Source organism: Mesoplodon densirostris, chromosome 16 (assembly GCF_025265405.1).
Source record: "Mesoplodon densirostris isolate mMesDen1 chromosome 16, mMesDen1 primary haplotype, whole genome shotgun sequence".
NCBI classification, from domain to species: Eukaryota; Metazoa; Chordata; class Mammalia; order Artiodactyla; family Ziphiidae; genus Mesoplodon; species Mesoplodon densirostris.
The window spans coordinates 28,248,089-28,319,394 of record NC_082676.1 but is presented as its reverse complement, the minus strand read 5'-3'; the positions used below and the strand labels follow the sequence as shown (position 1 = coordinate 28,319,394).

The window sequence follows — 71,306 nt, the reverse complement described above, 5'->3', positions numbered from 1 at the left end:
ACTCTGCTTTTATGAAACATCTACATTAGTACCTGTTTTCACTAACCAAAAGAAATTTGAAGAGGATTTACCCTTTTCTAAAAAAAGGTGGAAAGCAAAGACAGAAAATAGCATTCAGCGTTTGTTTGGCAGCAAGCCCTTAGAGGCAGCGCACCCCCTGAGCAGTGAGAATGGCCCCGCTCAGCTCGTCCTCCCCCCTCCCCCCGCCCAGAACTACACTCAGCATCTCAGCATCAAGCTGCCCTAGCTTTGAACTGTGGCTGTGAGCATCTGTGCTTCATCTCAATGTGTTTCATGCATATCCACTAGCAAGATGTGTCCTAAGGCAATCGTTTTTTCACCCTACACCATTTTGACTTACAAAAGTTTTCATAGGAACGCTCTACTTTCAGATAGCAGAGGAAACCTGTGTTCATAGTGACCAACACGGGCTGATGTCATCTAGCCCAACTTGCCTCTTCACCTCCTCTCTCTCCATCCCTTGTTCTGCTTCATCCACACCAGCCTCACTGATCTTCAGGCCCATCAAGCTTGTTCTCACCTCAGGGGCTTTGCCCAATTGTTCCCTCCGCCCAGAATGCTCTTCTCCAAAGTTGTCACAAGAGCTCGCTTCCTCACTTCCTTCAGGCTTCTTCTGCTCAAGAGTCACCTTGTAAGAGAGGACTTCCCTGACCTCCATCTTGCCTTAGTTACTCCCAACATTGCTCCCCGGCTTTTCTTTTCTTTGCAGCACTTATGCCTCCTGTACAGTGTGTATTGATTTGTTTGTTGTCTGCCTCCCACAACCAGAATATGAGCTCCAAGGGGGCAGGACTTTGTCTAGCTCCAAGTCAACCTCAGACCCTAGAACAGTGATTGCAGGATGGTAGGCTTTCAGTAACTATCTAATAAATAGGGATTATCGGGTGGATTGGTGGATGGGAGGATGGGTTGATTAATTGATAGGTGGATGGGGAAATGGATGGATGAGGATGGGAGGGTGGGCTGATGAGCTGATGGGTCAATAAGTAGATTGGAAAGAGCACTGGGTTTGGAATCAGACAGACCTGGGTTTTTGTTCCAATCCTCTCCCCACTCCTATGTTACCTTAGCTGAGTTACTTATGCTTGCTGACCCTCTATTTCCATATCTGCAAAATACAAAGAATGAATCCTGCCTTATGGGGTCATCCTTTGGACCTCTGTCTTCTAAGAGAATGGGCAGAGAAGAGCTGAGGGTGGATCGGGTGGGTAAAAGCAAGGCACATCAGCAGAAAGTATTGCCTCTTCTGACTTTGTCTCCATGTGGGAGACCAGATGACCCATGATAAGAATGAAGTTGTGGGGCTGGAAGAGAGGAGAAGTATATGGCAAAAATATTGGGAAGGGAGGATGGGTAGGACGAGCGATTCACTTAACAGAGGGTCTGATAAAGGGTGGAGCCCACAGCAGAGCTGGAAACTGGAGGGAGAGTGGGACCATGCTCCCAGCAAGGGGAGATCTAAATCAAACCAAACTGATCCTGGATCCCCAGCCACAGATTAGTTGTTGGAACTTTCTGATGATTCAGAGAGGCAGCCCAGTAGTTAGGAGAAGCACTTTGGAGCCAGAGGGACCTGAAGTTGAGTCCTACCTCTGTCCCTGACTTGAGCAAGTTGCTTCCTCTCTCTGAACTCTGGTTTCCTCAACTGAGAAATGTAGATAATAATCATTTTTGGCCCTTAAGGATGCTGTGGGGATTAAATGAGACTGTGTGTAAAGTGCTTAGCATGGAACCCTTCACTGGGGAAATCAGCTGCCATGTAGTGAGGAGACTCAAGCAGCCCTGCAGAGGGGCCCACGTGGAGGGGAACTGAGATGCCCAGCCGACAGCCAGCACCAGCTTGCTGGCCATGTGAGTGAGCCACCTTGGAGGCAGACCTTCTGGTCCCAGCCAAATCTTCAGGTGAGTGCTGTCCCAGCTGACATCTGCACAACAACCTCCTGAGAGACCCTGAGCCAGAACCACCCAGCCAAGCCATTTGCAAGTTCCTGGCCCTTAGGAACTGTGTGAAATAATAAATAATTATTGGTGTTTTAAGTCAGCGGTCAGTGAACTTTTTACGTAAAAGTCCAGATAGTAAATACTTTAGTCTTTGTGGGCCACGTGGTCACTGTCATAACTACTCTGTCATTCGAGAGCAAAATCAGACATAGATAAAGGTGGCTGTTTTCCAGTAAAACTTTATTTATAATAACAAGTAGTGGGTCGGTTTCAGTCTCTGATCCATAGTTTGCCAACCCCTGCTTTAAGCCACTAAAATAAATGATTCATGCATTTCTCATGGTATATAAAAATGGTCCCTTTCTTCTTAGAGTTGATGGTCTTACCTGGAATGCCATCTCCTGTACATCCTCTCCACTGGATTGCTTAGACCTCAAGGGAGGGTCTGTGCTGATTCACTTCCATGTCTTGGCTCTCCCAGCTCTCAGAGAAAGTGCAAACCTAACTATTTGCTGGAGAAACAAACCATGTAAAACTCAAGACACTATTTGTGCCACAAGTAGGAAGCAGACACTTAGGGCTGTGGGAACACTCCAAGGATTAATGTAGTCTGCAAGGCTTCCTGGAGGAGGTGATTTGAGCTGAATCTTGAGGGTAGGTACAACTCATTAAGCAAAGGACAATCATTTCAGACCAGAGGGAACAGCATGAGCAAAGTGTGGAAGGGCAGACACATGTGGTGGGGTCAGTGCCTTGAGGGCCTTAAAGGCCAGGCTTGGATGTCATCCTGGAGACCAGGGCTTCTCAAATAGGGGCTCCACCGATGGGGTCTGGGGAGAGATGCTGTCACTTTCATAAAATTCTGTGACCCAGAGACAATGGGTCCACTGGGGTAAGCCACTGAAGCCACTGAAGATTTGTGTTCTATTTTTAAACAGAAGAGGGTGAGTTGTTTTGGGTTCCCCGTGAAGCAGACACGGAGATGAGGAACCAAGCAAATGGTTAATTTGGGAGGTGATTCCAGGAGGCACTGTAAAGAGAGGGAAGTGAGGCCTGGAAGGAAAGGCAACCAAAATAATCAAGCAGGTTGCTGATGTGGGCTATGAGAGCTCAACCCCAACTGGACCTCAGCCGGGGACCTCTGGGAGACAGTGAGAGACACAACAAAGAGGCATCCCAACTGAGGGCTGGGAGCTGCGTATTTACCCATCAAATCCTATTAGTCATTGGCCAAAGGTGCTGGGGGACCCTTGATTCCCCAGTACCTCTGGCCTCGGGCAGAGAGTTGCAGATGTTTTGGGAAGGCTCCTTGGGCGTGGAAAGGTGAGCACCAAGGGGACACTGACACCAAAGGGACAATGACAGCATGTGATATAGTGGGGTGACACACGCAAAGTAGTGTGTTAGAGTAATTGAGCAGCTGTGGAAGGCAGGCGGGCACTGACAGGAGGAAGTCAGAGACTGAGGCCCAGGGAAGTGGCCGCAGCAGACACTGCAGCCCAACCCTGCTGGGGCCAGGGATGGAGGAGGGGCTACCGAGGACCAGGCCTGGCCCCACAGACCCAGTGAAGAGGTGGATCGGCCCTTCCCAGGGTCGGAAGCCAGGAGGGGAGGAGGCTGAGTCAGGTTCCAGATACCCCAGGTTTGACATGCCCACAGGGCTTCAAGTGGAGAGGACCAGCCAGGCGGATGGAGCCTCATGTCACAGCTGGGGACGGGGTTTGGGAGCCCCCCGGAGGCGGAGGTAGGAGAACAGAGCTGAAAACTGACTCGGGAATGTAGCTAGGTGAGGGAAGAGCAAGAGGAGTTAGAAAAGGAGGAGAAAAGAGCACAGAAGGGCCAGGGAAGGGTAGCGTGTCTGAGCTGATGCGTGGGAAGAGCTTGGTCCCTGAGCAAACAGGCAGTGGAGAGGCCAGACCTCCAGAGAGGGTGGAGAGAGAAGAGGATGAGAAAGCAGCCCCCACACAGGTGGGCAGAGCTTCTAAGATGTTTCATGACAAGAGGGAGAAGTGAAGTGAAGATCAGAGCAAAGGGGACAGAGAGGACTGAGACCAGAGACAGGCAGATGGAGGGTGGGGAGGCGGAGGGCCCAGCTGGAAACGCTGAGAAAGGACCAAGGGAAGGAGGGAACTAGCAGAGGGGGTGGGATCCCAGAGGTGGGATTCAGGCTCGTTCAGGACCATGAGCGGCCATCTTTCCCTCCTCCTCACACAAAGAAGGACCAAGAGACAGACACACAGAAAACAGGCAAGCCGGGGCTGGTGGCTTCCTGCTGGTGCCTGAGGCAAGGACCACCAGGCAGCCCCCGTACCCAATCTCCCTTTCTCTTGGAGAATAATATTTCCCCTGATTTTTAGCTGAGTGCATGGCTGTCCTGCATGATATCACATTTGCCAGCCTCCCTTGTGGCTGGACATAGCCATGTGGTTGTGGGCTGACCAGTCCCACCTGCTGGAGGATAGATGTGTTGGGGGCTTTCTTGGGCAGCCCCCGGGGAGCCGCGCACCATGCAGACCCTGCATCAGGCTGCGCTGCTCACACCCAGGCTGCTGTGGGAGGAGCTACACTTGCACCTTATTTAAATCATTCTTATCCCAGCTCTCGGTTCTTACACAGGATCTAGGCACCCATTGCTTCCCCAGCTGTCTACTTTCTCTCTCCAAGTTCTTTTCCTCTGTGGCATTTTCCACAACTGGTGCATCATCTGCCTTCCTCCCTCCAGCCCCTGTCCAACCAGATTATCAACTCCAGGAGGGCAGGGACATCACCAAACTCACAGCTAAACAAGGAAGCTGGCCAAGGGCCTGGGCAAGAAGCCCAATGTGTGCAGACAAGGTCCCTGCTTTGGGGGGCACAGTCAGCAAGACAACAAATCAACAAGATAAGTTCAGATGGTGGGAAAGGCATAAAGGGAACGAAGCAGGCTAAGGGGATGAGCATGGTGATGAGGGACCGGGTGTATTTGATGGCGTGGTCAGGGAAGGCCTCCCTGGCGAGGTGGCGTTCAAGATGAGCCCAGGAGGACCAGAATGAGCTCACCATTGGAGATTTGGGGAGTGTTCCAGGCAGAGGGGACAGCAAGAGCAAAGGCCCTGAGATGGTAATGAACGGGTGTCTTTGAAGAGCAGGAAGGCAACCAGTGTGGCCTGGGGCAGAGACAAAGAAGCCGCCAGCGGGGCTGGATCCTGTGGGCCTTGTGGGCCGTGATGAGGGGAGAACCAGGGGCAGCCATGGCAGGTGTCAAGCAGGAGAAGATGACCTGGTTCTCTTTATATCAGATCCCTTTGGCTTCCTGGGGCCGAGTGGGAGTGGGGGTGGGGGTAAAACCAGAAGACCACCTGGGAGGCTTTTACATGTATGCAGTCAGGGGTGCTGGATGCCTGGACTAAGCAGGCAGTCACAGAGGTGATGGACACAAAGGGCTGGTTTGAGAGCTTTTTCACAGGCAAAATTGATGAGTCATGGCCATTGTCTTAGCAGACCTGGAAATAAGAATTCAAGTGCACATTGGTTACTTGGGAGTGGACCCCAGAAAGCAAGGAAGTGAAGGAAGACAGGGAAGGAAAGGAAGTGAATGCAAGGAGTGAAGATCAAGTTGGGCAAGCCGGCTTCAATCCCACTGGGAAGTCTGGAGACAGAGTCATCCCACCCAAGGGGTGAGGAAGCTGCGGGCTTCTCCACAACTCCCAGTATCATCCTGGGGCGGGGCGAGGAGGAGGTGTGTTAACTTACCAGCACTCCCAGCCTGCCCAGTGGGTGGCTGGAGCCCTGGGTTCTGGACAGCAAGTACCTGAATGATGAACACCAAATGGTATGGGCAGGGCACCCACTGACAGAGCCGGAGAAATGGCAGGACGGAGAGACTTGGGACTGGATGCCTTTGCCAAGAATTCTCAGGAGCTGAACTGGTCAGAAATCATGAGGGATTGGTGGGGGACCACTGAGGCCCAGGTAGGGACTGGGATTAGGGGGCTGAGGAAGATCAGAAGGTTGGTGCCTATCATTTCCTCCTCAGCCCAATTTTGGCTGAGCTGGCTGAGAAGGAGGTGGCTGAGGACTCTGTAGGCTGGGGGAGGCTGTGGGTCCTGAGGATCCTTAGGGCTGGGAGTCAGACACCAGAGAAGACAGTGGGGAGCTCTGGGAACCAGGGCTCGGAAGCTAGAGGCAGCCAGATCTGTGTTCTCTCCGTGTGACTCTCTGGGGCCTCCATTTCCCCACCTGTGAAATGGGTCGTTATGAGAACTAAGGACAGAGTGTGGAAGGACCCAGAACTCCAGCCTTCCTAAGGCCAGTGTCTGACCTTGTCCCTCCCCAGTCCCCCTCAAGGGCGGCAGCTCCTACTTCCTCTCTTCCCACCCACCCCCAGCCACCCGCCCCCTCCCCATCTCCTTGGGAATACGCTCAGACAAGGCCACGCCTGCCCCAATCCCACCACCCTTGCCACTGCTCCGCTCCCCTTCCTGCACACCCCCTCGCTCCCTCCATCCTAGCCACTCTACCTCCCTTCACCGCCTTGACCGTTCATTCCCACCTCCGAGCATTTGCATCTGCTGTTCCCTCTGCCTGGAATGCTCTCCCCAGATCTCCCCACAATTTGCTCCCTCACTTCATTCAGGTTTCCAGCCAGGGTCACCTCTCAGAGAAGCTCTCCCTGACCACCGCTTGTCACTCTCTGCCTCCTCACCCCACTCGTTTTCTTCATAGCACTCGCCCTCACCCTTGCTGGACTGTAAGCCCCAGGAGGGCGGGATCTGGACCTGTCGTGTTGTTGGCTGAATCCTCAGCGTGTGGACCAGTGCTCAGTAAATATTTGTTGAATAAATGAATGTTTAACTTCTGGGAGCCCTTTAAGACTCAGTTCAGATATCAGCTCTTGCAGGCCTCCTTCCAGCACCTTCCTGGGGTCTCCATCACCCCTCCAACATGCCTGCACTTTAGAATTTATCCAATTTTGTTGTAATTGCCTGCTTTCCCTCTCTGCTCCCCACCAGGCTGTGAGGACCTTGTGTCTTTAACACTCACTGCTCCCTGGCACACAGTTGGTGTTAGGTAATGAATGAATGAATCAATCAATCAATTATCCGACTCCTAGAGGTTGGAATCGAGACGGGATATGGGTCAAGAAAACCTGGGGGCCCAGTGTCCCTCACTGCACTTCATGTGAAGTAATTTTTCTATCCCTAAAAGCGGCACATAATAGGGCTGCATGAAATATTTTTTGAACAAATAGTAATAGCTAACACTTATTAGGCACTTATGATGTGCCAGGCACAGTTCTAAGTGCTTTGCATGTATTAACTCATTTAATCCTCACAATAACTTGATTACCATCCCCACTTTACAGATGAGGAAACTGAGGCACAGAGGAGTTCAGCAACTTGCCCAAGGTTGCATAAGTAGTAAGTAATAGAATCAGGACTTGAACCCAGGCAGTTGGATGCCAGCCTCCATGTGTCACCAAGCTCTATTGCCTCTCAGCTGACAAACAATGGATATAAATAATAATGATGGCACCACCTGCTATAATTTGCACCTTTCCAGGGTCAGCACTTGTCTGGGTGCTCTGCAGTTATCTTCTGATCTCCAGAGTCCTCCTTGGGCATGTATTATCTCCATTTCATAGATGAGAAAAGTGAGGCTCAGATTTAAGGGTGCACAGAAAGTAAGAGGCTCTGGCTCTCAGCTCCTTCCAGAGTGGGAAAGTTCAGAGGCCTGAACCTTGACTTTTTCCTCCACCTTTCTGCACTCAGTTCTCCCTCATCTTCTCAGAGCCAAGGCTGGTCTCAGCACCCCTGCCCCCAGCCCACCAGAGACCTGCTGCCCCCAACTATGCAAAACTTCTCTTTGTCCTTCCCTTCTCTCCCCCAGACAATTACTGAGAGATCAACTTGATTGTGAACATGTTTTAGAAATTTTCACTATTGTTTGAAACATTTTCCCTTCGTTTGAAAACGTGTTACAACTGCAACCGCAGGAACAAGAAAAACCCTATCCTAGCAGACAAAGGCTGTGAGTGTAAAACCAGGAATGATTGCATTAAATAATCAGAACTGAAAACCACTCAAACAATAGAACTCCTCAGAGTTCTGGCATCAGGAGAACTTGGGTCTTTGAGGCTGCCCCCAGGTGGGGTTATGGGGTTTGCAAACACAGGAGAGGATATGGGGGTCTTGCCTCCAGTAATAGGTTGTAAATCCTGCTCTGATGCCTGCACCTTCTCCAAAGGGTGCTGAGAGCAGTTTTCTTTTCCGCCCTTTTCTGGGAGATGGACTGAAGCCTGGGGAAGATGGGAAATTGGATTCATACAGCAGATCCAGGATGAGGCTAGATCTGGAGTCCCAGGTTAGAGACCCCACTGGGGGCTCCGTCTGGGGCCAAAGCAGGGGCTCAGTATGAAACCAAGATCATAAGTCAGTATGGGGCCCAGGGTATGACTCAGTCTATAAGAAGGATCAGGGCTCAGCATGTCACAGGATCAGGGCTCAGTCAGAGGCTGGAGTCAGGGTCTACTGTGAAACAACATTCAAGGTTCTGACCAAAACCAAGATGGTAGCTTAGTCTGGGACTCAGTCCATGATCAAGAATGGGGTCAGGGCTTCCCTGGTGGCACAGTGGTTAAGAATCCACCTGCCAATGCAGGCGACATGGGTTCAAGCCCTGGTCCGGGAAGATCCCACATGCCGTGGAGCAACTAAGCCCGTGCACCACAGCTACTGAGCCTGCGCTCTAGAGCCCACGAGCCACAACTACTGAGCCTGCGAGCCACAACTACTGAAGCCCATGTGCCTAGAGCCCGTGCTCCGCAACAAGAGAAGCCACTGCAATGAGAAGCCTGTGCACCGCAACGAAGAGTAGCCCCTGCTCGCCACAACTAGAGAAAAGCGAGTGCACAGCATCGAAGACCCAATGCAGCCAAAAATAAACAAATAAAATAAATAAATTTATTTAAAAAAAAAAAGAATGGGGTCAAAGCCCCACCTGGGACCAGGATTATGATTCAGTCTAAGATCAGGGTCAAGTATCAGTGTGTGATGAAGGACCAAGGCTCAGTCTATGATGAGAGAATCAGGGTTCAATGTTATGACCAGGAACAGGATTCATCTTGGGTCCCTGAACAACCAAATAGGAGTCTATCACTTCCTGAGACCTTGGGTGAGTCAGTCCACCTACGAGGCCTCACTTTCCTCTTCTGTAACTTGGGCTAACCATAACCCGTGTCCTGAATCCTTCCATAGCTAAATGTCAGGCCAGATGAAATAGCAGATGTCAGCAAGCTTAACAAACTGTAGGGCACTGGGCAGATGTTTATATAAACACCCCAGAGGAAACCCCAAACAAGGCTTATTGTGGAAAAATCTAAATGTCACTAAGCCTCCTACTCCATCTTCTATCCCACTTTCCCTTCTGTCTGTAAAACTAATAATAGCTAACATTTACACAGCATGGCCTTGTGCCAGGCACTGTTTTAAGAGCTTCATGTGTATTTAATCTAATCCTCAAACAACCCTATGAAGTAGGTATTAATATCATCCCTATTTTCAGAGGAGGAAACTGAGGCAGAAATAAGTAACTTGCTTAAAGTCACACTTAATACACAGGAAATCTCTGGTTCAAACCCAGGCAGTTTGGCTCCCAAGTCTATGCTGTGTATAGGAACTAGGGTGGGGGATGAGTCTGGGGGATTCTTCATGGAACAGATAGACAGGGGTAAGAGATGCAGGTCAGCAAAAGGCCTAAGGATGACCCATGGCCCCCAGCAGCCTGCCTGTGCCCAGGAGGCTGAGTTTCTCAGCAGACCCCACTCCTACACAGGGACATAAAAGGCTGGGGGGAGGAGTTGGCGGGTGGCATTAAGGCATCTCTTTAAAATTGTTTGTTTATGGAAAGAAATTTCGGGCCAGCTGCTGAAAACCTGTATTTTATGGGTAATTTTTCAATTTATTTCACACTGGTATTAAAAACAACAACCGAACCTACCATGGAGGCTGTGATTCCACTGGGGTTGGTGAGGGAGGGGTGGCTGACTTGAAGCAGCTCCTTTGTTTGCCTGAGCATCCCAGGGCCAAGGCTGCTTGCCTTCCCTTGGGAAAAACCAGACAAAGTGAAGAATGAAGACAGGGGTTGCAGAGGTTGTGATTTAAGAGGAGAACAAGACGAAGTCCGGTGGAGGAAGGTAGGGGGCTCAATGCCTCTCTTTTACAGATGATGAAACTGAGGTATAGACAATGGAAATTATTAGTGAAGATTTACTCTGGATTAGGCATTGCTTTTACCTGCACTACCTCCGAAGCAGTCAGGACAGAATTAGTAAAATACTGTCTTGGTTTGGGGTTGCTGAGAAGCAGACCCTGAGACACAGATTGGAGTTCAGGAAGTTTATCTGGGAATTGATCTTGAGAAACACAGGGCTGAGAATAAGGAGTGAAACAGGACCGAAAGGCAGCCCATGAAGGATGGCTCATCAAGACAGTTACCACTGGGCACAATTGGAGCTCAACCGTGCTGGGGAGTTCTGGGAGACAGCATAGAACATGTCTCAGGCTCTCTCACTTACTGAAGGAGGGAGTGGGGATATCCATCACTGGGTATCTCCACTCTGCTATTGAGTCTATTAGCAAAGTTTTTGTTTCAATTATTGTATTTTTCAGTCTTATAATTTCTTTTGGGTTCTTTTTTGTAACTTCTATTTCTTTGTTGAGATTTTCTCCTTCCATTTTTTTCAAAAAACTGTATAATTTCTTCTCAAAGGATTTTTTTTTGATGGCTGCTTTAAAATCCTTGTCAGATAATTCCAACATCGGAATCATCATGGTTTAGCATTGGCTCATTGTCTTTTCTCACTCAAACTATGGTTTTCTGGTTCTTGGTATGACAGGTAATTTTCTATATATCCTGGACATTTGGGCTATTATATTAGAAAACTCCAGGTCCTATTTAAATCTTTCATTTTAGCATGCAGTCTCACTGTTTAGGTATAGCATATAGGTTCTCACCTACTTTGTGGGCTGTAGTTGCAATGACCATTTGGTTTCCAGAGCCCTTGCAATTCTCTTCTGGCCTGCTTTGTTCTTCTGGTGTTACTGGAGTAGTATTATCCTAATACCAAAACCAGACAAAGACAGTATACAAAAATATATAGAGATCAATATCCTTCATGAATATAGCTGCAATAATCCTTAATAAAATATTGTCCAGTAGAATTCAGTAATATATAAAAAGAATCATAAACCATGGCCAAGTGGGGTTTATTCCAGGGTGGAAAGGCTGATTCAACATTCAAAAATCAATGAATGTACCATATCAACAGGCTAAAGAAAAATCACATGATTATATCAATAGATGCAAAGAAAGCATTTGACAAAATCCAACACCAATTCATGATAAAAACTCTCAGAAAAAATAGCAATAGCAATAGCAGTAATAGAGAGGAACTTCCTCGACTTGATAAAGAGCATCTACAGAAAATCTACAGCTAACATCATACTTAATGGTGAAAGACTGAATGCTTTCCCACTAAGATTGGGAACAAAGCAAGGATCACTCTTGTTCAGCCAGTGCTGGAAGTTCTAGCCAATGCAACAAGGCAGGAAAAGGAAATAAAAGGAACATAAATCAGAAAGAAAGAAATAATAACTTTTATTTTATTTGCAAGTGACATGATTGTCTATTCTGAAAAGCCCTAAACATCTTTTTAAAAATACTCCTAGAATTAATAAGTGAGTTCAGCAATGTGGCAGTATAAAAGAGCAACACATAAAAATCAGTTGTATTAACCCAATTAAAAATGGGCAGAAGACGTAAACAGACATTTCTCCAAAGAAGACATACAGATGGCCAATAGGCACATGAAAAGTTGCTCAACATCGCTAATTGTCAGAGACATGCAAATCAAAACTTCAATGAGGTATCACCTCACACCAGTCAGAATGGCCATCATTAAAAAGTCTACAAACAATAAATGCTGGAGAGAGTGTGGAGAAAAGAGAACCCTCCTACACTGTTGGTGGGAATGTAAGTTGGTGCAGCCACTATGGAAAACAGTATGGAGGTTCCTTAAAAAACTGAAAATAGAGTTACCATATGACCCAGCAGTTCCACTCCTGGGCACATGTCCACAGAAAACTCTAATTCGAAAAGATACATGCACCCCAGTGTTCATAGCAGCACTATTAACAATATCCAAGACATGGAAACAACCTAAAGGTCCATCAACAGATGAATGGATAAAGAATATGTGATATATATATCTGAATTTTCCATAAAAAAGAATGAAATAACACCATTTGCAGCAACATGGATGGACCTAGATTTTATCATACTAAGTGAAGTAAGTCAGAGAAAGAGAAACATCATATGATATCACTTATATGTGAAATCTAAAATATGATACAAATGAACTTATTTACAAAACAGAAACAGACTCACAGACATAGAAAACAAAACTTATGGTTACCAAAGGGGAAATGGGGGTGGGAGGGATAAATTAGGAGTTTGGGATTAGCAGATACAAACTACTATATATAAAACTGATAAACAACAAGGTCCTACTGTATAGCACAGGGAACTAAATTCAATATCTTGTAATAACCTATAATAAAAAAGAATATGAAAAAGAATACATATATATAACTGAATCACTTTGCTGTACATCAGAAACTAACACAACATTGTAAGTCAACTATACTTCAGTTTTTAAAACATCAGTTGCATTTCTATATACTAGGAATGAACACGTGAGGCAGCAAAACTAAAAATACAGTACCATTCACAACTGCTTTTTAAAAAAGGAAAAGAAATACTTAGGTGTAAATCTAATAAAACATATGCACATGCTGAAAATGACCAAACATTGATTTTTCAAAAAATCAAAGAAGATCTTAATAAATGGAGAGACATATCATGTTCATGGATTGGAAGACGCGACATAGTCAAGATGTCAATTCTCCCCAAATAGATATACATACTTAATGCAATTCTGATCAAATTCCCAACAAGATTTTTTGAAGACATAGACAAAATTACTATAGAATTTATATTGAAAGGCAAAGGAACTAGAATAGCTAAAACAGTTTTGAAAAAGAATAAAATGGGTAGGATCAGTCTACCCAATTTCAAGATTTCTTATGAAACTACCATAATCAAGACAATGTGGTACTGGCAGCCAGAACAGCACATAGTTCATGGAATAAAATGGATAACCTAGAAATAGATCCATACAAATATACCCAGTTAATTTTTGACAGAAGAGCAAAAGCAATTCAATAGAGGTAATACAGCCTTTTCAACAAATAATACTAGAGTAACTGGACATCAACAGGCAAAAAAGGAACCTTGACTTACACCTCACCCTTTATACAAAAATTAATTTGAAATAGATCATCGACTTAAATGTAAAACAATATAACTTCTAGAAAAAAAATAGGAGAAAATATTTGAGACTTGGGACCAGGCAAATGTTCTTAGATTTAACACCAAAATCATGATCCATAAAAGGAAAAATTGATAAAGTGGACCTCATCAAAAGTAAAACCTCTGCTCTATGAAAGACATTGGTAAGAGAACGAAAGGACAAATTATGGACTAGGAGAAAATATTAGCAAATAACATATAGAGTAAAGAAGTCTTAAAATGCAACAATAAAAAAATCTAATTAAAAATGTGCAGAAAGACATGCACAGACATCTTTGCTGAAGAGGATACACAGAAACTTGTATACAAATGTCCACAGTTGTTTTAGATTTAATAACCAAAAACTTGAAATTATTCAAATGTCTTTTGGTGGATGAATGGTTAAACAAACTATAATACATCCATATCATGGAATACTACTCAGCAATAAAAAGCAACTATTAATACATGCAATAACTTGGACAAATCTCAAGGAAATTATGCTAAGTAAAGAAAGACAGTCTCAAAAGGACACATACTGCATGATTCTATTATATAACATAAGTGTAACAACATAATTATAGAAATGGAGAACAGACTAGTGGTTGTTAGGGGTTAGGTGGAGGGGAGGGAGTGGGTGGGATCCTAAAGGAAAGCATGAGATTGCGAGTCTTGTGATGGTCCAGGTAGGCATCTTGACGTGGTAGTGGCTACATGAAACTATACATGAGATAAAATTGCATCCCAGGAAACTCTTCAACCCCTGGCAAACCAGGAAAGTTGGTCACTCTAGCAGGGGCCATCCAGCAGCCCCTATAGCTCTGAGGAGGAGTTTGGGGTTCACCTGGAAGAAAAGCCAGGTCCTCTGGCTGCTTAGGAAGAAGAGCTTGTAGGGGCCAGAACTGACACAGCCAGGAGCTACTACATCAATGGGGCCAGAGTGGCAGACTGGCCAGATGTTCACCAAATGTTTGTTTTCCACCTGAGCACATGGCTAGACTATATTTCCCAGCCACCTTTGCAGATAGATGTGGCACGTGACTGAGTTCTGGCCAATGAGATGTGGGGGGACATGATCTTCGCCTCCAATATGTGGTCCTCCATGCCCTGCCCCTTCCTCAGTGAGCTTTAAGCCATGTACCAGAGAACAGAGCACAAGCTGGAAGGAACCTCGGTCCTGGCTATCCCACAGAGAAGGATTTGCTGATCAGGAACACGCACTGTGAGCATAATGCATTGCAGCCATTATACCCATCTTCATTTATTTGTGACGGTGTCCAGTAGTTCGTTAACTGATGACCCCTGGTGTGTACACCTCCTATTCTGCCATCAGCACCACTGGTCTTGATGTCCTCCCTGTGTACCTATGTTGAGGGGAGGTGACTGGATGGCAGGCTGGGATTCCCAGACAGCCCTCTACAGCTACAGAGAACCCAAGACCCTCTGAGCAGCTCAAGGTTGGGTGGGGGCCTGAGTTCTGGCTCTTAGAACCCTGGAAATACCAAATTCTGAAAGGATTGGAAGGGCTCTTGGAGAACACAAAATCCCATCTGTACCACTGAATGAATGGGGAAACTGAGGCCCTGAGAGAGAATAGGAGGTAGTTGATGTCCCACAATGAATGAAGGGATGAGTGAACATTCATTCATTCTTTTATTCATTCCACAGATATTTATTTAGCACTTTATGTGTCAGGCACAAGGATAAAACAGAAGATTCCTGCCCTCATGGAATTCACAAACAGGCAAATTACAAACATGAACAGGCCTGGTGGTGCTCGGTACTATGGACAATAAAGCAGGACCAGGGGATAAAGGGCACAGGCATCTATTTTGTCTGGAGTGATCAGAGAGGGCCCCTCAGAGGAGGTAACCTTGAGTGGAGACAGGCCCTGAGGATACCTGAGGAAGAATTTTCCAAGCAGAGGTAACAGCAAAAAGCCCTGCTGGGGACACATGGCAGAGTTTGAGAAGCAGAAGAAGGCGGGGTGGGGGGGGTGTAGGTGGAGCAGAGGGAGTTGGGGGGGAGAAGAGGCGAGAGGCTACAGGCTGCAGAGCTCTGTGGCTGCTAAGTGGCCCCAGCCTCTGCCTGACTCCCACGCACCCTGCCCTTCCCCAGCCCTGCTCACCTGGGGGATGGCCTGCTCTGGACTCTGGAGACTTCAGGACCGGTGGTGGCTGGGTAGGGGCTGACTTTCAAACTTCTTAAAGTTTGAACTTCTAGGGTCACCTCATTTCTCCAAGTACGCAAATTCCATGTATAAGCTGGGAGACTCCTGCATCTGGAGAACTCATTCATTCATTCATTCTACAAACATGTTGCATACCTGCTCTGTGTCCAGCATGAGCTAGGCTCCAGGCATCGCAATATGACCTCATCTCTGGCCTTAAAGAGTTGACAGTTCAGAGGAAGGGACAGACACATCCATAGTTACCACCTGCTGTGATACAAGCTGTAATAAAGAGAATGTGGGAGGCCAGAGGAGACACTGGGCCTGGCCTGAGAATCAGGGAAGGCTTTCTGGATGAGGGGCATATTCAGGACAGGGTCCTGAATGAGTCAGTGGGGATGGGGATGGGATGTAGACCAACACTCCATGGAGAGGCCACTCATGAAAGGCTCAGAGGTGTGAGAGGCTTGGAGGTGTCTGAGAAATACTGCAAGGAGTTGAGATCTGGGATTAAAGGGGTGAAAGGTGGGGTAGAGGGGAAGACGGAGATCAAAGGAGTCAGAACAAGAGGGCTTTGTAGGGTCTGGTGGATGGGGACCATGCTGGGACACCTGGGTGCCCATCCCACCTCTGCCTTAGACTTGCTGGGCTGCCTGAGCTAGGCACCTCCAATCCCAAGGTCTCAGTAGCCCCATCTGTGGCATGGAGCCATTTTGGGGGGGTGGCTCTGAGATTCTACCAAGCCCCTAGGATGTTGTTTGTCAGTGTCCGTGGAGCCCTACAGAAGAAGAACAGTCAGGGCAGAGTTGCCTCACTCTCTGTTTCCCTCCCCCGACATGGCCTCAAATGTCCTCATTATACTGGGGGCCTTACTAAGGACGAGGACAAGGGGCTGGAGAAGGAGATGCCGGCATTTACCTTCCTTTTTTTTTTTTTTATCAAACTACACACACAGGATAAAGGAAGGATAATTGGTCAGCAAGAGACTGTCAAGGGTAAGTTCCTCTGTGCCCCAAGAGTGGCTAAAAGGGTGGACACTGGACCCAGACAAACCACTGACCTGCTGTGTGGCCTTAGGCAAGTCACTTGGCCTCTCTGAGCTTCCCTTTCCTCCCCTGTAAAGAGGAGCTAATCAGAATAGAACCTCGCTGGATTGTTTTGAAGATTATATTATGTGTAAAGTGCTTAGAACACCGCCAAGCACACAGGCCTCAAAGTGATAGGCAGTATTATTCTTACTCTTACTGTTTTTAGTGGGCAAGGTGGCCGGAGGCAGGAGTGCACCGTTTGTTGGGGAGAAGGAGGGATTTGGCTCTGAAAGCGTTAAAATTGTACCAGCTGCTCCCATCCTGTAGACAAGGATGGAGGAAACACAGTCCAGGTCCTGGGCCCCTTCACTGACTAATTTATCAGGTGCTGGTCACTTCGGGGCTTAGGAGAAAGAGGAAACAGAGAAAGCGGAAAAAGAAAATCCGAGGCGGAGAGTGGGGTGGAGGGAGATGCTGAGAGGAGGGGGTCACCTGGCGTCCGCGCGTCTGTACCTCTGTGTGTGGCGTGGAGGACCGTACCTGTGTATGCCACGGGACAGTGCCGGGCGCGGGAACGCCAGAGCGCGCACGGCGTGACAGACCGACCTGGCCGGGCGACCCCCTCCACCCGCACCGCGCGCCTTCTCCAAGCGGGTTAATGCACCGCCCCCGCCTCGCTGACTCCTCCCCGCCCGCGCCTCCCAGCCCCGCCGACGCCCTCACTAGACCTGGAGGTTGGACCCTGGGCTGACTGCGGGTCCCTGGCGGCGGGACCGACCCCGCACTCGTGCATGCGCCCGGCGCGCCCCGAGCAGCCCCCGCGCCCTCTGTGCGGTCGCCGCCGCCGGTAGCCGCTGGGCCGTCGGGCGTCCCAAGGAGCCCCGCGTCCCCGCCCAGACCAGGCTGCCCAGATGCGGGCGTCACTCTGCCTGTTGCTGCTCGTCGCCCACGCCGTGGACATGCTCCCCCTGAACCGAAGGAAGAAGCAAGGTACGAGGGGCAGCCGGCAGGGTGGCCGGGAAGGCGCCGCGGGATAGTCAGGGGTGTCGCCCTTGGGACATCTGCCTGCTGCCCGACGCCCGGGGCTGTTAACTCTTCCAGACTGCTGTCAGTCTCACTTTACAGATGGGGAAACTGAGGCCCCAGGGCACCCGTGGGGCAAGCTGGACCAAGAGGCTCTCCAGGGAGGGAAGGAGCTGCCAGGACTCTCTCATTGCCCCCGCTCCCTATAATCACAGCATTGCTGGGGGGCGGGGAGGGAAGTGACTTTTGCAGAGACAGGAAGCCTCAGGTGGCAGGCTAGAGGTCGCAGGGCCTAGGGGACAGAGTTAGTGGCTCAGAAATCATCCCAAGCATCCATACTGAGCCAGGAGGTGACACAAAGAGCCCTGAGCTGGGAGTCCAGATGCCCCGGTCTCAGCCCCATTATAGACCCTGATCCCCCGGCATCACTTTCAAGAAGCCAGTAATTTTTGGTGGGTTCCCCTCTGGTGAGGGCATGAGCTGCATGAGCTCAGAGAGACCTGAGTTTGAAGACATTTATTCTGGGATGACCTGGAAGACGTCCAGCCCCTCTAAGAGCCTGTTTTTCCATCTTGACCTCCTAGGGCCACTAGGAGGATGTACCAAGGTTCAGACCATAAATGTACCTGGGGCACAAAGCCAGGGGCCCCTTGCACTCTCACCTCGGGGTCCTGTGCCACAGCCCCTCCCTGAAGGAGTCAAAACATCCTCAGGAGGTGGGTTTGAGGCTGTCCCTGCAGAGCCAGGGTTGGCAGAGCCTGGGGGGCCGAGGAAGGTGAGCGGGTCCCATACCTGAGCCGGCAGCCCTTTGGCCTCCGGATGGCAGTCTGAGAATCAACAGCCAGCCACTGTGCCCAGGGTTTTCTACTCAAGGAGGGAATCCCCACTACATCCTCATGACATAGGGCTTATCCCATTCTAAAATCCAGGTGCCAAGGCTCAGACAGGCTAAGTAACTTTGCTAAGTTGACCAACGGGTGAATGAAGACCCTGTGTCTTCTTTCTTTGCAGCTCTGGTGTGAGGTCTGAGCTTGGCTACGTGGGAAAGAGAGCGAGAGTCTGCCCTCTGGGGGATTCTAGTCCACCTGAGTGAAAAAGCCCTAAATAGACAGTCACTCCTGGAGTGAAACGGGAGGCAGAGAGAGGCTGTGAGAGAACTGGGGGTGGGATTGGGTGGGACAGAGAGACTGTGGCCTGAAGGACTCCAGCTCCAGGTGTGACTGGACAGAGGGATCCAGGGAGAGGAGAGGTAGGTGGGCTTCACATGAGCTGGGACCTCATGGGGACACTGCTCTGTGAATGGCCCTTGTATAGTAGTTACGGTCATGGGCTCTGGAGTCAGCCTGCCTTGTTCAAATCCCTGCTTCCCCAGTTACCAGCTGAGTGACCTTGGGGAAGTCACTTTGCCTCTCTGAGCCTCAGTTTACCCATCTGACGGTCTTTTAGAAGCTCTCTAAGATCTTTCCCAGTTCTTAAAAAGACCAAAAACATAGATAAAAACTGTCTCCGCAGCAACTCCTCTTTAAAATAGGAATAATAATCTTCAGTACCCAACTCACAGGGCAGATGTGGGTAAGACTGAATGAGTTAGTGTGTATGTTACATGAGTAGCCAAGTACAATAGTCATTCTCCTTTCCTATCCATTGCGTCCTTTGCCTCTCATAACAGCCTAGTGGGGCTGGGGGGGATGCTTATTTTTTACACGAGGAAACTGAGATTCAGAGAGGAAAACTGATTTGTCCAACGTTGCACAGAGGGTTAGTAGAAAAGCAGGCTTGAATCTCAATCCGTCTGACATGACGCTGAGAAGATATCTCCTGAGCTGTGTTGGTCTTCTCTTCTCAGAGCCTCACTTTCCCCATCTGAAGAGGAGCTAGTTTAGAAGATCTTTAAGATGCTTCTCAGTCAGTTCTAAAAGACACACACACACAAAGAATAAAGAAAAAGAAAACTTCCAGTCCCTCCCCCCATCCCCAGTTGCTCAGTGAGGTCGGGCGTGGCTGCGCCTTACATAGCCACCATTTGGTGAGGGGGCTATTGGCACCCCTCCCCACAGTAGGTGGTCTCTTGCATATAGGACACATGCATGTCCAGCACAGCGTCTTCAGAAAGAGGCTTGTGGCTCCATTTATCAGTCAGGTGCAACGGAGATAGCCTTGGATTTCAGTCCAACCGCCAACCCCTTTGGGTAAGTGGATTCCCCACCACCACCTGCCCGCTGCCCACAGCCTTGGTTTCCCCATTGGCACTGGGGTGGAGGTGGGAGAGTAGCAGAAGGCTTCCTGTAGCATCTTCTGCAAGGTGGTCATAGGAGTCCCAGCCAAACAGGTATGAGAGATGCTGGCTTTAGCAGATTTCTTAACTGTGGGACTTATCAGAGGATTCATAGTGAAGAGGCTGGGGATAGAGAGCAGGACCTTTCCCAAACCAGTTACAGATTAGAGACCATTTTTCGTAAGACAGCTTCTTGGAAAATTGCACATGAGCTCCCTGAGGGTCTTACCAGCTTTGACATTCTGGTCTAACTTTGGCAGGAGAATGTGTCCTGAAGGCACCTAGGTATTGGCAGTGTCTTTTTTTTCCTTTCCTTTTCTTTTCTTTTTTCTCTCTCGCTTCCCCCTCCCTTCCTCCCTTCCTCCCTTCCTTTCTCTCTCTCTCTTCCCCTTGTTCATTCAACAAGCATTACAGGGCAGACCGTGCGCCCGGCTCTGTGCTGGGAACCTTGGGAGTGCCGAGGTGAACAGACCTGGGGCCTGCCCTTGAGGAGCTGCCCGTGCGGAGGGATGCCCTTCCCTGGCCCTCTCCTACCTCCCCTCCGTGCCCGAGTGCTTGGCCCAGCCTTTGGCCTACTCTGCAAGGTCAAGAGGAGCACTCGCTGGGCCCAGCAGCCGCCCAGGCTGAGCTGTCACCCTCGGGGCCTGGTTCCCACAGACCCATGCTTCCTCAAGCTCCAGCATCACTGTTTTTTGATGAAACCTAATTCTTCTGTTTCCAAGACAAGAAAGACTAAAAGAAAAGGCTTGAGAACGGTTCTTGGATCTCAAGTGACTCTTACAAAACAACATGTTGATTAATTAAGTATAAATGAATCAGAACCAGATGGGGATGTTTCTCTTGAAACATGCTGGGGTGTCCCGGCAGTAGGACAGTCGGGCAGGGTGAGGGGGCCCTGGTCTGTACCCCTACCTCAACACAGAGCTTCATTTAGGCAATGAGGAGAGGACAGGCCATGACTGACTTTCCCAGCGTCCAAGGCCTTCTGGGGAGGGGGCTTGGTGGAGGCAATTGTCACCCACGTTCACATGGTGCCTTTAGATCCTTCTAGACCTGAGGCAGCAAAGGGCAGAGGGAGCAGCTCGGAAATTCAGGGCCCTCTCCTTCCCTGGATGTGTGATTTGGGGCAGTCCATGTACCTTCTGCATTGGTTCCATATCTGTGAAATGCGAACAGTTGTACCTACCTCTTTGGTGTTTGGGATGATTCACCACAGTCCCAGAGGGAAGGTGTCCAAAGGCATAGAGTAGGTGCTTCATGAGGACTCAGCCACTTCCTCCTCCCATTTTACAGCAGAGCTGGATGCTCCCTGGGCTGGGGGAGGGGAGTTTCATGCAGGTTGAATCTCACCTCTGCCCTTCTCCCCGCTCTGAGCCTCTTTTTCTTTATCTGTAAAAGGACTGTGGCAGCGCCCACTCCAGAGTCCTGTTAGGTGGACTGGATATAATAATTCTCTGTAAACTGAAAAGCCCTATGTGGATGGCCAGGCCAGCAGCACTGTCCCCTGTACACAGACAGAGAAGCTGAGACACAGCAAGCAAGTACCCGAGGCAGGGGTGGCGATCGGGGAGGACCCAGGTTTCTAGTCTCCAGGTCAGGGCCATGGCTGGGCCCAGAACAAGGTGTATCCCACCTCCCTCTCCCATGGATGGAGACCACCCCACCCCTGCCCAGCCACCAAAGGAGACCCTTGAGGCCACTTGGGGCCAGCCACGTGCCGGGAGCTCTGCATGTGGGTTTTGACATCTGACTGACTATGGCGCTACCTGTGTTACACCTATTTCCTAGACAAGGGGTCTGAGGCTCCAAAGGGGGCAGGGACCTGCCCAGGAACTCCCAGCAGCTGAGCTGGTACGTGGACCCAGAGTTTTGGAGGCTCCAAAGCCTGTGCATAGAAAAAGAAACGAATTCTGCTAGAGACTTGCCAGGGGCTGCAAGGAGGAGGCATCTGCGAAGAGCCCCATCAGAGGGCTGCAGAAGTAGCAGCAGCATAGGAGCTGGGGACTCTGGCAGGAGGAGGGGAGGGTCTGGCCGGATGGGAAGGGCCGAGGGGCTGTGTGGCAGAGGGGGTGGAGGTCCGATGGCAGACAGGCCAGAGCCCAGCCTCTCCCAGGGATGTCAGGAATGGATCCATCAGAAAAACTGACATGGACAGGATCCCTCAGTGCAGCCTAGAATCTGAGACTCAGAGGTGGGACGTTACTTGGCTGAGGTGTCACAGGATAAGGGGACCTTCTTCCCTTTGTTCCCCTGCCTCCTCTAGTCCATCTGTCAGTCCACTGTCTCTTCATCCATCTTTCCATCCTTTCATCTAGTGAAAAAACTGAAGCTCACGTTGATGCAGAGTTTTTCCATAGCAGATGAGGGAGATAAATTTAGTAAATGCAGCTAGCATTTAGAATGCCGAAATGGAGTAGAATGGATAAAACAGAACAGAATGGTATAGAGTAGAATAAAATAGAGTGGGGTCGGCAAAGTGTTTTTGCAAAAGGCCAGATAGTTACTATTCTGGACTTCATGGGACATATTCTTCCTGTTTTGTTTTGTTTTTTTACAAGCCTTTAAAAATATTAAACCATTCTTAGCCTACAGGCCATACAAAAAGAGGCCATAGCCCAGTTAGCCCATGGGCCATAGTTTGCCAGCCCCCTTTTTAGAAGATATCAGAGTGCATTGCAAGTGTTAAGATTAATTATCATTTTGAGAAATGGGTTTCGGCTTACATATGTATGTGAATGTATGAGTGGGTGCATGTGTGTGCACATGGATGTGGGTGTGTGTGGGAGTGTGTGAATGAGTGTGTGTGTACTCTGTGTACTGTGTGTGTACTGATGTAAAAATGTAATTTTTACCATTCCGCCAAAAGTGTGGAGCTTTTGGCTGAACCCAATGCAGTGCTCCTGACAGCTCTGAGAGGCGGGTTCTAGGGGATCCCAGTACTGCTGATGGGGAGACGAAGCCCCCATGGGTCACACAGCCATAGGCGTGTGAACCCAGAGAGTCTGGCTCTGGAGCCCCAAACAGGACACCGAATTGCCTTTATAAGTAGCAACTGCCCTCGACACATTTTGCAAACCTCTTTCTTTCTTTTTTTTTTTTTTTTTGCGGTACGCGGGCCTCTCACTGTTGTGGCCTCTCCCGTTGCGGAGCACAGGCTCCGGACGCACAGGCTCAGCGGCCATGGCTCATGGGCCCAGCCGCTCCGAGGCATGTGGGATCTTCCCAGACCAGGGCACAAAGCCGTGTCCCCTGCATCGGCAGGCAGACTCTCAACCACTGCGCCACCAGGGAAGCCCTGGTGCTTATGCTTGTTTCTAATGGCCCAGGATCTGGCAGCCACGTCCTTCCCAAGATGTTTTCTTTTCCCAAGGTAGATTTTAGCCCTAGGACCCATTGGGGGCCTAAATATCCCTCCTGCATTAGACACCCTCAAGCAGCCAGTGAGCGCTGGACATTGCATGTTCCTTTCTCATCGACCCTCCCCCAAACCTGCCAGGTGGATATGGTTGCCCCTCTTCCTTTACAGAAGAAGAAGGCTGGTTCAGAGAGAGAAACAGGCTTGTCCAAGGTCACATAGCCAGTGTTCCTGATTCCAGAACCACAGGAGCAAATCCCGCCTACTATAGACTGCTCCAGAAAGTCCATCTAATGCTGCCATTAACCACCCTGTCATTTATATAGCACTTTATCGTTTGCAGAGCAGTTCAACTTTCATTTTTTCTCTGGAGTTCTGGAGAAGGTAGAATAATGGAATGTTAGGACTGAAAAGGCCAGTTGAGACCTTTGAGACCCACGCTTGTAAAAATGGAGCCTCAAGTGAGGAAGTACCTCACCCAGGACCATCCAGCCAGGAGTGGAGGTGAGGATGCAGGAAAGCGAACGGGGGTGGTGAGGGTGGCCTTGGATAGGCAGAGTAAGGCAGCTTGCTCCAGGGCCTGGAATCTGGTTTAGAGCTTCTCAGAGCCTCAGTTTCCCCTGTGTGACTTGGCCATGCTCAGTCCGCTTTGCCTTTCTCCCAGGCCTAGAAGAAATGCTAGATGAGAGGATGGAACCAAGAGGGCTTTCACAGCTTGAAGGCTGTCTGCAGAGGTTTCTTAATAACCAGAGGCCAGCCTGGGGTCCAGGAGCCTCGTAAGGACCTCCAGAGTTACCTGAGTGCCACATGGGGTCTGTGGCCTGGCTGTGTGGTTCCATAAGAGGGACCTGGTGGAGGCCTGGGCCACACAGAACCACCATGGCCTGGAGGGCAGTCCTTGCCTCAGAGCCCCAGGCTGTGGACACTGTCAGGACGTAGATCAGCCCCAGACCCTGTGGACACCCAGGAGCACACTCCTCATGTATATATCCATACACATATATGTTCCTAAAAACATTTATTTGGTTTTTTTTAAGTACTTAATTTTCACTGGCACCAAAGGTTTAGAAAAGTCTCTTTTTGATTTGGTTTTATGGTTGAGCATTTACTCTATGCCAGATGTTACCTGTGTTTTATTTTATTTGTCAATGTCAGGTACTATGCATATAAACTGACTAAATTCTCCTAATAAACCTGTGATGTGGGTACTATTATTATCCCTGTTTTACATCTGAGAAAACCAAGGCACAGAGGGGTTAAGTGACTTTCCCCAGGACACACAGCCAAGTTCAAATCCTTCCTAGTCCCAGAGCCAAGCTCCAACTACTGAGCTCAGTTGCCTCCCACCCTTATTTAGTCCTCACATCAACTTGCAAAGGGACTGTTATTATCCACATTTTACGGAAGAGGAAACTGAATTAAGAAGAGAGGAGCATTAGTTGAAGTGTGTGAAACTGCCATTTTTGTAGGTTGAAAACAGCCAAATATTAGCGATTTCATATGTTCCAGTCCAATAGCTTGGCAAGTAAGTTTGGCAAAGCCAGGATTTAAACCCAGACAATTGATTCCAAAGGTTGGGTGCATAGCCATCCTGTCTGGCCTCCCCCCAATTCATCCAGATAATAGCCCATGAGGTGATTTGATCCTTTTATTCTCCAGAGGCCCTCCAAGCACAGAGAGGGCAATCGACTTGCCAGGGTCACACAGCCAGCATGGGGAGAGGTTGGAATGTGCCCCCCAGGTCTCCATAGCCAGAACCTCCTTTTCTCAGCCCTGTGCAGCAGTCAGCGCCACTCGGGACACATGAGCCCTTGGCCCCACCCCTGGGGATTCCTCCAGGGTCCCGAAGGGATGGTTTGTCCCCAGTGCCTGGGTGAAGCTCACTCATTTTGAGCACTGCTGCTTCAGGCTAGGCCCCTACTGCCTGCCTCTGGGATGATTTCTTGTAATGCCGCGTGACTCATAGGGCCCCTGCTCTGTGGCCCGTGGTGGGGGACTCCTCTGTGCTGCTGTGGGTGGGGGGTTCTGTTTCAGCATCTCAGAAGAAAGGCATTCTCAAGCCTGGGGGACCCAGACTGCATAGGGAAACCACTCCCTTTCCGCAGGGGTGGAGACACCCAGAAAGGAATGTCACAACTGCCCTTCTGCAGCCCGCTCTGGTGTTGGCAGGCAGGCACAGTTGTCTCCAGCAAGTGCCAGGTGAGCAGCGGGAGGCTGGCTGGCTGTCACGAAGGCCACGGACTCTACTGCTCACCAGCTGAGTGGCCTTGAGCAAGTCACCTCTCCCCTCTGGGCCTCAGTTGGCTAATTTGCAAAATGGGGCATGAAACGCATCCCTAGCACATAGTGAGTGCTCAGTTAGTGACCATGAAAAGTGTCCAGTGCCAGGCAGTGGGTGTGGGATTTGGGCTGTGACAGGCCTGGGCTCAGCTCCCAGCTCTGCTACTGCCGTGCTTGGGTGAAAATATTTCACTCCTGACTCTCATTGTTGTCTATCAATACAATGGGGATGATAATAGCATCTACATCATAGGATTGCCTTGAAGGTCAAAATTGTGCATATAACCCATCTGAGAGACAGTAGGTGCTAATGAATGGTGATCACAGTAATGCATCATGGGAAGGTTGGCTCCTTCTAGCATCCAGGACATTCCAGCCTGATGTCAGACATACCCCTGCCTGTGTTTGAAAGTCCTCTGTAGACCTAACTCTCCAAAAGAAGGTTACTTTGGGGAGTCCAGATTCAGAGGATAGGGAGGTCCTAGGTGCTCTGTGTCTATAGCACAGTGACTCACCCTCTCTGAGCCTCTATTCACTCCTCTGTGAAAGGGAACCTCAGAGAACAGCAGTGAGGATGGAAGGATGTGTGTGTCTTTGTGTGTGTGTGTGTGTGTGTGTGTGTGTGTTGCTGGCACATTACAAATGTATAAATGATGTGATGGCTATTTGTGGATGAGGCCATGATGGGGCCTGACATCCTGCCCTCTGCCCATGGCAGGCTGGAAAAACCCAGTCAAATGCTGTCTTTCAGACCTGATTTTCCTTCCTCCTCCCCTCTTGCCCGCTTCTGACAGGCATTTGAGTCAATCAGACTTAATTCATAACACATTATCAGCATCAGCCGAGCTGATAGTACTCTTGTTTTGTATTATTTTATTTCTCTTTCCTTATTTTTAAATGGTTACAAATTGCCAATTTTTAATTTTACTCAAAATTTATTTCACTTATTTAAATTTTCTTCATTTTTATTTTGTTTAAACATTTTAATTTTATTTTTAAAGTTTTAATTTTTATTAATTTTAATGTAATTTATTTAAATTTACTTTAAAAATGTATTTTTATTTTATTCTTACATTTTATTTTTCTAAGTTTAAAATTTTATCATTTAGTTTTAAAATGCCATTTTATTTTAAATTTTTTATTAATTTTAGTCATTTTTTATTTTAAATCTTTTAATTTTACTTTTCAGGTTTTTTCATTTTAAAATTTTTATTGTATTTTTATGTGCCCACTTTTTTATTGGGTTTCCTGAATTTTTCTTGTCAGTTTATAGGACTTCTTTGTATCACCTACATATTAATCCCCTGTTGGTTTTGACATGGAAGATACGTTTCTTCAGTCTGATACCCAGGTGATAACTTTGTATGTCCTTTAGAGAACAGAAATTGTTACTTATAATACTGTTCATGTGATCAATCCCTTGAAGGTTTTTTTAGGTAGGAGGGCATTGTTTCTGCGGTATGTTCTGGGCTTTTTGATTTTACAAAAAGTCCTCATAAGATGGTCTCATGAGAAGGGTGTGAGCCCCTGATTCTCTATCCCTTGAGCGGATCATCCTTCCCGCAAGTGATTCTTCCCCGACAAGTGTTGACAGTCCTGATGCAGCAGCCCTCAGCCCTTCCTGAGTACATTCCTGGAACTCAAATTCAGGCGACACTTCTCTGTCCACCCTCATTCCTGGATGTCCCCTGAGTCATCGCATTTCAGCCAGCACATGTCTGTTGAACACTTGCTGTCAGCTGACCCCTGTCCTTGGGAGCCCCAGACTGATGAAGGTGGCAGGCCCAATAGAGTGAATAGCAGAGGTGTCAGCTGGAGACCCCCACCCCTGGGACAGGGGACGTTGGCTTGACGTTCTCCCTGAGAGCGGAGCATCCTCACAATGGCTGCCGTTCTCCCAGGGTTGCTTTGGCTGAATAGCTTCAGTTCATATACCATCTTATTCCCCTGCATCAATAACCCTCCCTCCAACCACCTCCCCCATTAAAAGAAAAAGAAAAAAAAAAAACGAGCACTCAGGACATTTCTGGGTAACAGACTTTATTGAAGGTTTGGGGATGCTGCTAAGGGCTCCATGGTTTCAGGCTTAAGACCACTGGGTTGTCCCTGCAGCCTCCCCTCTTCTCCTCCTGTCTGAGCCTGCACACAGCTCAGGGCCCCTCTTTGGCCCTGAGAGACGCATGACTTTCAGTGGCACTTCTCTGCCTTTGGAGAGCCACTGGGCATTAGGCAGCAGGGAGGGGCTGAGAGGCCATCAGGGAGGCATGGCTCCCAGCAGTCAGGAGCTAGGACTCTGGTTTGCATCCCACCTGACTCTTCACTGTGGGTTCTTGGGTCAACCACTAACCCTAACCCTAACCCTAACATCTCTGAGCCTTAGTTTTCTCATCCATGAAAATGTGTAAATGTAGCCCAGCTTTGCAGGGCTGTGATGGGTTTGCAGTGATTTAACACAGGACCTGGTAGCTCAGGATCCTGCATGCTGCAGACAGCATCAGCCCGGTTCTGCCCATCTGCAGACCTGGTCCCTCAGAGGATCTACAGGAGCTCACAGAGCCCAGCACCTCTGGCTGTGGCTGCTGATCTTGGTTCCAGCCCTTAATCCTGGTTTTAACTGGGCAAGAAGGATTATGGTTCCCATTTTGCACATGAGGAAACTGGGACCCACTGACAGTAGAATTTCCAGGCCCTGCAAGCCTAGGTCCCTCCAACGGGCTGGGTTTCGGTGTGGTGGAGATAGAGCCCCAGGACCACGAGAGGTTTCCAAGGTAGAGCCCCACCACATATGTGCCTGTGTCCCCTTCTTCCATTCAGCTCCTCCCTGCTGGCATCACACCATTTCTTGAGCACCTACTATGTGCCGGGTGATTTTTGTGTGCATTAGTTACCCACAGCCTTTGAAGATAGGACCCATTTTACAGAAGAGGAAAGTAGAATCCAGATAGGTGAAGCCACTTGCCCAGGTTTCCACAGCCCCCATACAGTCTGGGTTGGAAGCCAAGCTGGGGCTCCGAAACCAGAGCTGTTTTTCACTGTGCCAGGAATTGGTGAGCAGAGCCCAGGGCAGAGCATAAGGACAAAGTTGGCTCCCATTTGATGTCCTTGGCATATGAGCTGGGCACAGAGCCAGGGGCTCTGCAGGTTATTACCTCCCTTTATCCTCTGGGCACCCCTTCGATAGCATTATTCTCATTTTGCAGCTGAAGTGTGAGGCTCAGAGAGGTGAAAGGGACTTCCCAGAGTCAAGGTGGCAGCGCTGGGATTCATACCCAAAGGTGTGTGACCTGGACTCCCGCCTGCCCAGCACTGCCTCCCTCCCATCTCCCATTTCCTGGGCAGTTGGTCTGGGGGCCTGGCCCGGGCAGATGTCACTGTGACTCACCACTTATTCTCACCTTCAAGAATGACTTCAGACAGGGCCTCGGGTTTCAGTCCAGCTTGGGGGCGGCGGTATACAGCTGGTTTAGGGAGCCACTGAACAGCAAGCCGGCTTACAACAACCAGAGGGAACCTTGAATGAGACCTTGTCCTGGTGGCCTGCGAAAGTCGAGAGGCCACAGCAGGTCAAAGAGTCACAACCCGAGCCAGTGGCAGGGAGGAGCAGAAGTGATTCAGGCATCTCTGGAGAAGGCTGCGGGGCAGACACAGTCATGGGATTCTTGGGTTAGGTCCCCTGAGAGCTGAGGACGGGTAGCTGAGGTCTGCTCACGCTAGCTACCTGCTGCACCACGGGCTAGGCCACTTACCTTTTAATCCTCATAATATCCCACAAGCAAGACTTGTCCATCTGCTGCTCACAGCCAGCAGCCTGGTCCAGACCCCCTAGGTGACCACAGGCCTCCGCCCTGGGCTCCCAGCTCCCACTCCTGCCCCCTACTGTTCATTCTGCTCAGCCCCAGAGGGAGCTTTCAAGATGGCAGACACTCCTTGGCCTGCACCACGCAGGGCCTTCCCATCTTGCTTCCAGGAAAACCCAGCGCCATCCACACTCCTTCTGAGCCTACCACCCAGGTCTGGGCTGATCCGCCTTTCCGACCAGCTCTGGCCTCACTGCGCTCCTGCATGCTAAACCCCTGGACCTTTGTACCTGCTGGTCCCTCTGCCAAGAATGCTTTCCTTATATGTCTCAGTGAGTCCTGTCTTGTGGCCAGGACCCTCCTCTCCTTTCCTCACTCTGTTTACTGTCATTCACTCACTGTCACTATCTCAAATGACCTCTCTCTCCTTTAGGATGCAAACTCCCTGAGGGGAAGGGCTGTCTTGTCCACTGATGCATCCCCAGTGCCTACAACAGTTCTTGGCACATAGTAGGCCCTCAAGCACATTTGTGAAAGGAACAAGCTTTCCAGTGAGTGGGTGATTGCCTGTATCTTACATATGAGCAAACCGAGGTTCAATAACGGGCCCAGGGAGTGAAGTGTGGAGCTGGGATTTGAAGGCGGGGTTGTCTGATCCCAAGCCTTGGGTTCCCATCTCCACTCTTTATGCCTCACTGCTGAGCAAGACTGATTGGGAGCCTCATATATTGTGGGGAAGGGGTGACGATAGATGTGTCACCTGGAACAGCAAGAGCCCAGCCATCCTCAGTCCCAAAGCAGGTGCAGCAGTGGGTATAGCAGGCCTGGCCTCCCCAGTCAGAGGCCAGAGACCAGGCTGTTCACAAAGCCAGACAGGGAGAGCCAGCTGGCTGGAGATAAAAAGTCAAAGGCACCCATCCAGAGACCAGGGTTCCAGCCCTGCCTTCCAGTGACCCACTGTGTGGCTCTGAACAAGTGCCTGCCCCTCTCTGAGCCTCAGAGCACCATTTGTAAAATACTACTAATATCCATATACTACAGAGTTCAAACTTTAATAGACACTGCCCAAATCCTTTTCTATTTTTTATTTATTTATTTTCTTTCTTTCTTTTTTTTTTTTTTTTTTGCGGTATGTGGGCCTCTCATACCGCATTGTTGTGGCCTTTCCCATTGTGGAGCACAGGCTCCGGACACGCAGGCTCAGTGGCCATGGCTCATGGGCCCAGCCGCTCCGTGGCATGTGGGATCCTCCCGGACCGGGGCACAAACCCGTGTCCCCTGCATCGGCAGGCGGACTCTCAACCACTGCGCCACCAGGGAAGCCCCCAAATTCTTTTTTAAAGTGAGCACTGGATGTTATCAGTCTTTTAGTTTGCCTTTCTGGTAGGTCACAAGTAATATTTTGTTCTTATTCTAAACATCATTTTGAAAATTATTAGTGTAATGTAATAGCTCTTCCTGAGGTTACTGCCCCATTTGTCTTTCGTTTTTGAATTACTTGTAATATTTTTGCCCATTTCACACCTTGGGTTGTTGCTGTTTTTCTTCTTCTTGATTTCTAAGAGCTCTTTGTATATTAAGGATGGTAATCCTTGGCCTTCTTTTGTGAGGCATAATGATCAGAGTGGACATGTAACAGAGGATCACAAACATGACATTTGCCTTTTTTTCTCTCTCTCTCTAATTCTGTTATAGCTCTAAAACCCAATCCTTAATAACTTTGGGTAGATCTCAGAGTTTCTGGTATTAAAAAGCTCAGTTTGGTGCTAAATTTTTAAAAACACAGGTCTAATTCAATGCTGTCTCCTTCCCCATCACTGACTTGGCTCCTGACTCCATTGATCTGCCCTGTGGGGAGATGTGTCATCCTCCCTCCCTTCCTCCCCTGTGTGCTGGGGAGCAGAAGAGGGATGGGGACAGGGACAGCTGTGTCTTACTTCTCTGGTGCTGCTGTGGCCTCACAAGTCCCAGCAGTGAGAAAACTCAGGGCCGCATCACCAGTGAGCACAGGGAAGCGGTTGGGTCTAAACATTCCTATGCCTCCCTCCACACCCTCTGTGTGTGGCAGGTGCCCTACCTGTGGCACGGCTGTGACTTATTAGGGGAGGAGCATGGCCTCGACCTCTTCACATATTCCCAGCTCCCTCACTACCCCATGGTACCCCTACAGCACTTTTGGGTTGGAAATTTTGGATCAAGTTCAACAGCCTCCTTCAGTGTCCATGTGATCCGGACAGAGAATTGGCCAAATGGTGGCAACGCAGGCTTCTGAGAGACTGACCCCTCCCCGTCTGCATCTCTCGTTCATTCTCCCCCCTCCCCCAATAGACATGGGAAGGATCAGCAAGTGTGTGTTCAGTCAGGGGATGAAATGCCCATTTCCATGTCTCATCGGGTTCCCTCCAAACTGTGAGTGATTCTCTTGCCACACCACCTGGGTTTAGGGAATTGGGGAAGTGCCCTGCCCCGCCACAGCCCCTGCTAGACAGTCCTTCCTGGATCCTCTTCAGACATCGGTTTACACCAGCTGGTAGGCAGTGGAGGGGGAGAGGATGGAGGGTGCGAAGATATCTGGCCTCCCCCTTGCTAAGTTCTGAAGCGGGTGTCTGGCTCCAATTGCACACTCACGAGGCAGCTTTCTTTAGAACACAGTGGTAAGGGGAGGGGAGGGCTCAGACTTTGTTTCCACCCTTAGTCGCAAGTTTTGGAGCAGCAAGATACATCTTGTTCCTTCGTTCACCCAATGGACACTTACAGAGCACCAGTGTACCCCGGCACTGTGCATGGCACTGGGAGGCATGGGTGAACAAGACAAGGTGCCTGGGAAATTTCCCTTCCTGATCTAGTATCATTTTGCACATCTTTCTAAAATGTTTCCACAGGTCTGTGATTTGTCTTTTAACTTTGTCCAATAAATCAAATAAAAGAAAAACGTTTTTGTTTCTTGTTTTCACTGGAGTCTAGACAAGGGCCTGGTATATTGTAGGCATTCAAGAAACACCTACTGAATGGATGGACGGATGGGTGGATGGATGGCTATTGGGCCCTTAGAAACACTGAGTTTAACCATCCATTTGACAGATGGAGAAACTGAGGCCCAAAGACAGGGAGGGACTTGCCTGAGGACCCACAGAACTGGGATAAGAGTCCATATCTGGTGCACTCTCCCTTCTACAAGGTTTTCAGAGGGGGAGGGAGCCTGTGGGGAGAGACCAGACCCAGAATAGGGTCCCTAAAGATGTTCACCCCATGTCTGGAGGTCCAAACTGGATTCCCAACTCTTTGTCACCGCTCGGAACCTCCAGTTACCCCGGGTGCTGGATGAGAGGGGCTGGGGCTGTCCCTGGAACACCGAGAGGGTCCAGTGCTGAGGCCCAGCCCCATTCCCTGATGCTCACTGGCAGCAGAGCCCCCGGTTTTCTCTGCACTGGGAGCTGATGGTATATCCAAAGCTTCCTTAGGGCTTAATTGTAAGAGGCAATTAGGGTGTTTACATGGGACATATTCTAGGGGCTGGGTTCTCCGCAGTACTTAATAATAGCTACCAGTTACTAAGACTCCCTGGCTTTAAATCCTAGCTTGCCGCTATGTGATCCTTAGCAAATTACTTACCTTCTCTGTGCCTTAACTTCCTTGTCTGTAAGAGGAGATAATAATACCTCATAGAGTTGTTGCAACAGAGTCTGCCTTGTAAGAGCTCCACACTGCTCACAGCTACCCCATTGCTGTGCACCTACCATCTGCCAAACCCTGTTCTGAGCATGTCAGACACACCAGCATACTGAACCTTCTCAGCAATGCATGAGGACAATGATTATGCCCATTTTACAGATGGGAAAACTGAGGCTTAGTTTGAGATTTAGACCCAGGCTGTCTGCTTGCAGAGGCCGACTTAACTGCTACACCATGCTGTAGTGCCTCTCCTGCCATTGGTGCTGAGGGACTTCGGGGTCTGAAAGTCTTTAGAGATTATCCATGACCTTAGGGGATGCCCCCGGAAGTGAGCAGACGAAACCAAGAGGACTGGCTCGAGATCCTCCCCCTATGCAAGCCTCAGCCAAAGCAGCTCAACTCTTAGCTGCCCTATTAATCGAGCTCCCAGATCACATCCTATCTTGGGAAAAAGAAAGCTTCCTTGGCTGAAAAAAGTTTGAAAGTCCTCTGTCAAGACCAATCCCTTGTTTTTCTGCTGGGGAAACTGAGGCTGCCAAGGTCACACAGTGAGCCTGAGTCCCAGCCGAGACGGGAAGCACGGTCCTGGCTCCTAGTCCCGAGCTCTGTTCATTGCGGGTCTTCAGCATGGTGGGGTGAAGGGGTCATTTGTGGAGCAAACTGCGAGACCTGGTACCTCTCAGTCGCGTGCATGTTAGGAATCATGTGCTCTCAGTTCGTCTTAGGAAGTTCCCCCACCTTCCCTGGAATCCTGGCACTCATCCTCCCCACGGCTCGTGGGGGGCTCCTGGACTGGATTAGTGGGCACCATCCCCCCTACGCCCGGCCTGTGGCATCAGGTCTCCAGATTAGCTGGACATGTCCCACCAGGTCCTGACTGCTGCAGCATCCTCCCACTCAGCCGAAGCTGAAGCTTTCACAGCCTCCCAAAGAGCCACAGGAGGCCTCCACAGCCATAAAGAGCCCAGGAACCATGAACTCCCCCACAGAGGGAAAGGGAATTAGCAGCTAGTGTTTCCTGTCCCCAGTATTGCCAGGTGCTTTATACACAGCCCTTGGGGCGCTTTATAGCACCCAAGGCAGGCTCAGAGAGAATCAGAGAAGCAAGAGACCTGTCCAACGCCACATGGCCAGACAGCCCCACCACAGGCAAAGCCAAAACCTGTCTGAGTCCGCTCCCCAGCCCACAAGTTCTCACTGAGCACCCACTGTGTACCAGGTACCGGTGCTACAGACATGAACAAGTCAGAAACACCTGCCTCAGAGAGATTCCATTTGTCTGTGTGTGTGTGTGTGTGTGTGTGTGTGTGTGTGTGTGGTGTAGCAGGGTCTCTTGAGCACCTACTATGTGCCGGGCACTGTTTTGAGCATAATGCATTTTATCTGCAAAATAGCCCTGTAAAAGTCACTAGAAGAAGAAACTGAGGCACAGAGGATTTCAGCAACTTGTTCAAGGTCACGCACACAGCAAACCTATTCTTCTAACACAAAAAGAAAAGGAACTGTCCTCTCCGTATTTTTTCAGAAGAATAGCAACTTCACGTACCCAACACTTCATGACATTTTTACATGTAGGACAATTGCAAGACAATTCCTTACACAATTTCACATACTTGACACTTTCACACGCAAGAGAGTTTTGTGACAGTTCCACAGACAGATGGATTTTGTGATAGGTTTGCACCCCGGGCAGATTCGTGACAATTCTTTTTTTTTTTAATTTAATTTTATTTATTTTTTAATACAGCAAGTTTTTATTAGTCATCAATTTTATACACATCAGTGTATACATGTCAATCCCAATCAACCAATTCATCACACCACCACCACCACCCCCCCGCGGCTTTCCCCCCTTGGTGTCCATACGTTTGTCCTCTATATCTGTGTCTCAATTTCTGCTCTGCAAACCAGTTCATCTGTACCATTTTTCTAGGTTCCACATATATGCGTTAATATACAATATTTGTTTTCTCTTTCTGACTTACTTCACTCTGTGACAGTCTCTAGATCATCCATGTCTCAACAAATGACCCAATTTCATTCCTTTTTATGGCTGAGTAATATTCCACTCTATATATGCACCACATCTTCTTTATCCATTCGTCTGTCGATGGGCATTTAGGTTGCTTCCATGACCTGGCTATTGTAAATGGTGCTCCAATGAACATTGGGGTGCATGTGTCTTTTTGAATCGTGGTTTTCTCTGGGTATATGCCCAGTAGTGGGAATGCTGGATCATAGGGTAATTCTATTTTTAGTTTTTTAAGGAACCTCCATACTGTTCTCCATAGTGGCTGTATCAGTTTACGTTCCCACCAACGGTGCAAGAGGGCTCCCTTTCCTCCACACCCTCTCCAGCGTTTGTTGTTTGTAGATTTTCTGATGAAGCCCATTCTAACTGGTGTGATGTGATACCTCATTGTAGTTTTGATTTACATTTCTCTAATAATTAGTGATGTTGAGCAGCTTTTCATGTGCTTCTTGGCCATCTGTATGTCTTCTTTGGAGAAATGTCTATTTAGGTCTTCTGCCCATTTTTGGATTGGGTTGTTTGTTTTTTAAATATTGAGCTGCATGAGCTGTTTATATATTTTGGAGATTAATCCTTTGTACATTGATTCGTTTTGTTTGCAAATATTTTCTCCCGTTCTGAAGGTTGTCTTTTCGTCTTGTTTATGGTTTCCTTTGCTCTGCAAAAGCTTTGAAGTTTCATTAGGTCCCATTTGTTTATTTTTGTTTTTATTTCCGTTACTCTAGGAGGTGGATCAAAAAAGATCTTGCTGTGATTTATGTCAAAGAGTGTTCTTCCTATGTTTTCCCCTAAGAGTTTTATAGTGTCCAGTCTTACATTTAGGTCTCGAATCCATTTTGAGTTTATTTTTGTGTACGGTGTTAGGGAGTGTTCTAATTTCATTCATTTACATGTAGCTGTCCAGTTTTCCCAGCACCACTTGTTGAAGAAACTGTCTTTTCTCCATTGTATATCTTTGCCTCCTTTGTCGTAGATTAGTTGACCATAGGTGCGTGGGTTTAACTCTGGGCTTTCTATCTTGTTCCGTTGATCTATGTTTCTGTTTTTGTGCCAGTACCATATTGTCTTGATTACTGTAGCTTTGTAGTATAATCTGAAGTCAGGGAGTCTGATTCCTCCAGCTACGTTTTTTTCACTCAAGACTACTTTGGCTATTCGGGGTCTTTGGTGTCTCCATACAAATTTTAAGATGATTTGTTCTAGTTCCATAAAAACTGCCATTGGTAATTTGATAGGGATTGCATTGAATCTGTAGATTGCTTTGGGTACTATACTCTTTCTCACAATATTGATTCTTCCAATCCAAGAACATGGTATATCTCCCCATCTGTTGGTATCATCTTTAATTTCTTCCATCAGTGTCTTATAGTTTTCTGCATACAGGTCTTTCATCTCCCTAGGTAGGTTTATTCCTAGGTAGTTTATTCTTTTTGTTGCAATGGTAAATGGGAGTGTTTCCTTAATTTCTCTTTCAGATTTTTCATCATTAGTGTATAGGAGTGCAAGAGATTTCCGTGCATTAATTTTGTATCCTGCAACTTTACCAAATTCATTGATTAGCTCTAGTAATTTTCTGGTGGCATCTTTAGGATTCTCTATGTATAGTATCATGTCATCTGCAAACAGTGACAGTTTTACTTGTTCTTTTCCAATTTGTATTCCTTTTATTTCTTTTTCTTCTCTGATTGCCATGGCTAGGACTTCCAAAACTATGTTGAATAATAGCAGTGAGAGTGGACATCCTTGTCTTGTTCCTGATCTTAGAGGAAATGCTTTCAGTTTTTCACCATTGAGAATGATGTTTGCTGTGGGTTTGTCATATATGGCCTTTATTATGTTGAGGTAGGTTCCCTCTGTGCCCACTTTCTGGAGAGTTTTTATCATAAATGGGTGTTGAATTTTGTCAAAAGCTTTTTCTGCATCTATTGAGATGATCATATGGTTTTTATTCTTCAATTTGTTAATATGGTGCATCACATTGATTGATTAGCGTATATTGAAGAATCCTGCATCCCTGGAATAAATCCCACTTGATCATGGTGTGTGATCCTTTTAATGTGTTGTTGGATTCTGTGTGCTAGGATTTTGTTGAGGATTTTTGCATCTATATTCATCAGTGACATTGGTCTGTAATTTTCTTTTTTTGTAGTATCTTTGTCTGGTTTTGGTATCATAGAATGAGTTTGGGAGTGTTCCTTCCTCCGCAATTTTTTGGAAGAGTTTGAGAAGGATGGGTGTTAGCTTTTCTCTAAGTGTTTGATAGAATTCACCTGTGAAGCCATCTGGTCCTGGACTTTTGTTTTTTGGAAGATTTTTATTCACAGTTTCTATTTCATTACTTGTGATTGGTATGTTCATATTTTCTATTTCTTCCTGGTTCAGTCTTGGAAGGTTATACCTTTCTAAGAATTTGTCCATTTCTTCCAGGTTGTCCATTTTATTGGCATAGAGTTGCTTGTAGTAGTCTCTTAGGATGCTTTGTGTTTCTGCGGTGTCTGTTGTACCTTCTCCTTTTTCATTTCTAATTTTATTGATTTGAGTCCTCTCCCTCTTTTTCTTGATGAGTCTTGCTAATGGTTTATCAATTTTGTTTATCTTCTCATAGAACCAGCTTTTAGTTTTATTGATCTTTGCTGTTTTTTCTTTGTTTCTATTTCATTTATTTCTGCTCTGATCTTTATGATTTCTTTCCTTCTGCTCACTTTGGGTTTTGTTTGTTCTTCTTTCTCTAGTTCCTTTAGGTGTAAGGTGAGATTGTTTATTTGAGACTTTTCTTGTTTCTTGAGGTAGGCTTGTATAGCTATAAAGTTCCCTCTTAGAACTGGTTTTGCTGCATCCCATAGGTTTTGGATTGTCATGTTTTCATTGTCTTTTGTCTCTAGGTATTTTTTGATTTCCTCTTTGATTTCTTCAGTGATCTCTTGGTTATTTAGTAACGTGATGTTTAGCTTCCATGTGTTTCTGTTTTTTATGTTTTTCCCCTGTAATTCATTTCTAATCTCATAGTGTTGTGGTCAGAAAAGATTCTTGATATGATTTCAATTTTCTTAAATTTACTGAGGCTTGATTTGTGACCCAAGATGTGATCTATCCTGGAGAATGTTCCCTGCGCACTTGAGAAGAAAGTGTAATCTGCTGTTTTTGGATGGAATGTCCTATAACTATCAATTAAATCTATCTGGCCTATTGTGTCATTTAAAGCTTCTGTTTCCTTATTTATTTTCATTTTGGATGATATGTCCATTGGTGTAAGTGAGGTGTTAAAGTCTCCCACTATTATTGTGTTACTGTTGATTTCCTCTTTTACAGCTGTTAGCAGTTGCCTTATGTATTGAGGTGCTCCTATGTTGGGTGCGTATATATTTATAATTGTTATATCTTCTTCTTGGATTGATCCCTTGATCATTATATAATGTCTTTCCTTGTTTCTTGTAACATTCTTTAATTTAAAGTCTATTTTATCTGATATGAGTATTGCTACTCTAGCTTTCTTTTGATTTCCATTTACATGGAATATCTTTTTCCATCCCCTCACTTTCAGTCTGTATGTGTCCCTAGGTCTGAAGTGGGTCTCTTGTAGACAGCATATATATGGGTCTTGTTTTTGTATCCATTCAGCAAGCCTGTGTCTTTTGCCTGGAGCATTTAGTCCATTCACGTTTAAGGTAATTATCAATATGTATGTTCCTATGACCGTTTTCTTAATTGTTTTGGGTTTGTTTTTGTAGGTCCTTTTCTTCTCTTGTGTTTCCCACTTAGAGAAGTTCCTTTGGCATTTGTTGTAGATCTGCTTTGGTGGTGCTGAATTCTCTTAGCTTTTGCTTGTCTGTAAAGCTTTTGATTTCTCCATCAAATCTGAATGAGATCCTTCCTGGGTAGAGTAATCTTGGTTGTAGGTTCTTCCCTTTCATCACTTTAAGTATATCATGCCACCCCCTTCTGGCTTGTAGAGTTTCTGCTGAGAAATCAGCTGTTAACCTTATGGGAGTTCCCTTGTATGTTATTTGTCATTTTTCCCTTGCTGCTTCCAATAATTTTTCTTTTTCTTTAATTTTTGCCAATTTGATTACTATGTGTCTCAGTGTGTTTCTCCTTGGGTTTATCCTGTATGGGACTCGCTGCGCTTCCTGGATTTGGGTGGCTATTTCCTTTCCCATGTTAGGGAAGTTTTCGACTATAATCTCTTCAAACATTTTCTCTGGTCCTTTCTCTCTCTCTTTTCCTTCTGGACCCCTATAATGTGAATGTTGTTGCGTTTAATGTTGTCTCAGAGGTCTCTTAGGCTGTCTTCATTTCTTTTCATTCTTTTTTCTTTATTCCTTTCTGTAGCAGTGAATTCCACCATTCTGTCTTCCAGGTCACTTATCCGTTCTTCTGCCTCAGTTATTCTGCTATTGATTCCTTCCAGTGTAGTTTTCATTTCAGTTATTGTATTGTTCATCTCTGTTTGTTTGTTCTTTAATTCTTCTAGGTCTTTGTTAAACATTTCTTGCATCTTCTCGATCTTTGCCTCCATTCTTTTTCCGAGGTCCTGGATCATCTTCACTATCATTATTCTGAATTCTTTTTCTGGAAGGTTGCCTATCTACACTTCATTTAGTTGTTTTTCTGGGGGTTTATCTTGTTCCTTCATCTGGCATCTTGTTCCTTCATCTGTCCCTCCCTCTGCCTTTTCATCTTGTCTGTCTTTCTGTGAATGTGGTTTTTGTTCCACAGGCTGCAGGATTGTAGTTCTTCTTGCTTCTGCTGTCTGCCAACAATTCTTTTTTTAAAGCAGTGATGATTTTCTGAAGGTCTCTGGCAGCTGCTCTGGGCTACTCAGGGCTCCCAGTGCTCCCATCAGGAACACAAAGTTGACCTCCCTTAATGAATAGCTAATGAAGGCAGACCATATCTTGTGGCTCCAGGGTGGGTCGTTAAGGGATAAGGAAGCAGAGATTTGGGTTGATGCGGGGAGGTATTCCAGGCACAAGCAGCCCGCTCTGGACTGTCCACCCTCCCCCGCCTAGCAGGAGGGCTGGGCAGGGGCAGCACAGCCAAGGCCTTCTCCATGCTTCAACCTCCAGGCACTAGAATCCTTTTGGTATGGGTCTCATCTGTCCGCACACACCTGCCACTGTCTCAGAGGCACACACATGCTCAGGACACACGAACCAAGCCCCTCTTCTTGTTGCCATGCTGGGCTTGGCAGGGACTGTCCTCAACTTGGGCCACTTGGGAAAATACCCCTCCTATGAGTGGTAAGAGGGGCCAAGGTGCCCCTTCCAAATATCAGCGCAACCTCTCATCCATCGTCAGGCCAGCAGGGCCAGGCACTGTGACACAGTAGAGTTTGGGGGCTCTGTCTAACTCTGTGACTTCTAGTTGTTGCCCTTTGAGCCTTAGTTTGCTCCTCAGTAAAGTAAGAAGTTATAACAGCACCTGCCGTCTTGCTTCTTAAAATGAGGTCTGGGGACCTGCACCATCAGCATCCCCCAGAAGCGTTGTACAAAAGCAGAATCTCAGGCCCCAGCCCAGACCTTTAGCCTCAAAATCTACACTTGAACCCGAGGTCCCTGGGCACTTTGTGTGCTCCTTAGAGTTTGGGAAGCTCTGGCTGACCTCACAGAGTGGTTTCTGAAAATCACGCAAGTTCGTACACATATGACACCAGGCACACCACTGTACACGTTAAACCAACAGCACATATCGAGGGATGGAGGTGCCTCTGCTTTTAATAAGCAGCCCCAGGTGATTCTGATGTGCATTTAAATCTCAGGATCACCACTGGCTGGGAAACAGCAGATGTGGGTATGAACCCTGGCTCCACTACCAGCCTCCATCTCCCCACCTCCCCAGCCCATGGAAGCCGATGTCTGAAAAGGATTCTGTGTGGATTTCAAGCAGGGGCTGGGGCAGGGCACTTCCCCACCTCCCCAGGCCCAGGTGGGTGGCAAGAGAATCACTCGTAGAGAGCTTAGAGGGGACCTGAAGGACAGGGAAATAGGCATGTCACCCCTAATTGAACACGCAGGTACTGATCTGCCCCACATCATGGAAATGAGGGGAGATGAGCACGGGATGAGGGGAAAATGAATGAGAGATGCAGAAGAGGCGGGGTCTGTCCTGGGAACACATGTACTGCCACTGTTTGGCTAATTTCCTGTCTCAGTCAAGGTCAAATGGACACTGAAGGAGGCAGTAGCCTTAGCACAGCACTGGGAACCTAGCAAGGCCTTAGCAAGGGGACCCGTTATTCCGTGTGGAGGATTAAAGGAGGTGCTGGGATACACTGGCAGCTGGGAGGCCGTGTGGCCTCGAGATGAAGCCTTCAGGTTTTGCAGTCACACTGCCGGGGTCCTCTTACTAAGTGACCTCAGGCAAGGAGCAGCACCGCCCTGGACCTCAGTTTCCTCCTCTCTGAAATAGATATAATAAATTAATTTTGCAGAATCTCTATATGGAATGGTAAGCAGCTATAAAAATGGATGAGGGGGCTTCCCTGGTGGCGCAGTGGTTGAGAGTCTGCCTACTGATGCAGGGGACATGGGTTCGTGCCCTGCTCCAGGAGGATCCCACATGCCGCGGAGCAGCTGGGCCCGTGAGCCATGGCCGCTGAGCCTGCGCATCCGGAGCCTGTGCTCCGCAACGGGAGAGGCCACAACAGTGAGAGGCCTGCGTACCGCAAAAAAAAAAAAAAAAAAGGATGAGGCAGTGATGTGCAACATTCGCCAGGATCATTTAAGTGAACAAAGCATGGCGCTGAAGAGTCTGTGGAGTGTGCTGTGGTTTACCCCTGCCCTCCTGGAGCTCACCTTTCAGTGGTGGGAAAGAGACACCAAAAATTCAAACAAACACATCACATATCAGGTGGGGATAAATGCCAAAGAAAAACAAAGCAGAGTGAGACAAGGATGCAGGGATGGGTGCTACTTCAGGCGAGGTGGTCAGGGAGGTCTCACAGAGAAGGGGACGTTCCAGCAGATACCTGAAGTGGAGCAAGCCCTGAGGATGACTGTGGGGAGGGCATTCCAGGCAGAGGGAGGGGCAAGTGCAAAGGCCCTGAGGAGGGAGTGGTCTTGGCGTGTTTGAGGAACAGCAAGGATGAGGCCAGCATGACTGGAGCAGGGCAAGCGATGATTGTGAGGGAGGGGGGAAAACGTGTTGGTGCAGACCAGTTTCTGATAGATTCCATGTGGGACAGGAAGGAAAGAGAAGAGGCAGGGTGACTCCAAGATTTCTGACCATGAGTGGAGTAGCCATTCACCCAGATGGACAGGAGAGGCAGGTTTGCGGGGACGGAGGGGAAAGGATTACAAGTTTCCATTTTGGATGTGTGCCTATTGTTACTATATTCTGAGGGTCCTACCCATTAACCCCTTGGTGTCACGTACAGACACCTTAGCAGGGATTCACTGTCTGCTCCTTGCCCAAGCTCCCTCCCTGCCACCAACTTATATACTGTCATGTACTCACCTCTCTTAAAAACCTTTCTTTCTCCCACACAGACTAGTCCTGCTCTCGTCCCCACATCTGCCTCTCCAGAAAACCATCCCTGATGACTGCAGTCTGTGCCCAGCCCCTGGCTCTGAGCTCTGCTGGGCAGACATCATCAGCTTTCTTTGCAATGTATGAGCCTAGTTCTCCCAACTAGACTGCAGCCTCCCTGAGAACAGTATTTGAGAACTTTTATTAAGCCATCATTCATTCATTCATTCATTCATGCATGCATTATTCTTTCTTTTAAGAAATAGTGGGGGCTTCCCTGGTGGCGCAGTGGTTGAGAGTCTGCCTGCTGATGCAGGGGACACGGGTTCATGCCCCGGTCTGGGAAGATCCCTCATGCCGCTGAGCGGCTGGGCCTGTGAGCCATGGCTGCTGAGCCTGCACATCCAGAGCCTGTGCTCCGCAATGGGAGAGGCCACAACAGTGAGGGTCCCGCGTACCGCCAAAAAAAAAAAAAAGAAATAGTGGGCACCTACAATGTGCAAGACTGTGGAAATGTGAAGGAGAATGAGCCAAGCTGGGCCCCAGCCCTCAAGTGAGCACCTTGGGGTGCCTGTCATGTATCTCCCTTGAATCAAGTAATAAAATAATACTCATTCATCAGCCATGAGCTGTGCTAAGTACTTTGCATGGATGAGCTCACAAGTGCCTGGGAGGTGATTGCTACTACCATTGTCCCCATTTTGCAGAAGAGGAGACTGAGGTTTAGAATAGTGAAGCCACTTCCCTAAGATCACGCAGCCAGAAAATGGTGTTTTGTCATGCTGCAAAGCTGAGATCATCTCAGTGTCCCCACACCTGCAGGAGTCTCCAAACCTGGAGTCATCTCTAGGGCCCGTGCCTTGCTGAAGATGGTGCAACCTGCCCCCGAGGCAGGAATGTGCCTGGGGTCCTCTGAGCCAGCCTCCAGTGGCAGTGACTGCCTCCCATATGTGGCGGTCTGAGCAGGCAGACGGGAGCCCAGATGTTGTTTATTTCCTCTGGTTATCGGTGACATGCATCCCACACTGCCAGGCAGGGATCAGAGAAGGCACTGCCCATTACTCTCTGCATGGGGCCCCCCTAGATGGTTCTGGATCCTTCTCAAGGACATAGCAGGGCCCAGGGCAGGGGGCAGCAGTCTCTTTTTCTTCTTCCCCATCCTCCTCACCCACAGGGAGTCCTTTGGGACAGCTGTGTTAAATCCTTTAGTCCACCATGACACACAATGTTCTCATGCAAAACACACTTCCCTGGGCACATCCCAGTTATGAAGAAACTCTACCCCAAAAATGTTGACATAAAATTAAAAGTTCTGCACTGATTGCCAAAGCAAGTCCAAGATCACAAACACCAATGGAGGTGTGGCAGTTGGCTATAGTAACATTACCGAGACCCTTGTTAAGTGTCAAGCCTGCTCAGGTCCTCAAGGTTCTGTAAGGTTGGCCAGTATGATTTCTATTTTACAGATGGGAAAACTGAAGCACAGAGAGATTAAGGCACTAGTTCAAGGTCACATGGGCAAGGATAAAGGGTAGAGCTGGGATTTGAACACAAGCAGTCTGGCTCTTAACCCTACTCCACTTTATAGTGGAAACCTGTTAGCAGTGCAAATTCTCAGCGCCACCCCCTCCACCAACCCCAGACTTACTGGATCAGCAACTCTGGGGGAAGGCCCAGCAATCTGTGTTTTTAACAAGCCCTCTAGGTGAATTTGATGCATGCCCAAGTTTGGGAACCCCTGCTCTACATTTCCTTCTAATGTGAATGAATGAAGCAGGTACAAGATAAACAGCAGGGCTTCCCTGGTGGCACAGTGGTTGAGAGTCCGCCTGCCAATGCAGGGGACACGGGTTCGTGCCCCGGTCCGGGAGGATCCCGCATGCCACGGAGCAGCTGGGCCCATGAGCCATGGCCGCTGAGCCTGCGCGTCCGGAGCCTGTGCTCCGCAGCCTGTGCTCCGCAACGGGAGAGGCCGCGGCGGTGGGAGGCCCGCGTACTGGAAAACAAACAAACAAACAAACAAAAAAAAAAAAAAAGAAAAGATAAAGAGCAGCTCGAGGGGGATAATACATGGCAGCTGACCTTTGCCCTCAGTGTCAGGGGTAGCAATAGGGAGTGGCGGGGGTGCCTGGCAAACTGGAGAGCACATGCCCCATCTATGGAACTCCAACCAAATGTTGCCCTGCAGGAATGCAGGCCCCACGTTAGCAGGTATTCATACCTTTTCCAGAGAAGTCCAAATTCCAGCTTCTTATGTGAAATCTGATTTTTTTAAATGTTGGCAAATCTTTTTTTTTTTGGTTTTTTTTTAACTGTGTAGCTGGAGTTCTTGGCTTGGGTATTGAGGATTTTTCATTGACAGACTCACTGTGGGCTGCTGAGGAGATGAGCCTGTCTGGGGAAAACAGGTAATTTTCAGGGTCCAAGATGTCTCCCTGTGCCTTTTGACCCCCTCAAGGAAAGCTCTGCAGAGTGAAGGTGGGTGGGAGGCATGATAATGCAGAGATGACCCTGAATCCACTCAAATCCCTAAATGAAAAAATATAGAGATCACTTGCAAACACTGAACCATTGACTCCTATCAAAACAAGGGACTTGGAGGGCTCCCCTGGTGGCGCAGTGGTTGAGAGTCCGCCTGCCGATGCAGGGGACACGGGTTTGTGCCCCGGTCCGGGAAGATCCCACATGCCGCGGAGCGGCTGGGCCCGTGAGCCATGGCTGCTGAGCCTGCGCGTCCGGAGCCTGTGCTCCGCAACGGGAGGGGCCACAACAGTGAGAGGCCCGCATACCGCAAAAACAAAAAAAAAACAAGGGGCTTGGGGTCATTCTCAGGATATGGATGACTCTGAGGTTGGGAACCCTCGTTTCAAAGAGCACAGGTCATTCCCTGATCCCAACGGAAAGAAAAACCTGCCCTTCACCCAAGACCAAATCTGCCTCCTCTGTCTCTTCCCTGAGCCTTCACCATCCTGAGGATGAAAGACCATCTCCCTGGCGATGGTGTTTGGTGGTTGTCCTCCACCAATGCCTCTGGCCTCCGTTTTCTCACCAGTCAAAGGGGAGGAGGGTCCAAATGTGGGCTGACAATCCCACTGTGTATCGTGACAGTGAGGGAACAGGAAAGGAACTTATATTTATGGAGAAGGACCTACTACATGCCAGGCACTTGCTGCTTGCACACACCTCATAACAAAATATGTGGGAGTAGGGGTTGTTGCCACAGTTTTTCAGATGGAGAAACTGAGGCCCACATTGATGAAGGTACTTATCCAAGGTCAGTCAGTGGGTGGTGGAGCCAGGATTTGAACCTGGGCACCTGGACCATAATACATGTCCTCAGGTATTTGAGGGCAGAAAACAATATAATAACAAGATATCCAGTTTATCAGAAGTCTGCTGCCAGGCTTTAAGCTAAGAGTTTTCCATGTACCATCTCCTGTCATCACAACGACACTGCAAGTTAAGCATTATCCCCCCTTTTACAGCTAGAATAACTGAGGCCCAGAGAGTTAAAGTACTTTGCTCGTGATCACACAGCTGCTGCCACATTTCATAACCATCGAGCCCCCAGCACTGGACCTCACAGAAAGTAGGGGCTCAGTAACTGTTGAATGAATGGATGGATGGATCACTCAACCTTGGGCTAACGCACATACTCAGAGTTGTTGTAAGCCTGCATCCCTTTGTAAACTGACAACCCCATTGTCATTCTCCATAACATGGACATCCAAGTCTCAGCTTATCCCCTGGGTGCTTGGGGAAGGACAATGTGACTCAGATGTCATTCCAAGCCCCTCCAGCTGCTGGAGCAACACAAGGCCATCCTTTTTGGTACAACTGGCACTTTGACCAGGGGAGGATGGTCTTGATTATGGGAGATACTTAAGGGAAATCACAGGGGGTGCCATCCCCTCTGATGCCCCAAGAAAGCTCAGGGAACTTGCAATCAGAGCTCAAATACTTCATTTAGAAATGTGGGGCCTCCCTGGTGGCGCAGGGGCCTCCCTGGTGGCGCAGTGGTTAAGAGTCCGCCTGCCGATGCAGGGGATACGGGTTCGTGCCCCGGTCTGGGAGGATCCCATATGCCGCGGAGCGGCTGGGCCCGTGAGCCATGGCCACTGGGCCTGCGCATCCGGAGCCTGTGCTCCGCAACGGGAGAGGCCACAACAGTGAGAGGCCCACATACCGCAAAAAGAAAAAAAAAAAAAAAAAAGAAATGTGCATCAGAGCGGCTTGAGGGCAGCAAAGAAGGCCAGCATGCAGTTGAGGTGTAGAAGGAGCCAGGGGTTTTCGAACTGTGCTCCCTACAATCCCAGCGTCCCTTGGCGTGCCATGGTCAGGCTGGGTGGGCAGTGCTTCAGGTCCCTTGGCCTTGCTGAAGCAGAGCTGCTCCACCATGATCTGTTGGGCTCCACCTATCTGGTGAGATACATCTTTTTTTTTTTTTTTTTTTTGCGGTACGCGGGCCTCTCACTGTCGTGGCCTCTCCCGTTGCGGAGCACAGCCTCCGGACGCGCAGGCTCAACGGCCATTGCTCATGGGTCCAGCTGCTCCGCGGCACGTGGGATCTTCCTGGACTGGGGCACGAACCCGTGTCCCCTGCATCAGCAGGCGGACTCTCAACCACTATGCCACCAGGAAAGCCTGAGATACATCATTTTGATTGCAATTTGACAGGAGGAGAGCTAGCTCAAGTGAACTAGTGACTTTCTTTGGAGCTATGGGGTGAGCCAAGCCTTGGGGGACTGGAACCTGGGCTTGGACGATGGTCAGAAACTCTGTCTGACCATCTAGGGCCCATGAAGTTTCTGGTTGCTTTTTCTTCTCTCCCTGCATCTGATTTATTTATTTTTTCTCTCTCTCTGCTTCTGTGTAGTCAGGAGTCTTTCGCTGCACGTGACAGAAAACCCTACTCAAAATGGCTTTAGAAAAGAAGAGACTTTATGGACCCTCCTAGGGGTGGATCCAGGTGCACAGACAATCTCTTGTGTGGCCTCCATTCTCGGGACACTCACCCCTCATGCGTTGCCCACCAGCTCTGGTCTACAGCTTCTCAAATCCAAACAGTATAAACACACACACACACACACATACACACAATCCTAAGATTAGCTCTAGTTGAAACATGTGCCTGTGTCTGAACCAATCACTGCAGTCAAGGGGACCTGGTTCTCTGGTTGCCGAATCCCAGGTTAAATGCCTCTGGACAGAGGTGGTTCCACATGAACCTCAAAGTCAAAGATGGGGCCTCTGTTAGCAAAGAAATGTGCCACAGATGCTAGTGCTCACCAAAGCTTCTCACACAGGCCACCCTGCCCTCCTACAAATGTCCTTAGGTCAAGAGGCCATCCTAGACCATTGTCTGTTGGCCCACAGTCAAAATTCTCTAGAGAGATGGTCTAATTGTCCCAGCCTGGATGAACTGTCAGGCCCTGGTACAGCCTGTCCACCACTGGCCAGGGGACAGGGTCATGCAGTACAAGAATATTTGCCACGCACAAGGGTGGCGGCCTTCTGTGTGCTTCACAATACACATAAGAGCCTCTAGGGGACTTGTCAAAAACACACATTTCGGGCCTCCCCGGTGGCGCAGTGGTTGAGAGTCCGCCTGCCGATGCGGGGAACACGGGTTCGTGCCCCGGCCCGGGAGGATCCCACATGCCGTGGAGCAGCTGGGCCTGTGAGCCATGGCCACTGAGCCTGCGCATCCGGAGCCTGTGCTCCGCAACGGGAGAGGCCACAACAGTGAGAGGCCCGCGTACAGAAAAAAAAAAAAAAAAAAAAAAAGAATATTTGCCACGTCTGGTTCTCAGGGAAAAGAGATTGTTCTCAGGGAAAGGAGATTGTGAGCAGGGAAGACACTTCCCCAATGCCAATTACATCTATTTTGGTCTTGTTTAAATGCACATCCCTGGGCCTATACACTTTACAAGCCTCCCTAGGGATTCTTATGCACAGTCAAGTTTAAGAACCATCAAGTTTGGATCTTTCTAAAGCAGCATTGTACAAACTCTAGTTGTCGTCACTTATTATTCATAAAATTAGCATTCAGGTCTCTATACCCGTGACCTTGGGGAAGTGGGAGGAATAGTACTGCTCTTTCTAGTGAGTTAGAGATATGATGACAAGCCTGAGTGAGGCCATCAGAATCAAAAAGTCAGAGGTGCCATTACAACATAGAGGCACTAGAGGGCACCCTACCAACTGCCGGGACCAAGGATGCAGCAGGAGGCAGAGACAACTCTCTACAAAAACCCGGTGATGAATGATGCTAGTTGAGACCCATCACCCGGGCACGTGTGCACACACACACACACACACACACACACCGCACCCTCCGAGGTCAGGGGAGGGTCCTTGTTGGGTTCTTTTTTCTGCAGCATGTTGAAATATCACTCTACAAATAGTGCTGTAGCTCTAATCGGAATTTCTTTGCTGTTTGGCTACCTGACCTTGGGGAAGGCTGCACCTCCTCTGGCTTCAGCGTCCCCAGTGAAGTGGCAGGGGTTGGGCTGAGTGACCCCTAAGCTCTTCCAAGAGACCGTGGTTAGTAAGAGTTTTGCTTTGTCACCATCTGCGTTGCTATTACAGTCGCTTCTGTGGGCTTCAGCCCTACTACCAGGCGTATCTGATTGGCCAGGTTTTGGTCACTGCCCACTCACTGTCGACTTGAAGAAGGGCCAGGCCTCCATGGATCCTGTCCCTGGGGACAGGCCCCAGGATTTGCCCTTCTCCAGGGCCTCCCACAACAGGGAATTCCTCTGAAAGGAAGATGGGGCACCAATAGGAAGGGGGTGGGGGGGAGGCTGGAGAGTCAAGAACGTCCCCTGCTAGGTGGCCATGGGCTCGGGTGAGCCAAAGTGTATAAGTAGTTTGTTAAACAGGCGGACCTTGATGGAGTGATAACGTACCTGAAACAGCTTCATGTTTCCCTAATCGCTGTGTCTAAGAAGCTGCCTGGTCCTCTTCTGTCCCTTAACGACACCTGGTCACTTTCTGACTCTCCCCAACTACCATCTGCCCCCCGTGGTCTGCCCTGCCTCATCTTGCTGGGGCACCTGCCAGCCACCAGCCTTCCTGGGGAGGCATCAGCGGCAGCACTGGAGCCTGGCTACTCCTGGGGGCCCTCGCTGCGGAGGACCCCCTTGCTTGCCATGAAGGATGTGCAGGTTCTTCTGCTGCCTCCCCCTCCCAGCTTGGCCCTTCTCTCTCCTGATCTCTTTTCTCTGCTCAAAGAGGCGTTGGATGGGGCAGACCTGCAGGGCTGCAACACAGGTTCATGTCCAACCAAGGCATGAGGTGCTGGTCACCCCTTTTTGCAGGCATCCGTCTCTGTGAGGGGTACCCTTGCATCTCCTCCCTCTTGGTTTGGGGGTTGGGAACAGAGGGAAAGCCACAGCGCTCCCCCTTCCCCAGGCTGACAGCTCCTAAGTCCTCTGAGTCCCCCTCTCTAGGTGGTCAGCTTAATCAGGTGGTGGTCAGACAGCAGAGACTCCCTATAAGCCTTGGAGGAGCTCTCTTTCCAGGGTATTTTCCACCTCTTTCTTCCCAGTTTCGGGCCCTGGTTGCCAATTCTGGAACAACAAAAGGTTCCTTTCCTCCACTTGCTATACTTGATGATTTGGGGAGCCTTTGATAATGAGGAATGGGGTATTGTTCAGAAAGGCAGCAGGAGGGTGAGGGGCTCCTCCACAGGCATGTGCACCCCACACACAGTCAAACATACACACTATGTTAGTGAAGATCAAGATTGTCTGTGAGTGACAGAGGACTCCAAATAACGGTGGTATGAACAAAATAGATACTGATTTTTCTCTCACGTAACAGTCTGCACAGGCAGAAGAGGGCTGATGCAGCACTTCTACCTTCCTCGAGGACCCAGGATCTTTTTATCTTATTTCTCCAGTATCCTTAACACGTGGTCTCTATCTCATGATCCAAAATAGATGCTCGTGCTCCAGCCATCATGTTCACATTCCACCCAACAGGAAGGATGAGGGGATGACAAAGGGTATGCCCCTGCCCTTTAAGCTCTCTAGAGGTTGCACACGCTGCTTTACCTTAAAACACACTAGATTTTGGTCACGTGACCACATCTAGTTGCATGGGAAATGTAGTCATCTGGGTGGCCATGTGCTCAATTGCTATACCAATGAGACAGTCTGAGCTGCTCACGCATATGGTTTGACTATCTCTCTCTTCCTTTCTCCACCCTCCACCCTGGTCTGGCTGGCAGTGGGCACTGGTCTGGGGGGCAACTGCACAGGCTGTGTCATCTGCTCAGAGGAGAATGGCTGCTCCACCTGTCAGCAGAGGCTCTTCCTGTTCATCCGCCGGGAAGGTATCCGCCAGTACGGCAAGTGTGTGCATGACTGTCCCCCCGGCTACTTCGGCGTTCGCGGCCAGGAGGTCAACAGGTGCAAAAGTATGTGGCCCCTCCCTTGTCCTGTGCTAGCACTGTGCTCCTGAGCATCTCTGGCCCACATCCTACCTCTAGCCCAACGCAGCCCCAGGGGAAGTAGTATATGCCTGAGCCCAGACTCTGAGATACTTGCTTGCTTTCAGGCTGGCTGTGAAGCCCTAAGCAAGTCAATGCCCTCTCTGGGCTCAACACTAATGGGACAGGGGACCTTCACTTCTACCCCAGTTTGGCTTTGTGGCCTTTGGCATGCTACTCACTCTCTCTGGGCCTAGCTCAATGGGAAAAGGAGCCCTAACTCCTAACTCTAATTTTCACTGTGACCTGGACAAATCATGACCATCTCTGAGCTTTGATGGAAATGGAGTAGGGAGTCCTCACTCCCAGTCCAGATTTACTGTGTGACTTTAGGCAAGTTACTTGCCCTCTCTGAGCCTCAGCTAAAATGAGAAAGGAAATCAAAATAACCATGTTACCTTGGACATGTCACCTGCCCCCACTGAGCCTCAGTTCAGTTGAGAACAAGAGTTCTTGAATGCAGCCCAGTTTGACCCTGGACAAGTGTGGGCTTCAAAGGACACACTGAATCCAGATCCCAGTGCTACAGAGCTTGGGCTACTCAGAGGCCCTCCCCAGTCCCAGGCAGTCCCAGAGGATCCCCTCCCTGGGCAGCCACCCTCACCAAGGGTGGCCCTGGCTGTATTACAGAATGTGGGGCCACATGTGAGAGCTGCTTCAGCCAGGACTTCTGCATCCAGTGCAAGAGGCCGTTTTACCTGTACAAGGGAAAGTGTCTGCCCACCTGCCCACCGGGCACCACAGCCCAGCAGAGCACACAGGAGTGCCAGGGTGAGTGGGGGCATCCCCACCCTGCCCTGTCCCCTCCCTCCCTGGAGCAGGGGCTGGTGAGGGGTGTCAGGAGACCTGGAAGAAATCATAGGAGAATGTCACGTGGTGATGGGAAGCCCAACACCATGTCAGGTACACATATGAACCCTTCAATACACTAGACCCATCATAAGCACCACTATTATGATTACTATTACTACCAACATCTACATCAATATTATTGCCAAGAGAGGCCACAGAGCACAGAAGAAGAGCGTGGATTTTGGAATAAGGCCTGGGTTCAAATGCCAGCTCTAAAATTCACCATTAGTGACCTTGAGCAAGTCAGTTAAGCTCTCTGTCCCTCAGTTTCTCCAAATGTTAAAAAAATTACAATAGAACATAGAACCTACTTCATGGGGGAGGGTTGTTGTAAGGGGTAAATTAATACAATTTAAAGTACTTAATACAGTAACTAACACAGCAAATGCTCAATACATGTCATTATTATTACACATCATATTAGCTGTCATTACTGTTCTGTTTTCCCACCACTCCTTTTCAGACTCCTGTGTGAGCCCCTCCTCTGTGATCTGTCCTTACACAAGGCTATTCTCCAGTGTTCTCACCTAAATCACATAACTCTGCCTATACATTCTCTCTGGGCACATGTTCACAGTCATTCCAAAAGCTGATGGCTCCTAACTCACTGTCCTCAGCGGCATTTCTCCATGGGCAGCAGACTCACATCCTCACCTGCTCTATGGATGCCTCCTTCCCTCCCTCCCCATCCCCAGCCCGGTGCTTCCTTTGGGTTTCCTCCATCAATAACCAGCTCCGGGCATCACTGTGGGCTCTTCTCTCTCATCCTACATCCAATCCAATCTCGTTCTTTCGCTCAGGAAATATTTACTAGAGCATCTTCTACGCTCCAGGCACTTTCAAAGTTGCTGGGGACATATCAGTGAACAAAACAGACAAAGCTTCTGCCCTTATAGACGTGACATTTTAGTGGGGAGACGGAAGACACAAAAATAAATACAGATGTTAGGTGGTAAAAAGAACTCTGGGGAAAATGAAGCAGAATAAAGCTCCCAAACCTGCCCCACCCCTCCTTCCCCCTTTTCCCCACCCCATCCCCACACATCCCTTTCTCCCCACCCTCTGCCCATTGCTGGGATCTTGGCCACAGCCTCTTGCCTACCTGCCTTTCTCTGGTCTCACTGCGTCTAGCCCAGCTGGCTCATTTCAGAAACAAGAGTGATTATTTCAAAATGACAATCTGATCAGGCTTCTCTTCTGCTCAAGGCCCTTCAGTGGCTCCCATTGTCCTCAGGTAGAGTCCTCAGGTAGACCCCCCAGGCTATGGGCAGTCTGGACCCCATCTGCCACCTCTCCACCCCTATCATTTTTTTCCTTCCCCATTTGAGTCCCTGCTCCAACTTCCCCATGAAGGGCAGAGTCATCCTGAGGATTTTGCTAGGGTTATTCCTTTCACCTGGAGCACTTCTCCTTTCTGCCCCTCCCTGAGCCTGGCTGACCTCCCCACCCCTACTTCAAGACTCAGATCAGGAGTCTCCTCCTCCAGGAAGCCTTCCAGGTCACCCAGGCTGGGACCCTCTCGTCTCCCACAGCTGCCTGTTTTCCCCCATCACTGTCAGAGCACCCTGCCTTCCAGCCTGACCGCTCTAGACAGTGAACTCTGGGAGGCAGACCCAAGACCAGCAGACAGACTGGCAGGGTCTGTCTTGTCCCTGCTGCACCTCGGCACCCAGCACGGCATGTGGCACACAGTAGGCGCTCAGTCTTTGCTTCCCAAATGAATGCATCTGTGAAGGACCATCATTCTAAGGTCTGGAGAGCTGGTTTCTGGGCCCAACTGGATCTTAAACACTTGCAGTTCTGTCTTGTGAGCTCCTTCTCTGTTCCCTTAGCAAGCCCCTCACCTGCTCTAGACCTCAGTGTCCTAATCTGCAAAATGGGGTATTAATAGCTGCCCTATTCTCTGCTTACCTTTCAGGGACTCTTAAAAGAATCAAATGTGAAAGAATACTATGTTCATATATTTTGAAAATTTCTCCCTACTAAGACCTTTTATGTCCATGACTTCATTTTTCCTCACAACAGCCCAGTGTAGGTCCCACCTCGTACAGCTGATCAAAGGCGCACGATCAAGTTCAAAATCCAGGTCCTGGCCCCGAGGGCCTCCCAGCTGACCTTGAACCTTCAGTCCACCCCCACTGTAGCTTCCTTGTCCCTGACACAGGGCGGCCAGGCCCCCGGCCTGTGCACAGCTGCCCTGCTTGCACTTCCTTCCATCACAACCTGATGAAGTCCTCTCTCCCTTTAGCTCCTTTGTCACCTCCTCAGGGAAGCCTTCCCCTTTAAAGCCACACAACCGGTCCCTCAGGCTTCTGGCCCGCAGCAGCCTGTGCTTGCTCTAGTACAGCTCTCATCCCAGGCTCTTACAAATAGCTGTTTAAACGTCCCCCTCTGCTGCTTGTAATAGCCTGTGACTCCTTTGCATGAGGAGGTGGTGTCTTCAGGGAACTGAACCGCTCAGACCCTGCCCTTGAGCTGAGGAACCCTCACTGCCGGCTGACCCCATCTGTCTGTCTGTCTCTCCACCTCACAGAGGAGTGTGAGCTGGGCCCCTGGGGCAGCTGGAGCCCCTGCACACACAACGGGAAGACCTGCGGCTCAGCCTGGGGCCTGGAGACCCGCGTGCGGGAGGCCGGCAGGGCCGTGCGGGAGGAGGCAGCCACCTGCCAGGTGCTGTCTGAGTCAAGGCAATGTCCCATTCGGAGGCCCTGCCCAGGAGGTGAGCACCAGGCCGGGCACGGGGGGCAACAGCAGGCAGGGCCCAGGGTGGCTCTGAGTGGCCTTGGGACACAGCCCCCACAAAGAGTCCCTGTAAGGCTGCCTGAAAGCCCCCCACGAGCCACACCTTTCTGTGCCTTGAGCATTGCCCCCTCTGGTGTCCTCCTACTGGGGTCAGTCCCAGACCCCTGGGGAAGATCAAGTTTGCCCTTTCCAGCGGGAGTTTGCGACCCTTTCAGACCGACACCTCCTGTCAAAGGACTTGGGACGCCCTCTTTACACTCTGAAACAAAGTCATGGATAATGTGACCCACTTGCACTGATCGTTTTTTTTTTTAATTCAGTATAGTGCTTAACTATAAAAGAGAAATAAAAGAAATTTCATTATGGCAGCGCTCGGGCCCAACACACCAGAGTACTGACCGAAGTCAAATCACAGTGAAAGTGGTAGCCATCCGTAGTCAGGGCCTCACGCACGGCTGTGTTGCCATCAGAGACGCAGATTCCCAGATGGCGACCAGCTCTTAGTAAAGTCCGACAAAACTGTCTGACTTCTCGATTGACACCACGCTGGCAGCCCTAGAATATTCAGTAATGGGACAAGTGTTCGCAAACACTTGGCATTCACACACGAGACAGAGTTCAACTCTGAGCTCCCTACGTGAGGCTGGAGCAGCCGTTAGAGAACTGGCTGGGATGGGGCCTTCTTCCTGGGGGACTGTCCCACGGAGCACCCCCCATCCCCTTCCACTGAATGCCCCAGGGAACCCCTTCGTTGTAACAACCAAGATCACCGCAGAGTTCCAGAATACCCCAGGGGCTATGAAGAACCACTGATTTAAATAGAAGAGAGGCCGCAGAGTGTGTAAGATGTAAACAGTGAGTAATAATAATGTAGCATTAGCTAATGTTAACTGTGCACCTACTATGCACAGGGCACTGTGATAATCCTCTACATTCATTAAGTCATTTAATCTGCACAATGACACTATGAGGTGGGTATTGTTATTCTAGTTTTACCAATGAGGAGATTAAGGCCCAGAGAGGTTGAGCCACTTGCTCAAGGGTCACACAGCTAGGGAAGGGTGGACCTGGAATTCAAACATAGGTCTGTGTGCAAAGAAGAATCTACAGTCACGGTAAGGGTGAGGGCCCTGGAGCCAGGTCACATGGGGCTCACTGGGTCAGGGTGGAGTCAGGACTTAAACCCAGGGGCACCCCTGGTTTCAGAAGGGCTTGTGGTGTCTGGGTTGGGAGTGCAGGTAACAGAGATGGAGGCACCTCAGGGCCATAGTGGGCAGTTGGGGACAGAGGATGAGTTTGAGATGGGACCAGAGAAACTAAGAGACCCCAGACCTGAGGAAGCACCCACACTGACGGACAGGTCTCCGTAGCACTACGGCCACATCTCTCATGGCATCTGAGAGCTAGTGGCTGATTGGCTGTGGAGGCATTGAGAGAGGAAAGCTTTTCCCCCAGATAATAACGATAAGAATAATAACAACAATAGCAACAGCAGCAAACATCCATAAAGCGCTGACCACATGCTGGGCACTGTGCTAAGTGCTTTGTAAATATGATGCCTTTGATCCTCACAACAGCCCTCCTGTGGGCTCCCTGCGGCATCTGTTCAAATGTCCCTCCTCAAAGAGCCTTCCGTGAGCTTCCCCCAACCAAGAGTCACTTTCTACCATATCACGTCACAGCTCTTAAATCTTCCTGAAATGATCGTGCACATTCTTTGCTTGTTTAATGTCTGTCTTCCTCGATGGAGTGGGACCTCCAGTGAAAACAAGCTCTTTGCTTTATTTCCAGCTCCCTCTCTAGCACCTAGAACAGGGCCTGGCACATAGTAGGTGCTCAGTCAACACTTGTGGATGGCAGGTGTGGGTGGGTAGGCAGGCCTAGGGAAGGGGTGGGGACCCAAAGCCTCTCACCCCACTTCCCACCTTCACAGCTGGCAAGGGTCCCTCAGGCAGCCCCCCACCCCATCCCCCAGATGCTGTCCTCCCCTGAGGGCTGACACAGTCAGCGGGAGGTTAGAGGGGCGCCTGGCTTCAGAGCCCCCGAAGGGCCCAGGAGTGGGTGTAGGGGGCCCCAGAAGCGGGCAGCCAGGTCTCAGGGGATGACCCTGAGAAGGGAGGAGCCCTGACTCCAGAGGAGGCGGGCACACAGCTGATACTCAGGTAATAAAATTGCCCTCCCCTTGCCACTCCCAGCTCTCTAACTGCCTCACCCTGTGACCTTGGGAAGTGGTTCCCAGAGCCTCAGTTCCTTCATGTTCAAGGGGGCACACAGCTCCTGTGGGAGAAGAGTATGGGGCCAATGATGGGTGAAAATGGCCTGGATGTGGAGACACTTTTAAAACAGAAATTTGGGGCTGGCCCTGCTCCCAACCATGCCTCAGTCTTCTCACCTGTTGATAATAATAATGACAAAAAACAATGGGAAGAGCATTCCAGGCGGAGGGCAAAGCCAGTGCAAAGGTGTGGAGGTGGCATGAACCTGCCAGTGGCCAGGACGGTGTGAGCAAGGGGGCTGGGGCGGGTAGGGGGAGGCCACAGAGACAACGTGGTCTTTTCCTCCAAGTGAGTGAGGAGTCACTTGAAAGTGATGCCCAGAACTCCAGCCCAGGCTGTGCCACTGAGTTAAGCAAGGCCCCACCTGGGCCTCAGTCACCTCACCTGAGAAATGGGACTTGATGTTTGTGTTAGAAACTCACCCCAGCTCCACGGGGGATGGGGAGTGGGGCGCAATGGGGTCAGGATCTCGAGGCAGGTCTGGGGTTTGTATCCACCCCCCACGGTGGGAACTGGGTGAGGCACAGACCCCGATGAGGGCGTCAGATGGGGCAGTGGGCCTGCGCCTGCTTCCCAGCTGTTGTGAGGGTGACAGACTCAGCGGGAGCATCAGCTAAGTGCTGACGTCACTGTTGTTTTGAGGGCAGAGCTGGGCCCAAGCTGAGTGGGAAGGTTGGTGCCGGGACCCAGGTGAAAGGTGTTGAGTCTCCCGCGAAGAGCTCTGTAAACCTCGCAGTGAGTGCACGTGGGAGTGTCATGGGCCCCCCTCGAGGCCACCCTAAGTCCCAACTGGGGTCCCGACAGTGGACCTCCAGGCCTGGTGGAGCAGATGCCCAGCATGGGTGGCGCTCAGCAGGTCAGCGCCCTCCCCGCCCCCCGCCGAGGAACTGAGAGGAGTGTCCGGTTTGGGGTAAGTGATGCCGCCGTCCCAACTCCAAAAAGGAGTGATTGTCAGGTCAGCACCCCCATGTCATTCCGAGCCTGCTGCGGGGAGTGGGGGGCACCCTCGTCTGTCAGGATGGCCTCAGCAACAACGCCCCGCGCTCTCTTTGCAGAGAGTAACCCCAACCAGAAGAAGATCGGGAAAGATCGGCGCCCGCGCAAGGACCGGAAGCTGGACGGCAGGGGGGAAGGGAGGCTCCGCCCAGCGCCCGCCTAGGCACGCCCCTCGCAGCCAGACCGCCGGCAGCTCCAAGCTTTCTCTCGCGCGCTCCTCGCTTTCTTGCTGCAGCTCTTTCTCTTCCTTCTCTCTTCTCTTTCTCACCCACCTCTCCTCTCTTTTTTCTCTTTTATTTCCTGCATTTCTTCCACTTCTGATTTCCCCTTCTCCCTCCCCTCCTTTCTCTTCTTTCTTCTTTCCTTTTATCTTTTTCTTTCCTCCTGTTTTTCTTCTGTTCTTCACTGCGTCCCCCCCCCGCCCCCCCCCCCCCACACACACTAAGAGACCAGCTCCTGTGCTCTCCACCCCTCACCCCTTCGCTCTCTGTCTTCTCCTTAAAGAAAACAAACATCTTTTTCTAGGCCTTTCCCAGACCCTCCCAGACCCCTTTGCAGAGAAGGTGTTTCTAAGAGCAGGGCCCAGGCCACAGCCTAGGCAGGTTTACTGAGTCCTGAGAAACCCGCTTCTGCTCCAGAGGAGACCCCAGAACCCAGAGCTGTGGATGCCTCCAGCTCTGGCCAATCCCTGGAGGCATTTCCACAGCCCTCAGCCACCAGCTCCCCTGGGAAGCCCCCGGAAGAGTCTCAGGGCTTCCTGCTGCCCCAGCTGGCCACGGAGGAGCCACGACGGGGCCTCTGGCTGGTCAACCAGCCCCCTGCCCTCCTGTGGCGCAGAGTCACCCTCCTGGGAGCTGCCTGCTGCACTCATCAGTGCTCCCTCAGCACCCTCCCTCTCGTGGTTCCCTGGCCCCTGTGTCCTGAGCCCACGGTACACCCATGTCCTGCATCAGGTGGGGCTGTCACCCCTGGAGGAACCACCAGCCCATCCTAGAAGAGGCCATGGAGGCTGAAAGGAACGTTGAGATCATCCAGGCCACTCTGTCCCCCCCGGGTCCTCCTGCCTGTTGTACCGCTGGGGAAACTGAGGCCTGAGAAGGGACTTGCCCAAGGTCACAAAGGGAACCCAGGGGCTGTGCCTTCCACCTGTTGGTTGCCCTGCTCAGCACACCCACGGCTGAGAGGGAACTTCGGGAGCCCTTGGGGAGGTGAGGAAGGAAGTTGTCGGATCAGGAGCAGGGGAAGATTCCCCCACTCACCCACAGCACCCCGACACCCCAGCCTGCGACCCCCGCACGCCAGCCGGAAGAGCAGGAGGCATCTCCTCACTGCCTGTCGTCCTGCCAAGTGCCTCGTTCTTCCTTTGCTCCCCTGACTCCCCAGGAAGCGGTGCTCCCAATTCACATTGGCATTTCCAGCAGCCGAGAGCAGGGAGAGCGTGAGACCCCAGGAGCCCAGGGTGGCCTGGGAATTGGGGCTGTCAGCTGGCTGGAGAAGAGGCTAAAGGTGATGAAGTAGCACATCCCCACCCGAGACAGCGCCCACCCCCAGGCCTCCCTCCGCCTGGTGCATGGGGATCCCCTAGCACTGCCTCCAACAGATTCTGAGGAACCTGCCCCTTCCCAGGCCTCAATCCCCCTCTCACCTCCCTGAGGTCAGCAAGAGCCCCTTGCCTGGCCAGGCCACGAGCTTCTCTTCTACAAAAGTTTGTGCCTCTGAAATGCTCTGTTGTTGTTGTTTCAATACCCCACAATTTTTTTTTTTTTAATAAAGAGGAAAGAAACTCGCAAATGCTTCTTGGGCATCAAGCAGGTGTTACGAAATCATGATGCTGATGAGTTTGGAGTAGCCGAATCTAAATGATGTGGGGTGGTTTTCTCTGGAATGCCCGGGGCCAAGAGGGCCAGGGTGTGCTGTGCCGGGGACTGGGTGGGGGCCGTGGGGGGAGAGGAGAATTGGGCCCTCAACCCTTCCAGGCCTCCTGTAAGAAGGGGGCTCGGCCAGAGGCAGAAGAGAGCAACCCTGTGCCTTTCAGTCCCAAGATAACAGGAGAGACCCCAGGAACCTATCTGTGTGCTATATGACATATCTGAGGGGTCAGGGACACTTAGGAGGTGTGACAATTGCATGGAGCTGTCTAAACTTCCTGGGCTGCTGGTGAGAGGGGCCTCAGCACTGGGAGGCACAGGTCCAAGTCCCAGCCTGTCATCGGCAATCTGCGGGGCCAAGGCCAAATCATTTCCTCTTTCTGGGCCTCGGTTCCCCCGTTTGATGGATGAAGACGAGGCATAACTGGATTAAATCCATTGCCCAGCCTGGGTGGCCCAACAACATCCTCTGGGTGCTTCCTAAAAATTCAGATTTCGGGGCCCCACCCAGACTTACTAATTGTGAACAAATTTCGGAACAGACAGAGCAAACGTTCATTCCAAGACAAGATCGGGGGAGAGGGCAGCTCTCAGATGACTTCCAGTCCCAGATCACTGGGTCTAAATTTGAGGGGGCTGCACTTTTGATTCTGACCTCAAGGCTCAATAATCTGATTCTACAAAGTTTATATTCTACATGGAGTTTTCTGATAAGATTCAAATGCTAGGATGCTGAATGTTCTACATTCCACAATTCTAAGACACAAAGATAGGAATAGAAAGTTCCAGTCCTGCAATCCCCTGGCCATGTTCTTTCCCTCAGGGGGCCTGGTCCTCTGCCCCAACTGGGGGCTGTGGACAAGATTTTTCCTAAACGTTTTCAAATCAGGAGATAAAGTTTCTTCAGGGCCTAAGCCCCTCCTCTAACCTTTGGATCTCAGATGTTTCCCTGACCCCCAGCTCCTAATCCTCACCAATCCCAGCCTCTCCCACATTCTCCCGGGGATTTAGGCCCCTTACTGGGAAGGAGACCCTCCCAGGTAACCACCTCTTAGAGGCCAAACTCAGAGAGAAGCCAGAAACTGATGGGTACAAGCAGCTCATGCAGCTCAATAACAAAAAAAACAACCCAATCCAAAAATGGGCAGAAGACCTAAATAGACATTTCTCCAAAGAAGATATACAGACTGCCAACAAACACATGAAAGAATGCTCAACATCATTAATCATTAGAGAAATGCAAATCAAAACAACAATGAGATATCATCTCACACCGGTCAGAATGGCCATCATAAAAATATCTAGGGCTTCCCTGGTGGCGCAGTGGTTGGGAGTCCGCCTGCCGGTGCAGGGGGCGCGGGTTCGTGCCCCGGTCTGGGAGGATCCCACATGCCGCGGAGTGGCTAGGCCTGTGAGCCATGGCCGCTTGGCCTGTGCATCCGGAGCCTGTGCTCCGCAACGGGAGAGGCCACAACAGTGAGAGGCCCGCGTACCGAAAAAAAAAAAATCTACAAACAATAAATGCTGGAGAGGGTGTGGAGAAAAGGGAACACTCTTGCACTGTTGGTGGGAATGTAAATTGATACAGTCACTATGGAGAACAGTATGGAGGTTCCTTAAAAAACTACAAATAGAACGACCATACAACCCAGCAATCCCACTACCCTGAGAAACCCATAATTCAGAAAGAGTCATATACCAAAATGTTCATTGCAGCTCTATTTACAATAGCCAGGACATGGAAGCAACCTAAGTGTCCATCAACAGATGAATGGATAAAGAAGATGTGGCACATATATACAATGGAATATTACTCAGCCATAAAAAGAAACAAAACTGAGTTATTTGTAGTGAGGTGGATGCACCAAGAGTCTGTCATACAGAGTGAGGTAAGTCAGAAAGAGAAAAACAAATACCATATGCTAACACATATATATGGAATCTAAGAAAAAAAAAAAAAGGTCATGAAGGACCTAGGGGTAAGACGGGAATAAAGACACAGACCTACTAGAGCATAGACTTGGGCATGTGGAGAGGGGGAAGGGTAAGCTGTGACAAAGTGAGAGAGTGGCATGGACATATATACACTACCAAACATAGAATAGATAGCTAGTGGGAAGCAGCCGCATCGCACAGGCAGATCAGCTAAGTGGTTTGTAACCACCTAGAGGGGATAGGGAGGGTGGGAGGGAGACACAAGAGGGAAGAGATATGGGGACATATGTATATGTATATCTGATTCACTTTGTTATAAAGCAGAAACTAACACACCATTGTAAAGCAGTTATACTGCAATAAAGATGTTAAAAAAAAAAAAAAAAGAAACTGATGGGGCCACCCAGCAAGAGAGGACTGTCAGGCAGAGTACGGGGGAGGTTCCGGCTTCTGGCCCCTCTGGATGCTACCCCAGTGGCAGAGAATTAACAGCTTAGCCCAGGTTTAGGAGCTCCCGCCTGACCCCTCCAGCGGCCCACTCCAGCTAGGCCCGCTAAAGCCCTCTCGTCCCGGCTCTGCATCCGCCTGGGCTCACTCCGCACCTGCCTGACGGGGCACCACGGTGCCCGTCCTACCCACATTCTGTCACTAGAGGGCGTCACCCAACCAGGAACAGGCTCATAACCGAGCAACACCGCTTGCGATGGTGGCTTCGGATGACAGGCGTTCGCAGCAGCGCGGAAAGAGTCAGACCTCAGAGGTCCAGGGCCGAGGCCATTTCTTGCACAGAGGGGTAACCGACTCAGCGGAGAAGCCCCGCCCAGCATCCCATAGCCAGTCTCCATGATGGCGGCAATTATGGTCCTCCTGCCAAGACCCACGGCGCCCCCGCCCCCCACTCGTGGAGCTTCATGTATCTCCCTTTCCACGTATATGAAAACCATCCTATGTGGTCCTTCTGGCTCAGGAAATGTGCATTCTTATAATAACAAAAATAATAGTAATAATGATAATGATGACTAATAATGCCGACACTGCTAAGTGCTTTAGGGGCAGTATCTCATTTTCCTTGCTTTTCTCTCCGCAGTATACTAACTCCCATTTTTCTGACTGCTTCCTATGCACATACATTTTCACATCCTTTATCTCCTGCCACCTTCACAGCATCCCTGAAAGCCAACTTATAGAAGAGGAAATTGAGGCTCAAGTTAAAGTCATTCAAAAGTCATTGATCTCATCTCTTCATCCACTCAATAAATATGTATAAAGTGCCTGTGGTGGGTGCTAGTGATAAGGACTCAGACCTTGTCCCTGGAGCTGTCACCCTGTGGACAAGTCCATACAATGGTGTGATAAGGCCCCGAACAGGGGACGGGATCTAGGAGGAGGGACAGCAAATCTGCCTACAGCCTATGGGGATCAGGGAGCTCCACCCCCATCACCAGAGAGCCAAGCTGGGAACTGAAGAATGAGGGAGTGTGAATGAGATGAGTGAAGAGGGTCCCAGCTTGAGGAAACAGCAGGTGCAGAGGGGCCTAGACTTTCTAAGCCTCTTAGGCTGTCAGACCCTGGAACACGGGGACACAGCCTTGGGGTCTGCTGGCTCCCTACCCTGCCGTCCATGACTCCCAGCCTCACCTGTAGAAGTGCTTTTCCATTCAACCTGCCACCCACAAGGCAGAATAGATCATCCAGCCAGACCTGCCGGTAAAGAAGCCATCTCTGGAGCGGGTCTGCCAGCCCTAGCCTTTCCAGCCCCAGCTGCAGAATCCTCCTAGCCAAGGCCCCAGCAGAGATAAGCCGGGCCCGCTCTGCCCTGTCTGGACTCTGATCCTCAGAACTCATGAGCACAATAAAATGGTTGTTGCTTTCCGCCTCTAAAGTTGGAAGGTTTTGTAGCAATAGACAACAAGAGCAGGGGTTGACAGTGGGACCTTTCTCCTAGGGTGGAGGGGCAGATGGCAAGGCCACAAATCCCATCTCCATCTCTGACCTTCAGGCAAGTTATGAGCCTTCAGGCAAGACCTGGTACTCTCTGTGCCTCGGTTTCCTCATCTGTAAAAGGGGAAAATAAGAGTATCCCTCCTATTGTCACTGTGAGGTTTAAATAAGTTAATATATGAGCAAGGTATACACAGTAAGTACTCAATAAATTTTTTGTTTATTCACTCAACTAACATTTCTTATGCACTAAGTCTGAGCCAGGAACTGTGCCAGGCACTTAACATTAAAAACTTAAATTCATCCTAGGTTCCTAGAGCCCTCTGAAGTAGATTTTATTATTATTCCTATTTTTTACAGACAAGGAATCTGAAGCTCAGAAAGCAAGTAGTGGAATGGGAACTCAAACTTTTGCCCTCCACCAGGCAGCCACTTTATTCCTGCACAGATACCCATGGAGGCATGTCCCACTCATCATTTCTCCCTTACGGCAAAAACATTCATCCAGAATAGGAATTCCAAATCGCTCTTACCTACACACTGGAAAAGATGGTCCACCTCACTCAAATTAAATGACAATAAAATTACACAGAGCTACTATTTTTCACCTATCTCATTGGTCAAGAGCCAGAATTTCAAACCACCGGGCCTCAGCCAGGCTGTGGGCAAGCCTCTGGAGATCTCTCCTACCTTCCTCAGGCGAGGACATGGCCCAGCCTCTACAGAAGAGAGTTGACTTGACGACCTCTATCAAAATTACAATGCACGTGTCCCCGACCCAGCAGGCCGCTTCTAGTGATTTGTCCTCTAATTAGCCTCGTTCACATGCAAAGTGACAAGTGTACATGGTACATGGCTGTTCCCTGCAGCCTGTGTGTGATCACAAAAATCTGAAAACATCCTGAACATCTCTACGAGATCTGTTTACCATATAATCGCAGAGTTTGTGATGGAATGCCATGCAGCCCAGAAGCCTGAGGAAGCGGGTGGTGTGCTGGCCTGGAGCAATCCCAAGATACGTTGTTCCCCAGGAAAGGCCAGTTGCACAACAGTGTGCAGTGTGCACCAGGGCTGGGGTTGAAGGGCATGGAAAGGAGACTTGCTTTTCTCTTTTGTTCCTTTTGACTTTTAAGATATGGGAATATATTACCAAGTCCAAAAAATAAAAATGAAATACTCTGGAGACATTTTGCAAACTGGTCATTAAGTACTCCTAATAAAAATTCAAATGGCTTTGACATAAATTCTGAAATGAAGCATTTTTTAGACAGTGTCTTGGAGACACATCCTTGAGTTCAGATAGTGAGGCCCCACCTTTCACCCACAAGTGTGGGTGCCCCAGCTGCCTGCCAAAGAGCGAGAGCCTGCTTCCATGGCGAACCCCTGCACACAAGCCCACAACGAGCTTCCCCCTGTCTCTGAGGGTCCCATTTCCATTACTTGTGCAAACCTGGTGTGAAATTCTGCTAAGGAGTTTTTCAGATACCAAGATTCAGGAGTGAATTATGCCTGGGCTCACTGAGTTCTCTGATCCACCCCAAAGTGGGGATGACTGAACATACCAGCAAGTTACACAGACCTGGGTGCGGATCCCAGCTCTGTGCCCAGCAGGCTGCAGGACTCTGGGTGTGTCACCTTGCCCCCTGAGTCTCCCTTTCCACAGCTGCAAATGAAGCCAAAAGCAGTAACACCCACTGCCAGGGTGGTAGGGGATAAAATGATATCAGGTATGTAAAGTCCTGACCCACAGAAGTGCTTAGTGATGGTAGCTTTTGATAATATAACTCCATACAATCTTTCATTTGCTCATGAATATCCCAGACTCCAAATAGTATCTCTCCTTCAGCATACATGCTCCTCCTCCAGGAAGCCTCACTTGATCCATCCTTCCCCAATTGGAAGTCCCCTGCCTCTTGTGACGCCCTCCTTCGCTCTTTCCACACCCTTTGTCTGTCTGATACCCTGGGAGTGGCCTGAGTCCTATAACTGTTTTGGCCACGAGAGGGCAGCACTGCCCAGGAAGACAGAGGAGCAAGGCCCCGACTTCTAGGGCCAGTGGCTGGAAAGCTCACACCTATGAAGCTTGACCATGTGCCAGCACCGCGCTGAGTACCCTGCCCGCTTTATCTCATTGCTATGGCCATCCTTCCATCATGCCCACTTTATCTTCTTTTTCATTTTTTTTTACAGTGTGGGTGCCAAGGAAGTTGCATTAATCATTCTCCATTCCTGCAAACCCCTCTCTTTCTTTTTAATTTCCCTCTTGATGCTCCTGCACTTCCTCTTCCCCTCCCACACTGGCACCCACTCTCATGAGTCCTGTCTGTGTCCTTGAATACTCATGAATCCTTGTGAACCACATGGGATGTTTTGTGGTTTGTGTGGTTTTTCGTTTACAGAAATGGCCTCGTGCTACAGATTTCTATCTTCTTTTTTCCTCCTCATCCACCTGGTGTTTCTTAGCTGCACCCCTACACCTCACTTACCCTGGCATCAGACATAGGTTATCGTTGACTGCCCCCTTCCTCACGTCTCAGCACAGGAGAGAGACCCATCGCCTCTTAGTGTCCCCTCCTAGGCCTGCGGGAGAATCTCTCTGGGCTTTATACGCAGGAGACGGGTGGCTGGGTCTCTCCTGCTTACTGTCCCTAGGTACTGTGCCAGTCCAAATGCCAACAGAACATGAAACTCCCATCTCCCACACCCTCAATAACTTGGGAGTTCCTGACTTCCTAATTTTTGCCAGTCGGGTAGGTATAGGCAGAGGGGATGTGCCTCTTACCATTTAACCTGCATTTCTGTGATTACTACTGAGGTTTATGAGCATTTATTCACACACTTGCTTGCTACATTCTCCCCCATTTTACAGGTCATACAATTGAGGCTCAGGCGCCCAGGAAGTAGAAGGTGGAGCCCTCCCTTGGGCCACCTCTCTAACAATGGCAACAATGCATTCATCGCCCACTCATTCAATGAATGTTTGCTGGTTCCTTGATGATCTTGGGGGACTGTGGTCAGGGGCGATGGCTGTGTTAACTCAACAACAGGCAAGAGGATCGAGGAGCCTATGAAAAGGGGGTTCGGGGAGGGTGGGCCTCACTGCTGGATGACCGGGGCAGGTGGAGGGGCACCAGAGGGATCTGGGGATGGCCAACGTGTCCATTGACGTTGACAAGAACAGAGGAGGAAGCAAGAGACCAAGAGCCAACCAGGAATAAGGATCCGGAGGGCCCTTTGCACTATGTCAGGGCTGCTACAAACAAGCTCACGGTGGCCCCAAGTTCCAACCTAATCGGCCCCCATGCCCCCTCTGACCTTGTCTCCTGCCCTCTTGTCCTTGCCCACTTAAACCACACTGGCTTCCTTTGTTCCTTAAACACAACAATCTCATTCTGGCCTCAGGGACTTTGCACTTGCTAACCTCTCTGCCTGGAATGCTCTCCCTCTAGATCTCCACATGGCTGGCTCCTTCTCTTCCTCTAAGTCTCTCAGTTCAAATGGCACCTCTTCAAAGAGGTCTTCCCTGATAATCTGGTCTAAATACCATGCCCCTCCCCACAAGTCATTCTCTACTTAGTACCTTTGACATTTTTCTTCATGGCCTTTATCGTGATTTAAAGGATCTTGTTTAGCTAATTCTTGACCTCTTTACATCTTCCCCCCTCACCTGGATTCTGACCCAGTTTCAAAAGGCTGCCACCAGGGCTTCCCCCTTCTCCCCCTCCTCCAGGCCCCCAAATGCCCCTCTTCCTCCTCTTCCCCCCATCACTGTTGCAGACCTAACTGTACATCAGTCACTTTACACATATCCTCTTGAATCATCTTGCCCACTTTCGGAGGCTGGGTAACGACCCCATTCTCCAAATGAGGAACCTGACCGCAAGGGAGAGCAAGCAGCCGGTGGCTGCAGAACTTTCGAACCAGGCCCTGAAAGGCCCCACCCCGATCTTACCCCTCACCTCCTTCACACAGCTGTGCCCTCTGCCTGCAGCCCCCTTCCCCCTCCTCTTCACCTAGCTAAAGCCATCATCCTAGAGGTTTCAGCTCTGACTCTGCCTCCTCCTGGAAGCCTTCCTGAGAGCCCCCCAGGCAGGCCAGGTGCCTCTCCCATCAGCTCTGCTCCGACTTCCCTGTGAGGTTCCTTGCTCTATGTGTCTGTCTCGCCCCTGGACTGGGAGCCCCATGAGAGTAAGGCCTGGGTCTGACTCAGCTCTGAGTCAGCAGCCACTGCCTGCGCCATCCATGGGTTGCAGCAGATCAGCGTCCAGCCACGGCCCTAAAGCCCCAGAACACAGCCTCGTCTGGTCAGTGAACCCCCACTTCCCAACCCCTACTGCCTTTCAGAGCCCTGCCCTCACTCACACTAGGAGGGTAAACAAACCAGTACGACCTCTATCTCTGTGGGGCATTTGGAAGTACTTATTAAGTTTACAAACATATGTATGGTCTCCTTAAATATCTTTCAATACTAAAATATTCAATATTGAATTTATTACTGTTTTGTTGGAATATAATTTATTCCAGTAAATAAAATTCATCCCTTTGAGATGTAAAGTTTATTGTGTTTTAACAAACAGATAGTCATGTAACCACCACATCAGGATCTAGAACTGTTTCATCACCCCAGAAAGTTCTTTCCTGCCCCTTTTCAGTTGATCTCCTCCCCCCTCCCCCACCCACCCCGGGCAAACACTAATTGGATTGTTCTCTGTCCATTTTGTTTGCCTTTTCCAGAAGGTCATGGAAGTGAAATCACGCAGTATATAGCTTTTTAAGTCTGGTTTCTTTCACCCCACATCTTGCCTTTGAGACTCATCTGTATTTTTGCTCGTATCAACAGTTCATTCCTTTTTCCTGCCGAGTAGTATTCCATTTTTTTATCCATTCACCGGTTGGAGGACCATTGTTTCTAGTTTGGGGTGATTATGAGAAAAGCTGCTATAATTATTTGTGTATGATTTTTTCACAATTTTAATTTCTCTTGGGTAGATATCAAGTTTGGGTAGTATTGTTGGGTCCTATGGTAATTGTAGGTTTAATTTTTTTTTTCTTTTTTTTTTTTTGCGGTACGCGGGCCTCTCACTGTTGTGGCCTCTCCCGTTGCGGAGCACAGGCTCCGGACGCGCAGGCTCCGGACGCGCAGGCTCAGCGGCCATGGCTCACGGGCCCAGCTGCTCTGCGGCATGTGGGATCTTCCCAGACCGGGGCACGAACCCGTGTCCCCTGCATCGGCAGGCGGACCGTCAACCACTGCACCACCAGGGAAGCCCTGTAGGTTTAATTTTATAAGGAACTGCCACATTGTTTTTCCAAGTTCCAGTTACTATGTACCCTCATCAGCCCTTGGCATGGGTGGTATTTTTAATTTTAGCCATGCTAACAGGTGTCTCATTGTGGCTTTCATTTGCATTTCACCGATGACTGATGATATTGTCTTTTCACGTGCTTATTTGCCATCAATATCTATATTTTGGTGAAGTATCTTTTTAAATCTTTTGCCCATTTTTACTGGATTATTTGCTTTCTCATCATCCAGCTGTGCAAGCTTTTTATATATATTCTGGATACAAGTCTTTTATCAGATATTACTTTTGCAAATATTTTCTCCCAATCCGTGCCTTGTATTGTCATTTTCTTAACAGTGCCATTAGAAGAGAAGTTTTTAATTTTGATTAAGTCAAACTTTATTTTTTTTTCTGATTCATGCTTTTTGTGTCTTGTCTAAAAACTCCTTGTCTAACCCAAGTTCGCAAAGATTTTCTCCTACTTTTTGTCTGGATATTTTATGGATTTAAGTTTGACATTTAGATCTACGGCCCATTTCAAGTTAATTCTTGTGTATGGTGTGAGGTATAGGTTAAAATAATTTTTTTCACATATGGATACAGAATGCAAATGTATAAAATGGATATTCAATGCAATTGCAACCTTGATTGAAAAAGTAAAATATTGGAAACAGCCTAAGTGCCCATCGCTTGAAGACTGGTTGAGTACATGTTGACACTCTCATGCAATGAAAACACTATGCAGACTCAGAGCTGGCACTAGCCACCAACACCGTACAGATGTAGGGGCTGCGCGATGCTGGACTCCATTCCGATTTGTCAATGTCCATGCTAAATAGTTGTATGATACTTTGACTATCACCTTGGTCAGGCGTCAAAAGGAAGGAGGGGCTCTTCATGGAGCCTGTAGAAAGACCTCTAGAGGGAGTTTTAGATAACAAAAGGACAGTACAGAATAGTGTGTGAAGTCTGTCATCACTGGGTAAAAAAAAGAACCCCGTGTATTTCCTTACAAATGCATAAAATATCTCTGGGCAGATCCACAAGAAATTGGTGACAGGGTTGCCTTGGGGAAAGAGAATCTGGGTGTCTGGAGGACGGGGGTGGGAGAGAGACTTACTTTTCACTATGTCCCCTTCCTTTTGTACCTTCGAGATTTTGTGCTATGGATATGAATTATACATTCAGAAAATATGTATGAATAGAAAATAAAAGCCAAACTCAAAGTCCCTACTTTTCCAGGGGTGCTCGGTCTGGAAGATTCTGCCCCAGGTGCACGGCCCTTCACAGTTTGGGAAGCCCTCTCATACTCCTCCTCAGGTTTCCCAGCACAGGACATCCCTGCCAGGCCGGCGTGATGGAGAATGATTGCTGAGGGAGAATGCCTGCTTCTCAGAAGGAGAAACTGAGGCTCTGAGCAGGGCTAACATTCCTGAGGTCACCTGGCCCAAACCAAGGTACATTGTCAGGTATCTACCAGGACCAGAGGGGCTAAGAGCCAGGGAGGAGGACTGCAGTCTTGCCCCGCAGGGACCCAGACCGAGTCACTTAAGGTACTGCTCGGAGCGGAGCCCATCTGGAAGCCATTACCACCTCCCACCCCGGGCTGCAGCGGAGTGTGGGCGGGGCCCGGACTCCGTGTGCATCTGTTCCTCATCAAGGCTCAAGCTCTGGACTGGTCTCCAGCCCTGGAAATCCCAGGCCAGGCCACCCTCACACCAGCCACCCTCCCCACCAGGACCTGAACAAGGGTCCTGAGAGCTGCAGGAGGTGGGTTTCCAGTTCCAGGCTGCAGGTCCCATTACCTCTCAGAGCTTTGGGTTCCTGTCGCTGTAAGGATTAAATAAGCCAGTTCATACAGAGCACTCGGCACATCCGCGCTCAATAAACAGTAACTGTTGGGCTTCCCTGGTGGCGTAGTGGTTGAGAGTCCGCCTGCCGATGCAGGGGACACGGGTTCGTGCGCCGGTCTAGGAAGATCCCACATGCCGCGGAGCGGCTGGGCCCGTGAGCCATGGCCGCTGAGCCTGCGCGTCCGGAGCCTGTGCTTCGCAACGGGAGAGGCCACCACAGTGAGAGGCCCGCGTACAGCACAAAAAAAAAAACAGTAACTGTTCTTGTCTCCTGATACCCCTCCACATTTCATTCCTGTACTGTAGGTGCCCAAATATCAACAGCTAATGTGCCCAGCACTGTTGTGAGCACCGTGTGCGTACTAACTCTTCACAACAACCATCAGAGCTAGATGCTCCTACTAACTTGGCTTTCCTGATGACCCAGCTGACGATCAGAGAGGTTGAATAACTTGCCCAAAGTCACACAGCCAGCAATGGGCATAGCCAGGATTTGAACCCCAGGCCACCTGGCTCCAGAATCCCCACTCCAAATCGCTCCCTACAGCACTTCTATGGACCCAAACCTCTTCTCCACTGATCTCCGATTCCTGTGGGTGCCTGTGACAGTGT

General features: G+C 49.4%; 1 protein-coding gene across 1 annotated transcript; it reads left to right on the top strand.

Annotated features, from left to right (window-relative positions):
- Positions 1-17,459: 17,459 nt before the first annotated feature.
- RSPO4 (R-spondin 4) lies at positions 17,460-59,330 on the top strand. The gene is made up of 7 exons (XM_060079183.1): positions 17,460-17,538; positions 50,686-50,874; positions 51,577-51,717; positions 54,332-54,517; positions 57,872-57,937; positions 58,451-58,743; positions 59,094-59,330. Exons 1-7 carry the CDS (start codon positions 17,460-17,462, stop codon positions 59,328-59,330), a joined length of 1,191 nt encoding a protein of 396 aa, XP_059935166.1.
- The last annotated feature ends 11,976 nt before the right edge of the window (positions 59,331-71,306 follow it).

Excerpts from the sequence above, each read along its gene's own strand:
- RSPO4 (XM_060079183.1), top strand. The coding sequence starts at position 17,460 with ATGCGGGCGTCACTCTGCCTGTTGCTGCTCGTCGCCCACGCCGTGGAC. Across the intron at positions 51,718-54,331 it reads GAGCACACAGGAGTGCCAGG|AGGAGTGTGAGCTGGGCCCC; the intron begins GTGAGTGGGGGC and ends TCCACCTCACAG. Across the intron at positions 58,744-59,093 it reads CCCTGTGTCCTGAGCCCACG|CCTGCGACCCCCGCACGCCA; the intron begins GTACACCCATGT and ends CCGACACCCCAG.